We start from the raw sequence: 68,666 nt of genomic DNA on the forward strand, positions 1-68,666 counted from the left end.
GAAATTTCACAGAGACTTATAGATCTATTACGTATTTAGAAATAAACTAGAATATACCCTTTAAATATGACTTTTTTTATAATAACGCAGACGACACAATTTATAATGTTATGCTTTAATTTTGTGAAACAGCGCTAGATGACTTGTCGCCTAATTAAGTACAAGTAATAAAAGTGCTTGTGAAGATGGAATAGTATTAAAACAGATCATAAAGCTAAAGAAGCAGTTACATTAATGGCTACAATGTTTTAAAATAAATGCAAACATACAAAAAGTTTCATGAAGATAATCTAAATTGTTAACATTATCTAGATTGAGTCTCATTTATTCTAGTTAACATCGTAGGAAACAAGCAAACTTCAATATAACGACCAATTGCTAACAATTTCGTTTCCGGAAATGACATGTTTCTGTTTTAGCGTTTCCGGTTGACGTCATTCTACCGGCTGCAACAGCGAGATATCTCCTAAATCTAAATCAATAGATAAAATCCACTTTAATCATGGTGACTGTTACCATGTACTTGCAGTTGTTTCATGAAAAACTGCTTTTGAAATGCATGTTGTTTGCATGTTTTTAGTGGGCGGCGTTTGCGATATGAAAGTCATGAAGTTGTGACTCAAGTTGTCATATCCAAGTACCGTATCAAATGAATAATTTCGGACAGGGCTTGGAAATAATGCATTTTTCTGCGAGACAAAACAGTAAAACCGGAAAGAAGGAAATCATAGTTTTGTCACTTATTCACCGTGGTTATGTCCAAGCACAGAAAACACTTCTTTTTCACAATGTTTTGGTAAATCTACATGGTTTCACCATGCATGTACAGTATGTCTTAGAAAAGTTAACTACCCATATACAAAAATAATTGTAACAAAAGACATGCATCTGTATACTTTCTCTTGTTTTCTATTTTCATTTTTATATATTTGCCAAGGAAATAAAAAATCAGATCTAAATTACAGGTTTTATTTGAGTGAATAGTTTACTCGTAATAAGAAAGTGATTTGTAAAAGACGTTTAGATCTCCCATAGGCATAACTGTGCGGCCGTTTGTTGCCTGATACGTTACATACTGCAGAGCATTGAATTTCTGTCAACTTTTCACCTTAATTAAAGGAAACACGGTCGATTGTAAGTTTGCGACGGTTTTCCGTTATCACAGCCCCACGCAGCGATAGCCGAACAATAGCTGAAGTATCTGTAACTACTCCAGGAAAAAAGCTAATATCGATATCCTCTTGAAATTCTGGTTTTATCAAAGAGGACCACAGAATCGCCGAAGTCAGTTCCATTCCTGTATGTCTATTGTTCCCAGGCTAGATTTAAGTACATTGTAATATTGTATTTATAATTGTCATTGCGTTTTGCCAAATGTTACAAAGTTTACTTTAAAATTGACACTTTCCGGTTACCAGTTATATTTAAGTTACTTATCAGTGACTGGACAGAGGTCATTCAACATCGAGGTCATTCTGGAATAATCTTTTTTGTTTGTATTTAATTTCCTTTTCCAAAGAACTTTACAATATTTGCAGCATGGATTTTGGAACATTTTAACATATTTTGTAAGCATCATCAATAGTCTTAATACCGGTTTTATATCAGTGTATGCTACAACATAACCGGATATGGCGTGGCTTTTTTTGATAACTCGAATGATTTTGTTAGATCTCGAGGCTGTAAGATACAATGCGTCCTACCAATACAGAATAAGTAAATTTTTGCAACCGATTTTCATCTGCCGAATAAAATGTTTCATTTAAAAACCACCTGTATTCTTGAAGGATCTCATCATAAAATCTAAGGCTTATGTACAGAGCTAAACACTTATGTACAGAGCACTCTTGTGTCCAGCACCACTGCAGAGTACATGTATACCGAACATCAATTGAGTATAATTAGCACTTTCTTTAGTTTACTTATGTACAAGAGTAAATGTGGTACAGAACATTTATGTACACTTTATGCGTAGCTAGCACTTGTGTACAGTCTGAGAATATATGTAGATAGCTAGCACTTATGTACATGTACAATAAAGATGTACAGACTGAGAACAATTCTGTAAATTGGTACAGAACCTACAGCTTGAAATGACTTATAATGTTTCTTTTTGTAGGAAATAGCTGTTATTGTTGCTACAGCAGACTCTTTTTTTTCATGAAATTACTTCCGGTTGCTGTTTATAACAACGTAAATATTTCATATAACACCGTTTTTCAATTGAACATTTATTTCCTATTGTAAAACCTCACAATACCATTTGTAATGGAATTGTAATATTAAAAATATAGAAGAAAACAGTTAAACACTACTGATATAAAAATGTTTACTGTAATATACATATATTTCATTCAAACATTGTATTGGAATTGTTACATATGCAGTGAATGTGACACATAAACAAAGTATATGGTACAAAACAACCATGTTCGATATATGCAGATTTCGTTATCTGCAGTGTGTGTATTATCCGTTGAAGTGTACGTCAAAACATTAAAACACGTTTACCATAAATGCTCAAGAAACAACCAACCATCGTTTTAATGTAACTTTGAAAAAGAAATTGGCATGGTGTATGTAGAAAAATATAGGTTCATACTTTGATTTAAATAATACTTTCAAAATGTTATTGACAATGTTAAAAAGTGTTGTCTTAAATTTGATAACCGTCGATAAAATAACGATATAGAGTGGAAAAAAAAGTTTCACTAAAACAAGAATCTAACCGCCGGAAGTTGCCTAAAATATGTCAGACATTTGTATATATAATGTTAATTCCTAACTTAAGAATAGATAAGAGGAATTTATATCACTTTATCAATTATAAATAAATCAAATTATTTCCCTTTAACACAACAACAAATGCTTTCAATGTGAAAAGTATAGAAATGAAAATATAATACATCCAAATAATGACGTCAATTGAGAAATAGAATAAAAATGAACACAATTACTGTAATACTTAATGTGACAGTCACAAAAATTTATGTAACACAAACATCTAAATATGCTAGCGAGTTATTTTTCTCATTTGCTTTTCTTAGATGAAGGATCACTTCTCCAAAACGAGTTCTTGGAGTTCTCTAATTTTCCTTGAGCATTAAACGGTCTCAGATTCATTCCTTTAGAAAGCGACGCGATATATCGACCTCCCCGGCTATCTCCAACAGGCGTTGTAGGGTGTGTATTTACCGGGGGCAGACTTTCCGGTCTCAACGTTCCTCCAGTCGCCCCTTGACTTATATGCGCCTCCATTCTCTGCATTTGTTCTTGCAACATCACGATCTGGGCGTGTTGGAAGTTCAGCTGACGCTGCTGTGCCGCCATTTGATTTTGCGCCTCTAATTTTTCTTCAGAGAGACGAACAATGTCCGTCTGCTGCTGTGACATTCTCTTCGTCAGTTTATCTTGTCCGTCTATCAAACCCCTGTGTTCAGTAACCACTTTCTCAATCATATCAAGTTTTTGGACAATCTGTTCCTCTTGCGTCTTCATTTGTTGCTCCTGTCTATTTAATACTTCTTTCAAGCGCACCAATTCACTATTGCGTTCCCTGAGTTCACCTTCAATTTCATCCCTGTCTTTCATACCACGTCGTAGTGTCTCGTTTTCTATTTGTAACTTTGTCACCTTTTCGTGATATTTATTGTTTGTATCTCTTAGATTAGCCATAGCTTTCTGAAGCTCTAAATACTTTCTTTGCATTCCAACCAATTCTTCGTCTCGACCTTTAAGCTGTTCTCTAAGTCCAAGTTTTTCTTGTCTTTCACGAATAAGCATGTCTTTAGCGGTATCCAAGGACTTCATCACTTGCACAAGCTGCTTTTCTAGCTCGTGCTGACGTTCTACTATAACGGAGAATTCTTTCTGTGACGCCTTGGTGTCTCGTGCCAATGCTCCCAGTGACATTTTCTTACCCTGCACCGCCATCTCATCCGGGTTGACAAGAGATGCACTTTGACTCCAGTGTGTCTGCTACAAATAGAGAAAAAGTTTCTTTCATGACTGATTTGCATTCTTTTTCAAATTACACTAACTACGCGTTTCTAATATTTTGTTTTGTTACGTAGAACAGTTTGGTTCTACTTGAAAAAATGTAAGTAAGTGTACATTGTTATTGGAGGGCTATTTTCAATATCTTATAAAGTGTTGAATTCACGTCTAAAATAATTTTTGTCATTTTTTATAAAAAAAAACAAAAAAAAACACTCATCATCGTTTATTTACAAAATTTGGTTTTCATGGTTACTATATTTACCTTTTAATGTAATAAACTTATAACCTTTCATAACATCGGAAAAATCACTTTAAGTCCAGTTGCTAGTGTAAACTATTTATAGATTCTCATTTTCAAACTGTGTCCAGTACGGACTTTTTATATATAATTAAATATATATATATTTTTGTAAATTGTTCACTATTTCGTTTAAATCTAATTTAAGATATACATGTTCAGTTTAAAAACAAAGTAATTCAGCATAAATCTTAGATACCAATCTACACAGAAGACCATACCCCGATTAGAATAATTTCATATTTAATTGAAAAATGATACTTGAGCGCGGCTTTATCGTCTGCCAAATCAAAATATTTTTGATCATTTAAATGCATTATCTACAAACTTTATTGTCATGTTTCCATTGTTTATCTAAATTCAAACATGTAGTTTTGTATGACTTAACATAGTGCATAATAAAAATCATTCTACTATTAGGAAATTGGATCAGCATGTTTAAGATAATTATGTTTTAGGGTGACACAGGGGTAACTAATGAAGGTTACTAGGCCAGAGAAAAACAGCTCTAATAAAAGATTCTATGTAACCGGAAATGACGTATGATAAACTTATTTTCATTCTTCAGTTCCGTTCAACAATGGTATATTCATAACTCAGACTATAGTATTTGAAATGTAAAACACTTTTAGATTAAAATGTTTTTCTTCAAACTTAAACAAGTCGCTATTTCAACAAACTTTAAAGCACATGCTGTCTTTATGATTTCTTAAGAAAGGAACAACACGTGCTTTAAAAATTTGTAATACATGTAATCGATTGAGACATGTAAGATACATATCAGCTAAAGAATATTTAAAGTTTAATGTCAAATGGCCAATTAAATTTTCAAAATGTTATCATTTTTTATTTCTTAAACAGATTTTTTTCATGTTTGGTATCTTGTTACAGTTTCCATAAAGTGACTCATTACTATTTTTTTTCCTTTTGCTCTTTGGCATTCTGTATAATAATTATTAAGTGAATAAGAATTTTGTATGGAAATCAAAAATACTTTCCTTATATATCGAAACATTAATGACACATTATTGTACATTCAGTGCTACTTCTTTCAGGTAATTAACATATAAAATGCTCTGAATCCATTATTAAAACACATAGTTGACTTTTCTTACGATTTTAAAAATGATTGATTTCTTGATTTATTTGTGATAATGGTAGCAAAATATAGAGTGGTAATTTGGCTTTCATACAAAATACTATTTACCAAGTGGAAGAATCGCAAAAGAAACAAAAGATGACACAGCTATATGACCAATGAGTAACTATTGGAAACTATAACAGTATTACAAAAATTAAAAACTTTTGAAAAATAAAAATAATGCATTATTATGCTTATTTGGTCTTTAATCATTAATCTCCTGTCGTGGTATAATTGATACCTTTATCGTTTTCATCAATTTACTATTCCAATTTAGAAGTCCAGTATAGAGAAACGGCGAATGTTTTCTGGACTTTAGTTGACAGGTTACAATTAGAAAGTCAAGTCAAATATAAAAACAACCAACTGAACGGTCCTTAGAAAGTTAGTGTTAAATTTAGTTCTACCAAGTCTCTGACTAAACGGGTCGCAGGGATGGCATGATACCAATAATATTCTTCAATTAAAATGGTAACCGTTAATACATAATTAATTTAAGTTTGATCGTGTTGGAAGCTATCAGTTTATAGACTCACTATCGAATTCGTTTCTTGAACCTATCAGTATTATATATACTTAGCAATGCGTGTAAAGTTCCTTGCTTAAGGAAATGATGGTTTGTCCCAGGCGTGATTGAACCCAACCGGCCATAGATTACTAGCCCGACGTGTTAACCCGTCGCAACTAAGTCAAATTTGAAATCAGCAGCCCAGGGAGACCCCAAAACAAATCATTACATTTTTTCGTATTCTAATGACATATATTTTTATCGTGTACATATCAGTTGCATGTTTGCACGTTTATATCTAACAAGACAAACGCGACCTTCCTATCTGTTATCACTTGTATCAAAGAAACATTGTTCTATTGTTCTGGCTGGCAACACAAAATATTTTGAATGACATGTACACTGCGTACTTCAAACGTATAATGAATATACATTTTGTTTATGACAAGCTTTTCAATGTAACGTATATAAAAAGTAAATATTTAGCTCCAAATCGCGCTCAGATCGTCGGATTGGCAGTAGTAGGAGCCCGCTACAGACGGGGAAAGAAGTTCCTAGCCCGATGGCGACAACAGATTTTACCGAGGTGACCAGTGCAGACGAAGATCATGAGTGGACACATAAATGTCCTCTGATCAAGTTCTGCGCTGCTCGCTATTCAGTCTGTATTTATTTTCAAAGTTCACCTAAAACTGATAAATAGTTATGGTCAGACTGATGAACAAATCTACTAAGATTTTTATAGCTAAATGGGTAATTATTAGTGATTTCAAAAACGTTATTGATTCAACTCAGTATTTTGCATAAAAACTCCAAATGATTATTGTTTCATCGCTTCAAAAGCGTTACAAACGGTTTACTTAAACTCCGTCTTCATATATAGAAAATTTATGGTGATTTATTAAGACATACGTTTATAACGGACTGTACTGCTAGTCATTTATATAGTACACCAACTATGCATAGACCTAATGAGAAAAGCACATATGAACGAAGTAAACATGTCGTTTTTACTCAGCAAAAGAGTTCACAAACATTACAAGATATCAATAAAATGAAAAACAAATATTTAACTTACTTTTTCTCTGGGACCAAAGCCTTGCATATCAGAAAGTTCTGTAAAACAACACAAATTATAATTGATATATAAAATATAATATTTTCCTAGTATCATGTTTTCAAAGAAGTCTAAGAAACAAGGTCTGCGATATTGGGATACAAAACAACGCAATACAGACTAACAAAGCGGGTAAATATATTTTTCTATCCTCAGAAGTGTCGCCTTTGTCCCTTGCTATTATATACGTAACAATATGTTTTAGAAAAATGACCGTGTAAGACATTTGCGAGTAATATGAACTTCAAGTAATCGCGCCAAAAGTGTGTGTTAAAAACGTTTGGCGCAAACTTTGATAATTTTACAGGAATTGTCTATATTTCCCCTAGAAACATCCGACACTTTTCATTGCCCAAAATGTTGGTCATTGAGAAATTATATGCCTTTTCCGGACTACTTTTCTCGTCTGCGTACGTCCGATAATTAGATTGGTATAGATAACAGACGGTGATCGGTCATTCAAGAGTGTGGGATGCTTCTTGGGTCTGAAATTCATTCACAGTCTAGACACGAAGAAGTGCTGATTATTTGTTAATTATAAGGAAGAAACACTAACTCTTTTATGAATCTAATCTCACAGAAAGTATATAAGCCGGGGAAAATTAATATGTTTTGGATAGACATAGAACTAAATAAGGAGTCGTAATGATGCAAAAAGTCTGTCATAACTGAAATTAATACACATTTGTTTTAAATAAAGAGACAATTTTTTTTTGTATTTACGAATATAGCTTATATAGTTAACGTATCGGTCTAGTAATCTTAAGGATTGCTGACCGCGTGGGTTCAAACCCTGCCAGGAGAAATCCGTTGTTTCCTTGAGCAAGAAACTTTACATGTATTGCTTAATACTGGTTGGTTCCAGGAACGGATTCGAGAGTTTTTCAATAAGCTTTCAGCTTCCAACACAATTGAACTAAAATAAATTTGTATAAACTAATGTAGCTATCTTTAGATTTGAGGACATTAGAATAAAGGTTTTGGAAGCAAATGTTTGGAGACTGCTTTACTGCGACTAAGAAACAGCGGTACGGAAAAAAACACATTCGGATTTTTAACTGAGTAAAGAAACACGTATTTCCATTTTACTTATGTAACAACAATACTATGGTAGAAAAAGATACCTCCTTACAAAGAAACCAAAATTTTGTAATGGTTTAATAAAATTGACTAATAGTACCGATGTCATATAAGAAAACATAGTCTTGATGCCAAAACATTACAAATTCGCAATTGTTGGTTAGGCAAGCAGAAACCCTTACCAATAGGCCACTTCTTCACGTGTATGTTTGTTTCAAATATACTTGTATTTTATCGCAATTATCTGCTTATAAATCAAATAGTAATTTTAGGCAGTTAAAACAAAATTTAAAAGGTTTACCTGGCACAAACGCATGCATGTTGTCCTCTCTTTTCAATGCATCTACTATATTGCTGTAACCATGCTCTTGCAGGGTTTCGCAGAGGGCCGCATACGCCGGTGATCCGCCTTTCATTACTTCCTGTACACAAAGTTCGATCTGCGCACGCGCATTACCTTGACGCATGACGTCTGTTCCGGCGTCTGCACTGATGACGCCTTTCTGAACGAGACTTTCTACAACCGTTGTAATGTTGAACTCCTCTCGCAACGTTAGCAAATACCTGAAAATCGAAAAAATCACATTATACAATTAAACAAGCTAAAGGGATCTACTTTTACAATAAATAATAAGTATTGTACGTCTTTACTCCTTTATTAATTCAAAACACAGTTTTGAAAGCTCTTAAGAGCCATGTATTGGACAGACATTTACGTTTTTAGCGAACTTCATAACGAAAATTCAATCCCTATCTTTAGAAATTATAGCAGGCCATGAATTTCAACGAGGCTGACAGTAAAAAAGATCTTACTTGAGGAAATCCCATTGTCCCTGGTAAAAATCGTCTGGACTCCGAGCCGATTCCTTATCATCATCCAGGGAAAACCTTACCCTCTTCAGACCGATCTCTGTCGTTGGCGTCGCCATGAAATCTTACGGGAATTCACATTTTTGATCTGGGAAATAAGAAAGTTTTCACTCGATCATCATAAGTACAGAAATGTCTTAATTTCAGAGATACAAAATAGCAGATTGCTAATAACATTATGGAAGTATATATCTTAGCTTGAAAAATACGCCTATCTTTATCAATACTATATAAGAACAGGCTTCACAATTCAGGTACTTATTGCCTGGTGTTGAACGATGTTCTTTAGCAATTACAAGCACATTTTACCATTAAAGATACGGAATTTTTGCGATATCGATTAAAACGCAAGTCCGATTTGATTAGTAGATAAGGACTCTTAAACTTCGTATCTGTCAGTTTGAATCCAAGACCAAAAACCATATTTTTCATGACGAAATATAGGTGTCTGATGCCATTCGTTCTCAATGCCTATTAGAGATATTGGCTTTTAATTGTGAAAACAGTTATTTCATGTTTGTTTTGGTACAGAGTCCAGTAAAAAAAAAACCTGCCGATCTTTGTGATACGCAATACTGTTATAGGCTCAATCAAACCTCACAGAAACAAACAAATAAATAAAAAACAAAAACAACAACTAACTTAACTATTAGTATTAACGGTCATTAAGACAGTACGTATTATAAGGTTTATTTTTTCGCATAACGGCGACTGAATCATGTAGCGCATTACTTTAAAAATTTACAGACAAACTATTTATGCAAAAACTTTATTACAATATTATCAAAATACCTGAAAAGTGAGGTTTAAAATCCATACGAAATCCTCTTACATGTTAGCGGTGCAATAGCTGGCGATTTAAATATTTCATCTATTTAGACGCCATTTATTTTGGCAATGAATATTATTTCTATTGTTTAACCTGACCTGATAAAAATTTATTTTGGGGGTTCACAATGTATTTTTACGGGAGATATAATACAAAAAAAATCATTTATGTAGACAATATGGCTTGTTATTCTTTGTCTCTATATATTACAGGCATTTTTGGCAACGGGTACTATTTTTTTTCTTTGTATACATTTTTGATTTGTCATCACTGATACAAGTTATCTCTTTATTTAAATGTCTAAGACATATTTTAATATTTTAGACCTTTAGTTCACGCCTTTGTCTTGCTGAAGTCACAATGGGGATCATATATCGCGACATCATTCAAGATGAGATAATCGAGTTAAGTTCAGTACAAAAACTAAAGTACTTGATTAAAAATGCAGAAATTGAACGGAATATATTCCATTTATTAATAAATCCCGTCAAACTAATTTTCTTTGAACGGAAGAACTTTTAGCGTACAGTTCGGGCAAATATAAATTCAGTTTTTACGATTTTTTCTTGAGATGGGATAAACAGATAAACTCTGGCCACCATATCAAAGGCTATGACGGTGCTATTGTTATCGGACCAAAATAGATTACCCATGTCCTAAAACTGATTAAAAAGGTCAACTGGTAATTAGGTGTATATGATTTATAGCTGTTTATATGTCAAAACAAACATCAAAATATGACTTTGCAAAAATCAACATATACTAATCGCCACTGGTAGATTCAGTGGGAAATTTTAATGTTCACTTTCTTGGCAAAATTCACACAAAATAAAGATAAAAGTAGAATACTGTATAAATACATGTAAGAAATGAATATGATACGTATGACAATAGTCAGGGGGAAATGAAAATGAAACAAGATCTATTAGATGGACAGCGGGCCTGCCCTTTCTCATTGGTTGATAATAAACACTGTTGTTCACACAGAAATTTCAAAGCGAACCTTTATGATGGATTTACGGATCTTGGTCCGTGACCAACAGATATCGTCCTGAAGATGGCATGGGTGGTGTATCATCTCTTCCCCCCCCCCCCCCCCAAAAAAAAAACAACACCAAAAACAACAACAAAAAAAACACTCTTAAGTTATTATTAAATGATTATCGTAAAAGACGTCTACTATTGTACTGCATTTCGTTTTATCATCAATACGCCCTTTTCAACACTTAATATTACCTCTATATTAAAGTCAATTCGTACTTGCTAAAAAAAAACTTACTTTTCCATGTATATTCTCAGTAATTAAATTAATTTTGTGCCATTTTATTAAGGTCAGTGTTAAGGTTTTATAAATATCTGGAATCTTTCAGAATAGCCAAGTAAACTTTAAAGTATGGAGAGTAGTGTATTTACCGGGCGTAAGAGGCCACCTTTTTTAAACACATGACCTCAACATTTAAGGGAAACAAACTCCAGTGGAGGAAAGGGCCAAAAGTAACCAACCAACATAATATACTAGTAATCTGCGATAACATTCAACTTTTATGGTTTAAAGTCACATCAAAGTCTTCCAGCTTCACTCGCGGATTTATAAGCTTCACTAGCGGATAAAGACAACAGCTGTCTGTCCATGCTTCAACTCGGCACTGTCGCTTCCTGGGTAGAACCACCAATTTATTGCAAGATTCCTTACATCAATGAATTCATAGTCCTGCATTCTCAGGCACAGATGTGTGCAGCGAATAACTTGGTCCCGTCAGCCAGTATGACAAGCAGGTTAGCCTAACTCAATACTGGTAATATATGCATCACACTTTAAACATCTGGTTATATAACCATGTGATATGGTGTATTTGTAAAACAAAACTTGTCATCAGGTTATATGAATTTAATTCAAGACAAAATGATTTTATGTATAAATATATATTAATATATTGACAAATGTAATGCATTTGCTACAGTTAAAAAAAATAATTTGAAAAAACAACTTCCAACAAACTACATTGTTACATAAAGGGTACAACATTAAATTCTTTCATACTACCAAAAGTTTTACTAGATTAAATAAAGAATATTTGATCCTTACAATTAATTTAGACTTGATTCTGCAAATTCAATCCAAAAACTAACAATTTACACTTCTCTATTTCATGCCTACTACATGTACTACATTGTGCAGTAATTTTAACTAATATTACATAAACGTTATTTTGAATTCAAATAATGCCCAATGGTTTGCTAATAACTACCAACATTCGCTTGTTTAACAGTATTAATGGTATTTGTTCATCTTTAGGTAAAAACACATACAAGTTATTCATATAATACATAATGAAGAAAGTAATGATTGTGGAAAAAATCTTGATATAGAAAATAAATAGCTCATAAAAAGGGAGTTGATAAAGTGAGTTTTTTTTGGGTACATTTGCTGTCATTTATATTATGACACATTATAGCACTACAGTTCATCTTATTTTAGTTAAAAAACATGTAAGTTTATTCCAACAAGCTGAGCAATCATATTACTTGAAAGATCAAATCCAAATGTCTATTTCTGGTACAGTGTAACAGAAAATCTTGTCAATTTTATATTTTTATTCATGTGATAGCTGAAAATTTATTATTATACATTCTTATCTATAATTTACTGAATAACTGAATACAAAATTGGTGCTTGAGAATGACATGTTTTTGCTATAATTCCGTAATAGCTGGAACAAATCACTAAAAGTATGTGAATTCAAACTCAACATTTAATACACCATTTCAATCATCTAAAAGTATATGTATACAAATTATAGACATACATTTAGCACAATACATTCAAAACATAGTATAACATATATTTCAAACTAACAAAAATTCATATATACAAAAGTATGTTAAAATCCACAATATAAAAACATGATTCAAACAGTACAGATCTAAACATACTTAGATTTACAGTATACATAATCAATAAAAAGCTGACCATTTACAAAATAATAATTTACAAAAATATACATTCTATTTAAAATAGAAACCGGTTTTATATATAAATGAGCCGAGATGACACTGTCATGTTTTAAAACAGGTTAAAGATACTGTTTTCTGTAAATGAGCTCTGGGAGTCGAGCTTTGGTTTCTTGGCAGGTGGTTGTTTCGGCCGGGTTTCCTTTACAGCTGCTTTGGGAACATGGGCTTTTCTCTGCTTGCCGTTACCCTGGAGCTTTAAATATAAAACAGAAATATTGGTAAGTACAATATAGTACTGTTTAATGTTTAAATGTTCAATAAGAATTTAAATCTTTAATATGAAAATGTTATGGGAGAGTAGGTGTAGGTAAGATAAATGACAATTAATGCTTGCAATGCAAGCTTCTTTCTCTATCCTATAAGCTTTTAATCATTTTCTTCATACAGATGTTCAAAGTCAAGTTTTCATTATAAATAAAAAATATATATCCGGCTATTGTGACCTCTGAACTACAAACTTTACCCCATAGTTCTTATACCTTGCACAAAATAAAACAATGTATCATTAAAATGTGAAAATGTGCTAGACATCAATGAAAGAATTCCTGTACAATTGATAATTCCATTTCAGAAATGCATAAAAGTACCTAGATGTACAAAACAATGAAAATATGCGAGAAAAACAGTAGTCAAACTATATCAAGCTCAATGCAAATGGGTCTGATAATAAATGAATATGTCAAATAATTTATTCCATAGAGCTGCGACATAAATAAAATGAAATTGACAAGAAAGAAAATTTTAATTATAAAATTTGCAACATTCACAAACACCCTACCTGTGCCTCCTTTTCTTTATCTGGGGATATAACATTGAAGGTAAACTTTCCGGAGCTTTTTGCACCAGCTGATGGGTTTACTACAGGTTTTGTCATCTCAGCTATCTTAGCCAGGGCCTCTTTACTTCTGGCCAAGAATGAGCCTCTCTTCTGTTGCTGGAAGATATAAATTAACATTTTATGATTTATAGAATGGCTTTACTGGTAATTAGAATGGCTTTACTGGAATTTTTTTTTGATTAGACAATAAAGAAATGACTCTTTTCTTATAGATGGCTATTGCACCATTTTTCATGCATTAACATCTGCAGCACCATAAGGATGCATTTAAAGTCCTGGCCCGAAGGGTGAGCCATTCAGCAAGTTTGAGAAATTCTGCAGATATCAATGCAGGAAAAAAAGGTGCATTAAGGCTATTCTTGTATAATTGTATTCTAAATGTTTCAAGACAAGAGTTCTTGAACATTTGTTCAATTTCAAGTTGGAATATGCAAACAAATGTGAAAATGTAAAATTGTAATGAATGATTTTTTTTTAAAAATAGATAAAAAAGAAAATTGACTTCATTCCATTATATGTCAATTAAATAGATGTACTTGTATTGTAAGTTTACTTTACCTGTTTATATGAACATAAGAATTAAAATTTTTTGCATTTAGAGTGTGCAAATTTAAAATTAGCAATACCCCGCTACATTATATGCATAATCAGACATTGGCAAATAATTCCAGTGACCCATTTCCATCAAATACAAAAACAAGAGGGCCATAATGGCCCTGAAATGGCTCACTTGTATATAGAAACTCACTATGACAAGGAACAAGTAATATTGTAAACTATAAACAAAAGCAGATATTATCCGAGTTCATATTTGTATTTGAAACAGTGCATGTGTAAAAACATTAGTTTTTAATATATACATATAAAGAAAATCAATGACCCCCCCCCCCCCTTCCTGATGAAATTGGCTCAGCAATTTATGAGGAGTTTACGGACGCAGAACTAAAACCAAATGTTTTGGTACACCATGTACCAAGGTGCTATGCAAATATAAAGTATGACAATCAGCTAGAACACATGACGAGAACTTACAGGTAGTTTGTAAAAGGATCCTGGGAAACCTGGAGTTTCTGCCCCTGATGATTCTGTAGATTTACTTCCCTTGTCAGAGCTGCTGGTATCTACTGAACCTATATTTCAATAACAAATGTTTTAAAGAATATACTGCTTTTTTATATAATACATGCAGAGGATGCCCTTTCCATATTTATCAAAGGACAAAAACAAAAGACAAGAGGGCCATCATCAAGAGGGAGGGCCATGATGGCCCTGAGTCGCTCACCAGAAACAACTGCTTATCAGTGTTTAAATGTCAATATATTCTATTAAATTTGAGCATAGAATATGTTTAAACAATAATTTGAAGAAATGCCATGACCTGAGGCATTTAAGCTTTAGCTTAAACGGGGCTAATCAAAGACTATCCAAGAATGCTACAGACAAAGTTTGGTGATCTTCCATCAATTAGTTCTGTAGAAATAGACTTTTAAAGGTATTTCTATTTTTAGCTTTTGCGGCCCCTAAAAGGGGCCAATCAAAATAATATAAGCAAACTTGATAAAAGACTACCTTAGAATGCTACAGACAAAGTTTGGTGATCACCCATCAATTAGTTCTATAGAAATAGACATTTAAAGGTATTTCTATTTTTAGCTTTTGCGGCCCCTAAAAGATGCCAATCAAATTAATATGAGCAAACTTGATAAAAGACTACCCAAGAATGCTACAGACAAAGTTTGGTGATCATCCATCAATTAGTTCTGTAGAAATAGACATTTAACAGTATTTCTATTTTTAGCTTCAGCGGCCCCTAAAAGGGGCCAATCAAATTAATATGAGCAAACTTGATAAAACACTACCCAAGAATGCTACAGACAAAGTTTGGTGATCATCCATCAATTAGTTCTGTAGGAGAAGATGTTAAAAGGTTTTTCTATTTTTAGCCCTAGAGACCCCTAAAAGGGGCCAATCAAAATAATATTAACAAACTTGATAAAAGACTACCCAAGAATGCTACAGACAAAGTTTGGTGATCATCCATCAATTAGTTCTGTAGAAAAAGACTTTTAAAGGTTTTTCTATTTTTAGCTTTTGCCGCCCCTAAAAGGGGCCAATCAAATTTATATGAGCAAACTTGATAAAAGACTACCCAAGAATGCTACAGACAAAGTTTGGTGATCATCCATCTATTAGTATTGTAGAAGAAGATGTTAAAAGGTTTTTCTATTTTCAGCCCTAGAGACCCCTAAAAGGGGCCAATCAAATTAATAGGAGCAAACTTGATAAAAGACTACCCAAGAATGCTACAGACAAAGTTTGGTGATCATCCAACCATTAGTTCTGTAGAAGAAGATGTTTAAAGGTTTTTCTATTTTTAGCTCTGCTGACCCCTAAAAGGGGCCAATTGGAATGACATGAGCAAATTCAAGTGTGACTGTCACAAGGATGCTACAGACCAAATTTGAAGTAAATCTGTCCAGTAGTTTCAGAGAAAAAGACGATTGTTGACGCATGACGATGGACGTCGGAGCATCCCCCTTTGATACTAATAGCTCACCCTGAGCCTTCGGCAATAAGCATTTTTTCTTGTAAGATTGGAAAATTAAAAAAATGTGCCTTTTCATTCTTTGAAATACACGTGGAATATTTACCTTCAACTGAATACTCCAATTGTAAGTTAAATATGTTAATTGCCATAATATACAGGAAGTTAATGAAGATACAAACAAGAGGGCCATGATGGCCCTGGATCGCTCACCTGACACAACCGCATCCAAGCAATGTGTGAAACAAGCATCTTGGCCAAGTTTGATGACAACTGAGTCAAACATGTGACCTCTAGTGTGTTATAAAGATTTTTCCAAATTTGGGCAATGTGACCTCATTTTTGACCGGACACGACCCATATTCAAACTTGACCTAGAAATCATCAAAACAACCTTCCTGACAAATTTCCAGGATATTTGGATCAAAACTGCAGCCAGTAGAGTGTTAACAAGCTGTTTCTATTTTTAGCTCCTGTGACCTAGTTTTTGACGGGTCGCACTAAACTGCTGACAAATTAGCTGACGATATAGATATATAGGAAACTGCTGACCAGTTAAATAAAGAAGGATTATTGGAAAATGCTGACCAGTTATACAAAGAAGGGAAACATTGAAGGCGTGAAGTTATATAAACACGCCTTAGGGGGTAATAAAAAGATGGGAAATTACTTTTATTTATATTTTAAATTTTTGCATTTATATGACTATATAGAACTAAATTATTATATACAAGTAAAGTGTACCATAATATCATACATTTTAAAAAGATATATTAAACAGCTTTTTATACCTCTAAAGATATGCAAAAATTTCAAGTAATGTTTTATATATGTTTTTTTTATCAAAATCTCTTGTAAGTGATTGCATTATAAAATTAGTAACAATTTCACGGCAAAAATATTTTTCTCTATATATCTAACTGGTCAGCATTTTCCCTATATATCTAACTGGTCAGCAGATTCTACTATATGTTTAACTGGTCAGCATTTTCTCGCCTGAATGTAAAGAGCGTTAAATTTGCTGACCATATAGAATAAGAAGAGTTTTACGGCTTAAATCTATTTGAATTAATATTTATTTGTTAATTCAATGGTCGACATGATTTTATACAATATATTAAACTTGCAGACATTATTAAATGAATAACAATTTCACAGCAAAATATATTTTTCTCTATATATCTTAAACTGGTCAGTATTGTCCCTATATGTTTAACTGGTCAGCAGATTCTACTATATGTTTAAGTGGTCAGCAGTTTCTCGCCTGCATGTAAAGAGCGTTAAATTTAAATTTGCTGACCATATAGAATAAGAAGAGTTTTACGGCTAAAATCAATTTGAATTAATATTTAATTGGTCAGCAGTGTTTTTACTTAATTAAAGGTCGACATGATTTTATAAAATATATTAAATTTGATTACATTATAAAACGAGTAACAATTTCACGGCCAAATATATTTTTCTCTATATATCTAACTGGTCAGCATTTTCCCTATATATCTAACTGGTCAGCAGATTCTACTATATGTTTAACTGGTCAGCATTTTCTCGCCTGAATGTAAAGAGCGTTAAATTTGCTGACCATATAGAAAAAGAAGAGTTTTACGGCTTAAATCAATTTGAATTAATATTTAATTGGTCAGCAGTGTTTTTACTTAATTAAAGGTCGACATGATTTTATAAAATATATTAAATTTGATTACATTATAAAACGAGTAACAATTTCACGGCCAAATATATTTTTCTCTATATATCTAACTGGTCAGCATTTTCCCTATATATCTTACTGGTCAGCAGATTCTACTATATGTTTAACTGGTCAGCATTTTCTCGCCTGAATGTAAAGAGCGTTAAATTTGCTGACAATATAGAATAAGAAGAGTTTTACGGTTTGAATTAATATTTAATTGGTCAGCAGTGTTTTTACTTAATTAAAGGTCGACATGATTTTATAAAATATATTAAATTTGATAACATTATAAAACGAGTAACAATTTCACGGCAAAATATATTTTTCTCTATATATCTAACTGGTCAGCATTTTCCCTATATATTTAACTGGTCAGCAGATTCTACTATATGTTTAACTGGTCAGCATTTTCTCGCCTGAATGTAAAGAGCGTTAAATTTGCTGACAATATGGAATAAGAAGAGTTTTACGGCTTAAATTAATTTGAATTAATATTTAATTGGTCAGCAGTGTTTTTACTTAATTAAATGTCGACATGATTTTTAAAATATATTAAATTTGATTACATTATAAAACGAGTAACAATTTCACGGCCAAATATATTTTTCTCTATATATCTAACTGGTCAGCAGATTCTACAATATGGTCAGTATTTTAATAACATATTTTGGACTGTTTATTGTATTTTGTCACAGATAAATCAAGAATGACACGTCACGTGTGAAATTGCTTTTAATATGACCTTGGGGCATATCGGTCTCGATAAATTATCAGTTTAATGGATATCTGTAGAAACATGGTGTTTATAATGTAATAAAAGCTAATTAACAATTTACATTAACAATTAGGTCATTATTAATTTTTGTTCAATATTACTTGTACAATTATACGAACAACAAATAAGACAGACAGAAATCACTTTATTTCATATTTGTACTAAATACGACCACGGATTTATATATATAAATCCGTGATACGACATAATAATTATATGTTGTTAAAATATACATTACATATATGTACATGTATATATTTTAACCTATGATGCATAGCTTTATACATACTTGAAACAAATTATGATTTTTCGTACATCATATTTTGACTACATTTTTAAAATTTTAACCAATATGTAACACATAGAAGAAAATTCATTAAGGTACTAAAATAAAATATTATATCAAAAGAAATTGAGAAATTTATCAATTGAAATTTTTATAATTAATATTAATCATTTGTAATATTTTCATTTTGTAAAACATCTTAAGTATTTCTCGACCTCGCCTATAATATCACCAACGGCAATTTGACACCTTCATGTTTTCCCTTCTTTATGTAACTGGTCAGCAGTTTTCGATAATCCTTCTTTGTTTAACTGGTCAGCAGTTTCCTATACATTCTATATCGTCAGCTTATTCGTCAGCAGTTTAGTATCGCCCGTTTGTGACCAGACATGACCCATCTTCAAACTTGACCAAGATATCATCAAAACAACCTTCCTGACAAATTTCTAGAATATTTGGATGAAAACTGCAGCCACTAGAGTGTTAACAAGCTTTTTCTATTTTTAGCTCCTGTGACCTAGTTTTTGACCGGAGATGACCTACCTTCAAACTTAAACTAGAAATCATCAAAACAACTTTCCTCACAAATTTCCAGAATATTTGGATGAAAACTGCAGCCACTAGAGTGTTAACAAGCCTTTTCTATTTTTAGCTCCTGTGACCTAGTTTTTGACCGGAGATAACCCATCTTTGAACTTGACCTAGATATCATCGAAACAACCTTCCTGACAAATTTCCAGAATATTTGGATGAAAACTGCAGCCACTAGAGTGTTTACAAGCTTTTTTCTATTTTTAGCTCCTGTGACCTAGTTTTTGACCGGAGATGACCCATCTTTGAACTTGACCTAGATATCATTAAAACAACCTTCCTGACAAATTTCCAAAATATTTGGATGAAAACTGCAGCCTCTAGAGTGTTGACAAACTTTTTCTATTTTTAGCTCCTGTGACCTAGTTTTTGACCCGAGATAACCCATCTTCAAACTCGATCTGTATTTCATTGATACAAACATTCTGACAAAGTTTGATGATGATCCAATCAAAACTGTGACTGCTAGACTGTTAACAACCCAATTGTTAGAGTGTTAACAAGCTTTTTCTATTTTTAGCTCCTGTGACCTAGTTTTTGATCGGAGATGACCCATCTTCGAACTTGACCTAGAAATCATTAAAACAACCTTCCTGACAAATTTCTAGAATATTTGGATGAAAACTGCAGCCTCTAGAGTGTTAACAAGCTTTTTCTATTTTTAGCTCCTGTGACCTAGTTTTTGACCCGAGATAACCCATCTCTGATCTCGATCTGTATTTCATTGAGACAAACATTCTGACAAAGTTTGATGATGATCCAATCAAAACTGTGACTGCTAGACTGTTAACAACCCAATTGTTGACGACGAACGACGCACAATGACGGACATAGCCCCATCACTATACCTCACCTTGACCACTTTGTGGTCAGGTGAGCTAAAAATTAATGCAAGTTCTTGTTTCGAAATGGTATACTACTTGTACTTTAAGTAATCTATTGCATTAACAACAGTTCTATAATTTGACAGTAAATGTACCTTTTTTCTTGAGGAAAACTTTTCCAAGCTTCAGGAATTGGCTGTTTTCACCTTCTTGTGCTTCCTTTTCCTACAACAAACATACAACACTTCATTATAACAAACATTTTACAATATTAATATGTACAGTCAAATCTGCTATCATACATATATTTAATTGTAAAAGTGTAACGTACCAACAGCACAGCAATATGCATGGGAAGGTAAAATTGCTTTAAAATGCACTTTACTTGTAGAAATGTAACAAATTTCAATCATTAAACAGTATTCTTTCTCAGGACAGTTCCAACAACAGACTTAGCATAACAATAGCAAGAAACAAGGAATCATCCCAATACACACAAATGTTTCCACAGTTCTTTTAACAAATGGAATGAGGCAACTGTGGTTAGGATTCCACAAAATTAGGTCACAATAAAGAAACTTCAGTTCAACAATTTCAAAAGAGCATATTTGTTCTTTTAAAATATGTTTGTCTTGATTTTATGTTGATTTTAATATGTTTTTTGGTTATATCTCAGCAGTCCATACACCTAACCAGCTTTCCTCTAAAACTATCCAGTAATGACCCAATTTCTCTGCAACTGACCAACTACTAAACCAACATGATTTCTGAATCAGCGGTGAGAGATAAATGACCATTAGACTCCATGTCCAAATACAATTGTCATGGAGAAATTTCAACACCCAGAAGAAAGAACTCAATCACCCCTGGTTTACAAATCCGATGCTCTCCCTATTGAGCTAGTGTTTGCGGACAGCTTTTAGAAACCCAGTGTTTACCTGTTGTTCTTTAAGGAACTGTTCTCTCTCATATCTCTCTTTTCTCCAGGTATAATCTTCAGTCTCTTCCGGATGTTCCTCACCATCACTACCATCATCAAACATGTCCTGCTGGGAGTCATCTACAATATACAAGAGTAATGTCAAGTAAAATTAAGATTTCATTGTTTTATCTCAATCTGGGGTTTCCTTGTGTTTGAAAAAGGGGATTAATTTCTAACAATACACAGGTACAAGTTCAGAATTTCAGAAAACCTGAAAACTCTAAATTTGTCATTACTTTATTTGGGTAAACAGTGGTTTAGTTTATGCAAAATTTATTTCAATTTGACTGTGTAGAAAGCTATAAGCTTATAGACACACTCTCTAACCCATTCCTGGTACCAATCAGTAGTGAGTAATGAGTGTTAAGTTTCTTGCTCAAGGACACAATGGTATGCCTTTGATGGGGTTTGAACCCATGCAGCTAGTGATCCTTATATTACTAGTAAGAGGTGTTAACCACTCAGTCATACCGCCACTCATGAGTGGTTTCACCAGTACCTCCCAGAAAAGGCAAAGAAATGGCCAATAATATTCTGGAGGAAAATACCATGTTGCAGTGGCTAATGTTACCTAGTTACTGGGTCATTATGAAATCCCTTCAAAATAAAGACTATTCCAAAGGTATTTACCCTGTTTTTTGAAATCAAGGCATTCATTATCCTTCTAAGCTTGACAATATATGATACTATGTAGAGATTTATTAAATGTTACATATCATCGGGTATTTATATTTTTAGAATTCAAGGAATAGTCAATCTAAGCTCAACATGTCCAGCTATCAAGACTTTCCGTGGCACATTTCCTTTGAACACAAAATTAAACAACTCACCTTCCATGTTACTCCACTTGAATCGTCTAACCCTGCCACCACCCTCAGAATACAAATCTCCGTCTGGGAGATACATTTCTTGATACCTCAATAACTCCCTCTTATCTTCATCTATCAGTTGTTTCCTATAGAAAACAAGACACTTATCATTACAATAACATCCAAGGTAAATAACTTTCAAGATTATCAATAACCACAATTGAAAACTTTTGAAGAAAGTAAAACAAAGGGATGGGCAAACTGAACATCAGGGTGGTTTATAATCTATTTCTTGAAGAATTGATTCCAGGTATTGGAATACTAGAATCTTCATTTTGGTTTATTTAATTTTACTAAAACCTTAAACAATACAATTTTATGAAAGAATCTATACTAACAAGTAAGGATCAAAATTACAATAATACAGTTAACTCCATCCACTCCTGCCCCCTATTATTCTTTATTACAGTAAGTGCTATGATTATTTCATTTTAATGTTTTCTTTATGAGGTCAGTATATAGCATTTTTGTACTTACAAATGGATTCGTCCCACTTCATCCCTCAGTTCATTTTGATCAATTTTAGCTGCATCTTTATCACCCTCTTCCATCTCCATTATATCATCTTCCTCTGCCAGGTCCAGATTCTCATCACTATCATATTCACTACCTGTAATAATATAGTCATATGATAATTACTACCTGTTATATATAGTATTATAGTTATTTCTGTCATATATATTCATATAAAATTCACTACCTCTAATATATATTCATATTCTATAGTATTCAAATTTTGCTCCATCCAATTAGTCAATGGACTTGTCTTAACTGAAAATTTGTGAGTTCAAGAGATTTTGATCGATTGAACAGCCAAAGAGTATACAGTCTGGGCAGATTTCAAAGATGTATAGGTTGGCATGACTTTATACTAGTTGTATAGTTAAGTCATTTTTATATTGCTTCTATCACTCAAGTTAAAATTTCTATTGAATCATTAAATCTCAGTACTGCTTAAAAAATATCCCTTTGCCTTGGCAATTTCAGGAAGTAATTTCATTGATAACTATTCTATGTTCTCACCAACAACACAGAAATGATCAACAAATTTTACCTGATAATTCTGCTTCCTCATCAACAAACTCTTGTCGTATTTTTCTGAAAATATTCAGCAATATCATTTATTATGCTATTTATGTAAACAACGTATAAAATTATCAAATGTTTTCATTTTACCCCAAACAACCACCATTTGTTCCATCTTTTTCTTCCACTTTTCATTCTTTTATTTTTTTTGGGTGACTGCCAAGTCACAAAGCCCGGATAATGTAGAATTTTCTATGTTCAAAAAGGGCCATAATTCTGTAAAATGTTTAGAGTTATGGGATATGGACAGTGACCAATTACACTCTCAAATAAGTGTATGAAGTATTAACTCATTCCCTACAGTAGTCTTGGAGATTCCAACAATAACATAACCAAAGTGCCGAAGACAATGCCTGGTTCAGTACAATAGCTCTCCCTATTCTTAGAATAGTTGAACTAAAACCACTAATTTCCTTTATCAGTTGAAAATATCAAAACAGCACATTAGTAACTGATTTAAACATTCTATATCCTTGGAAATATCAATAAATTTATTTCCAATATCCAAAATTAACAGGAAACCTACCCATGTTTATTTTTGACAGTAAACCCAGTAAATTTTGTTGGTTTCTCCGCTTCTTCTTCCTCACTGTCTAAATGATCAGTATCACCTTCTTCTTCATTATCTTCACCTTCAATATCACTTCCTTCATCCTTTAAAACAGTACATAGTTTTATAATTTTCTTTCATTCATTTCAATATCCATTTTGATAGCTGTGCTTATGAGCTATAAAATAATATACATGTATTTTCAAATTAAAAGATAACGAAAGGCTCAAAAATCTCTTGTATTTGTTTTTCGACTAATGTAATGTTACAAGGGCATAAAAACTGAAAGATTTACATCTTGTATTATAAACCAAGATAACCTAGACAAAACATTTTAAATATTACATTACATTCTCAGTATATAAAAATCTTTCACAAAATTATATAGAACAGTCACTTTTATAAAGCATTACTAATAACAAAAGTGAAGGAAAGTAACAATGAGCACCCTGTAAATTATCTTGGTAATATATTCACTAGCTCAAATGTTCCGTTATTCCTACCTTATCAAATTGTTTATCCTCATTATCGGAGAATGCTGTTATAGAATCATCATCACTTTCTACATCAGATGCTGGTCTCTTTGTGCCCTTCTTACCAGACTGTGTACCTGACCTACATATCACAAAAAATATATGATGTAAACTATGCTATGTTTGATTTTATCTGAAATGTCATACTTGTGTCAAATGTGCATGTACAAAACTGCAAGTCCATCACTGTTTAGTGTCTCAATATATTGAGTAAAAGCACAAACCTGACAGCATCACAGCAAATGCCTATATTATGATCAGGTCACCAATAAAAATATCAATATTTCGTATTTGGAGTGTTTAACTGTGTTAGAAAGTCTGACAAAACTTGCTTTGGGATTGGCAATCCTAATTGTGTATGCAGTGACTTCACCTCATATAACAGAGGCCTATAAAATGCCTCTTCCACGTTGAAATTTTCCTTAAAATCATGTAATTTCTTCCAAAAACCTGAACTTACACCAGCTTTTTACTTCCCAAATTAGCAATTTATCAATAATTTTTCGCAAAATGAAGAGGCTATGACCTCTTCCAAATTAAGTGAGAATAATCCTCTGATATGGCTAAAAATTACAAACTTACATGTTATAGTAAGAAAACATTGGTTTATATTTTATGAAAACAACATATTATACACTAATGAACAATTTTGGTTAAAAAAAACCCAAAAAACCTCTGTGGTCTACTTATATATATTATTATGACAGATTTAGCATTGCGTATGATACATACTTATCTGCAAAGACACCAGAACAGAGTCCCATAAGTTCCTCCATATTTCCTTGAGTATTTGACACTGAATTGTCATCAAAGAGACTTTTTCTTGATGTCTTATCATCTCCTCCCTTTTGACTGTCTGTAAAAACAAGTGATTAACATATGTTAATTTGTAATTCTAACTTATTAATTATAAATTATTCAGATTTAGTCATTACTCAGTTTGACGACCCCCCACCAGTGTGAATAACAATAGCTGCTAATCAGAGATCATACTTGAATATTCCAAGATGCGTTACAGCAAAATAGAGTAAAGCAAGGTTTAACAGTTATATCCCTGTAATTCCAGAGCTATTTTTACTTGTACAGCAGGGACTGTCCAAAAGCTGCTTTCGCTCAACAAAATCCTTTAAAATGATAAAGCTGTAAACCCCTGTAATTCCATTTAAAGGATATATTCTCAAAATAAAGCGTAGAGAATCTTACCTTTTTCCTGAAAAAAAAGGAGCCCTATATTCTTAGAAAAATCATGCTAATAATTTTGATATACATAAGTATGTTGTTGCAATATCAGAAGATTCTTTTTATTTGAAAAACAGAATGCTGAATAAATGAATTACCCATAAATCTGCCAGAACACAGCCCTAGTAATTCACTCATGTCATTTTGTGAAGCTGGAATGTCATCTGATTCAAGGTCTGTAATCATCTTCTTCTTCCCTGTTGACTTGGTTTTGATGTACCTGTTTTATTTATATATATTATATATGATTCTAATCAGTTATGCAGCTTTCACACATGATTGAAAACATATTGCCTCTTGGCACACATTTTCCAATTTTGGTTATAAAAGTATTAAGTTGGTATATTATTTTTTGTGAAATACTGGATATTACAGTTGCAGAGAAATTATTTCCAACACTAATGTGAATGTCAAGACAATTGCTCCACTTTTTTATCTCTCTAAAAGTTAGCATAATTTTTTTTTGACTAACCATGGACGTAGAGTCTGTCATTTGTCTTTTGTTTTTTTTTGCATTATAAACTGGGATGTTTTTATTTAACATAGAACTTTAGTTCTACTTTTTGAAAAAATAACAGGCTTAAGCATAAGTAACTTTTTTTTTTTTGAAATTCAGTGCTCAATAAAACAATATTTTAGATAAAAATATTAAACCTACGTACCCAATCTGGCATAGGTTGCAGAAGCAAAAAAATAAAGATTTTTATGTGACCTAACTAACAACAACCTTGAATTTCAAATCCTAACAAACAACCTCTACTCACCATTTCAGTGAAAACCTGTCCACTAAACTCTAATGTTCTTAAAACTGTTTGCATTTACTATCTAAATTCAATCTCTTATTATTTTTTACTTATAACTTACCCATCTGCATCTAACATGTTCGACTGTGAATCCTCTAGCATAAAGCTGAAGTCTTGCGACTTTCGCTTTGGTTTGTCTCTCTGTGTTATCTCTGGTAGTAAGGAGTTATACAGGTCCTGTGAGTCTTCTATTGGCATAGTTAATGTTGATGTCTTTGTCTGCCCGCTCTAAAATTAAAATTTCAGTATAATTTTTTTTGTGTTAATAATTTATTAGCGTTCAAAGTTTTCATTTTTATTTAAGACAAAAGATGTGCCAACGAAAACAACCGATATGACAAGGGTCAAAGGGGATATTTTAAATCTACAGGCTGAAAAATCAACTGATTTTAACAGCATTTTAACTGATGATAAGGATCACCAATCTGTTAGTTATGAAAACCTGTAGTGTGTATCCCCTTTCTGAGATGGACTCATTCCAAACTGTAGATGCTTTTTTCTAGCCATTATTGTGTCCAATACCATTTACTTACATTTTCATAAGAAGTATCAAACATTTTTTATACTGGCCACATTTGAGTTAGTGATGGAAGGGGTTTGTCTTAAAGAAAATTTTCTATATATGTACATAATGTATGTCTTATTCATTGTGATCAAGATTTTTTTTGTTTTGTTTTTTTTTTTACATACAATTCTACAGCTTTATATTTTATAAAAGTATGAAAGTAGTATCGTAATTATCATTAGTTAATAACAAGAACTTACTAACAATATCACATAGAAATGCTTTATATTGATCTTGCAGGTCTAGAGTCCTTTGTAACAACATTACTGACTTTAACAATGTGATAAAGCTGTTTCTAATATGTTGACACACAAAATATGACAGAAACTTACTGGGAACTGTGTATCACTAATACTATTTCCTCTACTTTTACGACCAAATAGACTAAAAGGCTTCTCCAAAACATCTGGTTCTTCTGGCTCTGAAATACAAATATAACGTAATAAACAAGAGCTATCACACAAGAGCTAGCTTGACTGTCTTTCATGCTTACTACACAGAATTTGTAAATTTATTAATAAATTAAATCAGTAAATATTTAGTTATTGGTCTTTGTTCATGGTTTTAGCCAGTAAAACACTATTATGACCTCAGACTAAACATGGGTTAAGTCAACAAATGTGGATATAGAAATCAAATGGAGGATAAAAACACCTAAAAACTGGATATGCTATCACTCCAATTGAGTGACGTTTAATTTTAAAGTCTAACATGCTGACAAACTGTGTGTGCCAATAAAATTTCTGCAAATCAATTGGTCCAACTATCAATAATGTGCTCATTTTTAGTCTGATATGATAAGATATATATTCTACCTTTAAAATCTGCTGGTTTCTCTTTAGGTTCTTCATCTCCAGACTTACTTTTATCCTCGTTGTCATCTTCATCACCTTCTAAAATAAATAGTTGTGATAAACATGTCATATACTCTCAAGGAAGAAACTGACTCTGAAATAGGGAGTTTTTTTTTTATACAGGACTGCTGTAAAACTACACAATGTATTTTCCTAGACCCTTACAGTCCTTGTTCAATTTATTTCAAGTATTTGCTATTTTCTTTACAAATGTTTGTTTGGTTGGGTTTATGTTGCACCAACACAGTATAGGTCAAATGGTGACTTTCCAGCTTTACTGGTAGAGATAGACCTCATTGGCCCCTCTGTACTTTATTTTAGGCATGAACGGGCACCTGGGTAGAACCACCTATGTTCAGTAAGCTAGCTTTCTTACATGTGGAATGCTTGCATGGCACAAACCAACAGCGGTGACAGGCAAGTGGTTTGAAGTAAACCACCTTAACCACTCAGCTAGGACTCCCCTTATTTACAAATATACTTCAAACCTAAGACACATCAAAACCGGTTTACTCTGCCAAAAATAATTCCATAGTGATAAACACATATACATAACTTATACTGAATGTATGAACAGCTGAGATCAACATACCAGATTGTTCATCGTCGGTCACATCTAGTTTCAGACTATACTCCTCCTCTTCTTCGAACTCGTCAGCAACATCTCCCTCTTCTTCATCATCATCCTCACCATCCTCATCAGCTTCATCATCAGCAAATGGATTCTTCTGTAAATACAAGAAATAATTTTCGTCAATTAATTTTCGTCAATTAACTTAGATGACAACAGAGCTCCAGATAATTTTTTTGGCCAAGGGGTTTTTACCTCTCAAAATTTAGAATGAGGGGTAAAATGTAAAATCTGAAAAACTTAAGGGGTAAAATCTGTCAAAAAAGCATTTTGCATTTTTTATTAATGAATTAAACTTATTGTTTTTTTGTTTGTTTATTTTCTTTTTTTAGAAAAACCTTTAAAAATAAAATACTGATTCAATGTGAAGCAATACAAAACGTGCCCTGTAAAGTCAGACTTCCAGAGTATACTGGAACTCAAGTTTAGGATACACAGCAAAATTATCAGGGCTTCCATTTTCAAAATTTGGAAGTCAAAGACTTCAAAATCTCTGATATTGGAAGTCACATTATATTGGTAAAGAAGGAAAAGTATTAGATTTTCGGAAGTCACATGCCAAAATGAAGGAGTAAATGACTCCCAAACTTCCACTAGTGGAAGCCCTGAAATTAATATATTTTCTAGGAGTCAATATTTTTCTTTCTTTATTTCTGTTGGCATGTAGCTTATCATGTGCTCCAGTTTGAACAATTATAGTTGAAATTAGAATTAAAGAAAAATAAACAAGATTTTTTATCTTTCCTTAAAAAAAGTATTGGTCTGAGAGAAAATTGTCCGTAACTGTAGACTGGGTACGAAAATATTGAGTACAAAACTGCAGGTGAAAAACATGTTATTTTGTTCCAACAACAAAAGTGAAAGAAATTAAAATATATTTTTGTTTATATTGTCAATAGATGCCTAAACAAACTTAATACTATGTTAACTCCTACGATGATTATCTGGCAAAAATCTATATCAATAATTTCACAGGTTGATCTACGGGAGTTACCTCCCTTCTGTACTTCCTGCTACTTTCGTTTTTAACATGCGTTGTTGACAACAGAACTTTTAGTTTTCAATGCAATAAAATGGAAATATATTGTATTTTTATGCTCAAAACATCCTCTATCTGAATATCAAATGTTTACACTTCTATTCTTTTACGCTTAAATTTTGACATACAAGCGTATTTTCATTTTGTTGTGCGTAACTTTGACGCACGAATTTTGAAAGTGATGCGTATTTTGGATTTTCTATGCGTATTTTACGCTTAAACGCACGCTATCTGGAGCTCTGTGACAAGCAAATAAAAGTAACTGCCATAAAACAGGACAGGAATGGCTATAGAAATGACATTTATAAGATAAAGTTAACATCAATACCCTATTCAATATAAATATCCTATGACTTCTTGTGGTTGCTGTCACATCATATAAACATTTTAACAGCTTTTATCATCAAGAAAGTATAAATTTCTCTTTCAGCATGCACTTGTATATTATTCTTTGTTGGGTTTAAATCATATGGTGACTTTCCAGCTTTACTGGTGGAAGAAGTCCTCAGGTGCCCTTTTTGCATTATTTCAGGCATGAGCTGGCACCCCAAGTAGAACCACAAATGTCCCGTAAGCTAGTGCAATAGCTTCCTCACATGAAGTATTGTAATTAAAATTTATCTACATGACCGCCTGGCACATAATTTCAAAATTTTGAGTACCACAAACATGCTAAAATACCTCATTTTAGTTATTTTCCTGTAAAATACTAGAAAAAGACTGGATAAGACACATAATATGCACATGATATTGCATTTCAGGCACTTGAAACTTGAAACTTTTTATTTAATTAAACGCCTGTTTCTATTTAACAATATTCAACGGCGTTGTACAGTACATATAATATAATAAGAATCAACATCAAATGAAATAAAAGCTTTAACATACAATTCCAATTAACATATTTTTAAAAAAAATGTAGAGACCTTAAAATGATAAAACTGATACAAATAGATTAAAAAGAATAAAACATTCATTTACATTGCACATTCATCACACTGTCATCATCAGTTATACGTTACTCATGTTTATCTCATTTCAGATTTTAAAATAGTGATTCAAACTTTCTGAAAAAATGTGTTTTAAGATTTCTCTTAAATACATCAATATTTTTAGATTGTTTCAACTCTAATGGCAGCGGATTCCACAATTTTGGACCAATAGTTCCGAAACTTCTGTCACTAAATGTTTTTCTTTTATTGAATGGAATAACGTAGCAGTTCTCAGAGGTTTTAGCTGAACGTAGTCGGGTATTTGGCACTTGTTTGGTTAGGAGTTCAGAAAGGTATTTTGGAGCATGACCGATTGAACAATTGTATACAAAAGTCAGAATTTTATATTCGATTCTAGATTTGATGGGCAGCCAGTGAAGGTCGAACAATGCTTGCCTTGAACTGTCAAATTTCTTTCGTTGCAGAACTAACTTAGCGCACATGTTTAGAATATGTTGCATTTTTTTCAATTCAAAATCGGATACACCATAAAGAATGACATTGCAATAATCCAAGTGTGACATTACGAGTGCTATTACTAGTATTTCAGCTGCTTCTTTGGTGAGGTATTTTCGGATACGTTTTATTCTAAGATAGTTTAACATTGCAGTACGGCACTTTCGTTTGACATGTTCCTTGAAATTTAGTGTTTGGTCTAGAAATGCGCCTAAATATCTAATGGACTCTTCGGAGTTGATCTTATCTCCGTTTATACAAATGGATTTTAGGTGACACTTTTCGAGTTGTTGAGAACTTCCAAATGTTATGAATTCTGTTTTCGATGAGTTCATCTTGAGTTTATTAGCGTTCATCCAGTTGTTGATATCAATCGCACCATTTTCTAATTCAGCGATTGCAGAAATTTCACTATTTTCTTCAGTCGGTTTAAAACGTTTGGTTGCAGTATGGTCATCAGCGAATCCATACACCGATAATCCAGATGGAATCACGTCAAACAAGGTTCCCGCATACGTTAGGTAGAGCCAAGGCCCTAAACAACTACCCTGGGGGACACTGCACTCTAGTTGCCGTGGAGCTGAGACCGCCGAGTTGACACACACGCGACAGCCCCTTGGACGAAGGTATGAATCAAGCCAGCTGAGCACTGAACCGCTCACGCCGTACTGCTTCTGTAGCACGTCGACGAGTATATCATGATCCACAGTGTCGAACGCGGCACTGAGATCAATCGCGATTAGCGCTGTAACTTCTTGTTTTTCCATGGCTGCCAACAGATCATTAACTAAACGCAGTAGCGCAGATTCACAGGAGTGGTATTTTCTGTAGGCGGATTGGTTTGTAGGTAGTAAGTCATACTGATCAGCATGTTTATTTAGTATTTTCAGAGCTGCTTTTTCAATCAGTTTTGATAAAAACGATAGATTACTAACAGGTCTATAATTTGAGAATACAAGTTCAAGTCCAATTTTCTTCAAAAGTGGTCTCACGATAGCCTCTTTCCATTTATTTGGAAATATTCCTTGCTGTAGTGATAAGTTTACCAGTTTTGTTATAATTGGGAGTAGTTCTCCAAGGAATAGTTTTAATATTGCTGTCGGTAATATGTCCAATTCACAAGATTTTGTCTGTAGTTCATTTATCAGCTCTTTAACATTATCATTTGAAAATTCATCAAAGGTAAGAAGAGATGGAACGTTTCTAGTATTTGGCTCGAATTTATCAAATGGTTTCAGGTCATCACGTATTTTCTCTATTTTATTCATGAAAAATGAGGCAAAGTGTTCGGAGAGCTCACTATCACTGTACCCAGGTGGCATTGGGTTTTCTGATTTAGTTCCTGTTAACTCAGACACTAACTGGTACAGCTTCTTAGAATCACCCTTTGTATTAGTTACTTTTTCACTTATTACTTTTGTTTTCTCTTTTTCGAGTTCATCATTGTACTGGTTCCGAGACTTTTTGAATAATTCATATTGTTGTGGTTGACGATATTTTCTCCATATTTTTTCAGCTTTCCGAGTCGATGTTTTAAGGGTGAGAATTTCGGGAGTGAACCATGGTTTAGGAGCTCTAATTACTTTTGTTATCTCTTTTTCAGGTGCATGAGTGTCCAGAACGTTCTTTATTTTATTTTCAAACTCATTCACGTATAGATTAATATCACTCTGATCTATTGTAATTTCACTGAACTCTTTTCTAACAGATGACTCGTCCATGTCTTTAAAGTTTCTAAATTTGACTGACTTACTGATTATGTTTTCTTTTTGAACATTTGTAACACATTTTATTGCTCGATGATCAGACACATAATCACCAGGTTCACATGCCACAATTTCAACCCCATTGACTGCTTCCGTAATAACAACGTCAAGAGTATTGCCAAAAACTTGTGTGCCAAAGTTAACATGCTGCACCAAACCCATAGCGAATAATGAGTCTTTAAATTCTGATATCACGCCATTTTCTTCATTCAGATGTAAGTTAAAGTCACCCAGTATTAGAAGATTGGAATATTGAGGCATAATCCCTTCCATGAATTGGAAAAAGTCAGAAATAAATTGTGAATTTGTTGACATGGATGGTGGTCTATAAATGCCAATTACATGCATTGTAATGTTTTTGAATACCAGTTGCCAAATACAAAATTCGAAACAATTTGTCACTCCAGATTTCAATTTCCTCATATTCACAACGGTGCGACAGGTCAAAGCAATCCCACCGCCGATTCGGTTCTTTCGATTGGCTACACTAATTTTATAACCGTTTTGATTAAGGTCACTAGTTTCATATTCAGGCACACCATATATAATATAAATAATTTACAAACCTCTTTTTCTTTCTCTTCTATTAGTTCTTCATCATCCCCAAACTGTTCCTCAAAGTCATCCTCATCTTCAACATCAGTGTCAGAATGTTCCGACATTTCTGCCTCTTCTTCGGCATCATAACCTCCCTCCTCGTTGTCAAGATCGTACACCTCCTGACGTTTCTGCCTCGCTATCTCTCGCCTAGCTTTCATCTTCTCCTTCAACTGTTCCTTTAAAGCTACCAGTTTGGCACCTAAAATCAGATCCATTAAATGTATCAATTTTACAAATAGATTCAGTGATCAAGTTTTTTCTCTCTCAAAAATTACGATTTTTTTTTTCATTTTTCATTGGCACCAACTCAAGTGGAATGATACCTTTCTAGCTTAACTGGTGGATGAATAACCCAACAGCTCTTTACTCATGACACTGTATTTCAGGTTCCAGAAGAGATGTAAATACAACCAATGACTTTCCATAAGATATATTGACAACATCATTTTTAAACAGAAACAAAAAGGTTGAAATCACATTAGAGATGAGGAAAATGGGCTATAATTTACCTATAAAATATTTTAATATTCTGCTCTGGCACTAATATGTTTCTTATGTACTTTGCCAAAGAAAAATAATGCCCTTAATCCACCAGTAATGCTGTGGCCTAGTGGTAAAGGTGCCAGTCTCTTTGGGAACTTTAACAATGAGGACAATTTAGTCATAAAAATCGTTTTTTACATAAATTACTAAATATATATATATCAACTGTGCATACCTGGAGCTTCATATTTCATCAATGGATTGGCTTCCTCATCTTCACCATGGTATGTAAATGTATTAAACTTGAGTTCTTCTTTGTCAATACCAACAACATCCTTAGAGATTATGCTGAAACATATGATCATATATACAGCTAGACTCTACAGTCTTAGCAAAGAAAATAGTTTTAACAAAGTTTTAACATTTATTTCAGTATCACTTCTTTTCCAAGCACAATAAATATGTTTAAAATAATTTCATGACTTTTTTCTTTTCTTTTTGTTTTAGTTACACCAACAACTTTAAAGCTTATATGACGGCTTTTTAAAATCTGGCAGTTTTACTAACAATAGGATTTTCTCTGCCTTTTTCAAAAAAATAAGTATTATTCCTCCCAAAATTTAAGGGAAGGGCCCATTTCCCTTACTGTGAAAGTAAACCCAGACTTACCTAATATCAGTGTCCTTATGATGCTTCTTTTCAGTTTTTACTGAATGTTTTGTTAATCTATCCATCAATTTTTGTACCCCAGGGTGTTTAGGTGCCTCCTCACCTTCTTCCAATGTTATAAATGTTTCATCGTTACCACTCAGGCATGGTCTAACATTGTCTAGATCTATTCCAGCCAGAGCAGCTATTTTGTTCTTCTTTTTCTTAGCACTGCTTCTCGGACTAGACTTCTTATTATCCTTATGACTAGGTGTAAGAACTTCACTAGATTTTGCTGCTTCAATAGGTCTTCCGTTAGGGTCAATGTTTTCTTTATTGTCATCTAACTTGAACAAATCGCTTCCGCGTGATTCAGTACACTCATTATCAACTGCCTGAATTTTCCCTGAGTTTTCACAATCATTTTTCTCCCAATCAAACAACAAATCATCTGGAGTATCATTATTTAACACACTAGCAACACTTTCAGAAGGAACACTATCTTTATCAATATCTTTAGAACACGTTGCCTGAGAATTGTCTTGAACGCATTCTGGGTTTGTTTGAACACATTCTGGTTTTGTTTGAACACTACTTTCAGCTTCTGTATTACTACTATCAACTTTCACAGTTTCCACCAAGAGTTCATATCCTTGCTCAGAATCTTCATTGATATTGTCTGGAATACTTACGGTTGAATTACAAGGAACACTTGTGGTAGCAGTATTAGATCTATTAGATTCTTTATCACTTTTTACTGTAGTATCACAAATATCAGGTAACTCATCTTCATCGTCAACGTCCATCTCATCAACCTCTGCTACAATGACACTACTCTGATTGCTGTTTTCATTACCAGCATTGTCAAGTTTAATTTCACCTAGAGGCATTCCAACCCCTGATTTATTTCTCATTCGCTCATCTATTCTGTCTTTAAGTTTTTTGTCTTCTTCCTCATCTGGATTCCAATCTTCATCAGAATCACTGTATTTGTCGAGCTCTTCCTGAGTTTTAGATTTAGTCTGAATTCTTACATTCTGTAATATATCTTGCATCAAATTGGCTTTCCTACAAAATGAAAAATTGAAACTTTACAACAAATTACCTTAAAACGGCAAAATTGAATTTCTATGTTTTTTTTGAACAACACTTTTACAAATGTAAGGGCTGTTATATTTGTCTATTCTTTTATTGCCTTAAAATTTACATCAATACTATAAAGGTCAATGGTAACATTCCAGATGCTCCTATGTGCATCATTCAGACAAGAGCATGCACACAAGTAGAACTACAAATCGTCTGTAAGATAGTGGTGTGCCTTCCTAGCATAAGAAAAAATCACAGTCCCTGAGAGATTAGAACCAATGCATTTTTGTCTCTAGCTTTGTAAAGGCCAGTAGCATTTATATGAAATTTTTATGCATACAAAAGTGCAACTTCTCTACTATTATACTTCTAATGCACTGATGACAGTCAAAGTCAAAAGTTAACATTTTTTTTTTGCACAAAATATTTTAATAAATCCATAAAATAACAATTTTATAAATATTTTTTTACTTAGTACTGACTAATTATAAATCAAATATGCATGCATGGGTAGGGTAAAGATTAACGTGACCTTTGTATGGTTTTAAATGAACATAACTTACGTAGTATCCCTGAATCCTTTAAGAACTTTGTACTCATGTTGTTTCCTGTTGGCTCTAGCCAAGAAATCATTGAGTGACTTTGGTGCTGGCTGATGATATGGTAGATTAACTCTTGCCTCTAGAAAAGGTTAAATAAAGTAATGATATATAAAATGTTTCAAGTAGCATAATTAAGTACATTAATCTTTATTGGGATAATCAAGTGAAATATTACTAAAATGTTCAACACTTTAATGCTATATATTATTAACAAACCTCTAACAATTCTCTGAGATTCACTATGTATTGATTGTAACTCATCTCTCTTTGTCTTCTTCTTTGGCTTTTTTCCTGCTCCCTTAAAAATAGAACAACAAAATTTCAAAAATCTTTATATGAAAGTCCTTATATCGAAGTTATTATGTTTCTTTCGGAGACGTAAAACCTATCTGACCAAACAAAATAAAAACTTAATCTAAATCAAGATCTGCATGGTTTTAAATATGCAGGAAAATAAAGCGTAAGATAACTCTGCTTTCTCGGGATATAGAAAATGCACAATGCCAACGTTCTTTTTTTATTCCATTAGCGTACTTTATCTGACCAACAAGAATTTAGGTTTTTGTTTGGTAATAAATTTTTTTTGGTAGGTGTGATTTTTGTGGGTATGGAACAGGAGAGCAAACAAGTAATATTTCATTTTAGGCCTAAAATACGAGTACTGCCCAGTATTTTGTGATAAATATCAATTTAAATAATTTTAGCAGTTCCTCGAAATTAAAAAAAATTCTGATTGCTTTTGCCATCCATAAATATAAATATAGTTTTCCTAAAAGTTTTACTTGTTACAGAAATTAGACCCTGACCACTAAAATATTGATCATACATGCCTTTTTCAGTTTCGCCAGTAGTTTAGGGTCAATCGATGATTCATCAAATCCCTCGTCACCATTTTCATGATCTGATTTCTCCACCTCTGACCCCGATGACCTACAACCTATTGAAAACATACAAACAATTCAAAATCTAATATATCTGCAATTTTGTTGTGGAATTTCAGTTTATTATGAACCTTCTGTTTGTTTTATGTCAAAAACCTACCATTTTACCACTGGTATATACATAATGAAACAGGTATGTGTAAGAACAGGCAAAACAGATGCTCCAGAACACGGAAAATATGTATTTTTCCCTATCTAATCCTGTAGTACAAACTTATATCGTCACTACTTAGATAATAAGAGTAACTCATTGATCACTATTCTTATGAGCACTGTGAAGCTTTGAGATTAGACCAGAAAAAAATCCTCAAATTTCTGGAGTTGCAGATAACATCTATTATGAATTTTTATCGTCATAGTATATTTTTAAGCATTATGTTTTTAAAGATACATTGAAGGCACATTTGCAATTTAGGAACAAATTCATTAATGATAAATTTAAAAGAAAATGACTTAAAAAAATTGACCATCTTACCCACTTTTAACCATTAGCCTCCTGGAGGAGACTGTATCAACTGATGCAACCAGTTTATACCACTATCAGCTGACACTCATGGTTTGCACCATTTGCTATCCAGTAACTATATATTTTTTTTTTCCCTAAAAGTGAAGATTGAAAACTGACCATAGAATATATTTAGCATGGTAAAAGTGAAAATTTCATGAAAACTGAACCTGGAGATGTGTTGCTGTAAACATATTTGTTAGAAACCTTCACATTACCTGAGCTATCACTGTCGCTGTGTTTATCTTCAGTAAATAAGTTGTCTGGAATTTTTCTTGGCGAACTTTTCTCATCATCACTGTCTGAGTCATCACCTGTCAAATCATGTTAATGTTCATTAAATCTCAGATGTAAAGTTAAATGTGATATTCTAGGTAAAGTATGATATGTACAATAAAGCATTTTCTCTAATGAAAAAAGGATGTTCATTCCCAAGTGAACTTAACCTGTAAGTTATCACAGATGGCTAAATAATCCCTGCATTTATCTGAAAATTTGATTTCCCATTTTGAATTCAAAATACTCCATAATGATCATAAAATATTTAGTTCATGTACTTACCATGTTTCTGTTTGGTTTCTTCACTGTCAAAGAGATCATCCGTCCCAGTCTTCTGTAAATATGACATAAACATGAAAAAAAACCACCCCAAATTAACATATTCAGGGTCACATTAATACAATACAGGTCATGTTTGTTTTGTTCTAAAGATCATATGGCGACTTTCCAGCTTTACAGGCGGAGAAAGACTTCAAGTGCCCATTTTGCATTTATCTCTATGCAATAAATAGTAAGTGATCCATCATAAGATAACTTGTAAGAAAAATTTCAGAAACAAAATAGAAATTAAACAACAGTTTAAATTCTCATTACTTACAGAAGAATGTTTCTTAATGGTGTCCATCAAGGTAACATTGTCGTCTTCGTCAGAACTGGAATCCACAACTGGTCGTTTCTAAAGTTTATAATAGCAGATTGTTAAAAGGTAAAATAAACAAAACACAAGGGGATCATGACAGAACAGATTGCATGTTTCATACAGGTATCAATTATTTATGATGTTTTAAATATTTCGAGCAAACAGGAGTAAGTCCCAATGAGACTGTAAAGGTCATACATGGTGCCTTTCCAGCTTTACTAGTGGAGGTCAACCTCAAGTGCATTATTTCTGGCACCAGTGTACACCTGTGTAGAACCATACAACCTTTCATAAGGTAGCTGAATAGCTTCCTCACATGAAAGAATCCAAAGTCCCTCAGGGGATTCAAACCCACAGAGTCACATGAGAGGCAAGTAACAGCATGAAGGGCAGCTACAGACATCGAGTCTGATTTAAGACATCATGATTTTTTCATAGTTACACAGAGACATTTTGATTATTTACAATTCTTTTCTTCTTGCTGGGTGTGTCATCATTATCGTCCTCATCACTGTCATCAGAAGAATCTTGCAAGATCACATCTAGAGCTTGTTCTGGGGTAAACTCCTGAAATGTAACACATTTTGTTTATGAGGTTGTCAACTTAAAAGCTCTATAAACACAGCCTTGATTTATATTCAACTTACATGGTTACTTTTAAAACAACAATCCATGCCTGAAAGTGGGATTAAAATGGGAATATCTAATGATCTGTTGAAATATTTACACTTTTTTGGGTATTTTTTTAATGACAAAATTAGGAATTTTTAAGTGGTACTGTACAAATGCAAAGAAAAAAGAAAGAAAACAGATAGTATCAATTTTGTTTGTTTTGGTTTTTACAACAACCTCAACACATTTTTGGTCAAACTGATCCAATTCCCATGGGGAAATTTCTCCTTGCCAGAGGATTGCACCAGCCACTGCAGGATTACAAATCTGATGCTCTCCCTTTCAAGCTAAGTGGGCCAACTTAATAGTATCAAAATTTTAAATATAAGTATGGTGGAGACTTACGGTCAATCAATGATTCAAGTGAATGCGGCAAGAACAGAAAATGAAATTAAATGTTGATCCCTTACGACAACTCATCACAATGTGTGCAAAAAGACAACATGATTTCAGATGGTGGTCACTCTACCTGTTTCCTTTTCTCTCTAAGATCTATCACTTCCTTGGACAGGTCAAATCTTGGATTTACTTGCAAATTTTCTTCTTGGCTTGAAGCTGATTCAACATTTGCCACCTTTACTTGCTTGTCTGTGACATCCCTAGATAAATCTGTGACATCTTGTGACATGTCACTATCATCATCAAGAATTCTGTGCATCTAGAAATTAATACATAACAAGTTATGATTTTGGTGAGCATCATAACAAAAGTATACCATCAAATTTTTATAAATATTTCTGGAATATCTGGCACTTCAATAATTAATTGTTTTGAATTGCTGCCTGGAATACTGTCCAGAAAAAACTTTGTATCTAAGCATGCATTATCAATAGATCCCTACTCTGATCTTTTATTTAAATAACAATATATTTAACCACAAACATTGACATAAATGTGTTCTTCTGTTATCAAATAGGTTGTAATGATATTCTTATTGTATCCTTTTATCTGATAATAAGAATTAGACAAGTTGAAGTCAGGGATCTATGCATCCCAAACTAAAATCAAACTTAAAAGTACAGTGAAGAATCAGTTTTATTTATTATTAATATACCGTCTTCTTTGGTTTTCTCAAGACAACATCATCGTCATCATCACTGTTTTCACCAGATATCCCTGTAAAAAATAAATACACATTATAACAAACATTTGTTTGTCAACCTCATTTAAGTACAACAATTTTTGTTTTAGGTATGTATATGTATAAAAACCTTGATGAAAAGGTTGGTATGATAAACAAGAGGGCCATGATGGCCCTGAGGTCGCTCACCTGTATATAGGCCCCCCCCCCACCCTGGGCCAATTTTTACCCAAGGGCTTTTATTTGTTTATTTGAACAGACTTGGTAGACACCCATAAGAAGATGTTTCATGCTAAACATCTAAGTTCTAGCTCTTTGGGTTTTTTAAAAAGAAGATTTTAAAGTTTTTTTACTATACACATATAGTTAAAAAACAATGACACCTCTGGGGCAGTGCCAGTTTGACCCCCGGGCCTTTATTTGAACAAACTTGTAGATATTTACTTAAAGATGTTTTCATGCTTAATATCTAAACTCTAGCTATTGGGTTTTTCAAAGAAGATTTTTAAGTTTTTGCTATACACAGATAAGGAAAATCAATGACCCCCGGTGGGGCCAATTTTGACCCCAGGGCTTTTATTTGAACATACTTGGTAGACACACCCATTAGAACATGTTCATGCCAAATATCTTAGCTCTAGCTTATTGAGTTCTTTAAAAGAAGATTTTTTAAGTTTTTACTACATGCATATAGGGAAAATCAATGACCCCCTGGGCGGGGCCAATTTTGACCCCAGGGCTTTTATTTTGAACAAACTTGGTAGACACTCATTAGAAGATGTTTCATGCTAAATATCTTAGCTCTAGCTCTTTGGGGTTCTTTAAAAGAAGATTTTTAAAGTTTTTACTATATGCATATAGGAAAATCTATGACCCCCTGGGGCGGGGTCAATTTTGACTCCAGGGCTTTTTATTTGAACAAACTTGGTAGACATTCACTAGAAGATCTTTCATGCCAAATATCTAAGCTCTAGCTCTAATGGTTCTTTAAAAGAAGATTTTTTAAGTTTTTACTATATGCATATAGGGAAAATCAATGACCCCCGGGGCGGGGCCAATTTTGACCCCAGGGTTTTAATTTGAACAAACTTGGTAGACACTCACTAGAAGATGTTTCATGCTTAATATCTTAACTCTAGCTCTTTGGGTTCTTTAAAAGAAAATTTTTTAAGTTTTTACTATATGCATATAGGGAAAATCAATGACCCCCTGGGGCGGGGCCAATTTTGACCCCAGGGCTTTTATTTGAACAAACTTGGTAGACATTCACTAGAAGATGTTTCATGCTTAATATCTAAGCTCTAGCTCTTACTGTTCTTTAAAATAAGATTTTTTAAGTTTTTACTATATGCATATAGGGAAAATCAATGACCCCCCGGGGCGGGGCCAATTTTCACCCAAGGGCTTTTATTTGAACAAACTTGGTAGACACTCACTAGAAGATGTTTCATGCCAAATATCTTAGCTCTAGCTCTTTGGGTTCTTTAAAAGAAAATTTTTTAAGTTTTTACTATATGCATATAGGGAAAATCAATGACCCCCTGGGGCGGGGCCAATTTTGACCCCAGGGCTTTTATTTGAACAAACTTGGTAGACACTCACTAGAATATGTTTCATGCCAAATATCTAAGCTCTAGCTCTTAGGGTTGTTTAAAAGAAGATATTTAAAGACTTTTCTTTCGGTTGCCATGGCAACCAGAGTTCTGCATGGAATTAAATTCTTTGAACAATTTTCAAAGGTGACCACCAAAGGAACATTCCTGTGAAGTTTGGATGAAATTGGCTCAGTGGTTTATGAGGAGATGTCATTTAAAGCAAAAGTTTACGGACGGACGACGGACGAAAAGCGATCACAAAAGCTCACCCTGTCACTTTGTGACAGGTGAGCTAAAAATAAACAATATTGAGAGAGGTTTAAGCCTGGTAAGGTAACTGCATCTTAGAACAGGGATCATTTGTCACAGAACTGATGTGTGATGAAGACGTGTTAAAAGTCTAAACTAGCAAAATGTGTTTATTTTTACATTTTTTATAGTTGTACATTTTTGATAGTTTCAATAACTATGAGATCACTAAATTTTCCCCATTCATTGTTCTCCGCGAGTCTTAACGGCTGGTGAAATTGCTGCCTACAGCAGAATTTACTTTTGGTCCCTTGCTATGCCATAATTATATATAAATGTTGTAAAATCACTAAGGTATGCTATATCTTAGGATATATATTTTACAGGCAAACTGTGTCTTATGCAGAGCACAGTTCATATAACACCAGTATTGGTCATATAATACCAGAATTGGTCATATAACACCAGAATTAATTGGGTCATATAACACAAGACTTGGTCATATAACACACCAGAATTGGTCATATAACACCAGTATTGGTCATATAACACCAGTATTGGTCATTGGTTGAAATAACCTCCATGCTTTCATTACAATTAAGCATACAAAATAAGAACAGACAGCGTGCTTGCCGACTCTCAGTGCTTGACATGAAGAAAAGGGGCATAACTCTGTATTTCAGAGTTATGGGACCTGTACTCATCATGTAAGATAATCTAGCAAGTTTCAGCCCACTCTCTTCCATAGATTTGTAGATACCAACTTCCATGCAAAAACTTAACCGAAAGTGTTATGGCCACGCTAATGCTGGGGCAAGAACAAAAGCTCTCTCTAGTACTCGAATAGTCAAGCTAACAATTAGTACTCTGTGTTGCAAATACCAACATATGGGGCTATTTTTCACAGTATGAATTGTTAATATATATGATGTTCATTATATATATATAATGAAATAAAACTACTACTACTATTTGTAGCAGTAAAAACAAAATGTGTGTATAAATCAATAATTAAAGCTCTGAAACCTCACCTGTATCAAGACTGCCAGAGTTACTGCCATCATCCATACCCGAGTCAGTCAGTGACTTTTCAAGGTCTGGATGTTTTAAGAGATTCAGTCTCTTTCTACAGTCTTCACTTGAAACTGGACACTAAAAATAAAAGTTTTAATTATCTTTTTGAGATTTTGGACTCAAAATAGAAAATGTACATTACTAATGATTAGTCATTTTGTTAAAAATTCTCTGCTTTTGAATTTACATGTAGCTTTAAATCAATTAATGTACAATAACAGCTCTAACAAAATATATATATGTACATGTAACCATTCCATGTCACACTTAAACAAAACATTCTTTGTTGGTCTGAGCAGAGGCAAGCTTTATTGTGTGACATTTTAACAAAGGATCAAGAGAAAATCATGCACTGTTGGTGTTAGAAAAAATATACACAGTAGGTGGTGTATAACAGATCATGACAAAGAAATATTTTAATATTCAAAAACTTAACCCAGAATTAACATTGTTACCAAAAACTCAATTAAATTTCAAAAGTTATTTTATTTCTTATATATCTATATGCTTCATCATAATATCATCATAAATGGCTGAACATCATCAATGTAATTATTTATACTAGCTGTAGATGACTCAAGTACAACAAACTTTTGGCAAGCAGTACAGGCATGTGCTAGCTGCATGGGCCTGTGCAGTCGGAGAACACTGTAAAAACTAGCAGTATGGCACCTTTTCAAGTCATCAAAAGGAAACATCAATATCATCATGGAGCTAAATATTCTATGTATATCTTTGATATAATCAAATACAATTTTCAATAATATTTGAGATCTTACAGGGCCAAAACACCATTTTTGGGGAAGGGGCCTCAGCCTTTTTCTTGGGGAAAATATGCCTGATTTTGGCATACTTAAGGGAAAAGGGGTCTCAAATTTAACACAAACTTTGAACAAGTCCTTCAAAATAGAAAAGTAAAAGGCACTGGGAATAATAATAAGGCAGTATAACACTGTCATTTAATTTTGTTCTAAATTCTATGGGAAATTTCAAGAGACTGGGGAATTTTGAGGACCAAACTGGAAAAAAAAAAAAAAGACGCTAGTTTGGTTGGAGAAGCAGCCTATATTCGGCCTCTAGAAAGAAGGGTTTTTTGGCCCTGTTTTATTTTTCAAATAGCTAAGTTCTGCTAAGGGACAATCAAAGGAACACTTTTTGAACATTTCTTCTCCTAATCAACAAATTAGTTTTATTTATTTCTGATTATGTCGACCATGTTGATTATATCTGAGGCCCATTGTGGAGGGTATCAAAATTATCTAAACTGTCAACACTACAGCAGGGATAAAAACTAACCATTTAAGCTTGGTGGCCACCTGGGCCACTGACTGTAAAATTTTGGTGGCCCAGTAAATATATTAGTGGACCAACAATTAATGAACTGAAACGGGGCTAGCACTGGCAAATTTTTTTTAGCCAATTTTTTTAGCAGCGAAAATTGCATGCCTGTATTTTATTTTCAAATAAGGCAAAATGGTACAGCATGAGGTATTTAGAAAAACATAAACTATATTATCCACTTTTATTTAGGTACCTACATTTTTTATCACATTAACACATCAAACTTATATAATTTACAGTCAATAATCATAAAAGCTTCCAGCTCAGTAGCTATAACATTTGTCTGGTTAAGTCAGTGGCATGACAGTAACAGCAGAAACACATTCCAATGTGTTGCTTCAGCTTGCTTGGTTAATGACAAAGATTTGGCTTGAAGACTATCTGTATCTGAAATAATACAGAAGAAACAAGTTTGAAAGTAAGAAAAGTGGAGAAAATAATATTGAAAATTCTGAACTAAAGAAAATGTAGGGATATTAAAAAATCACATGTACTACTGTCATTATAAGTGTACAGGAATCAGTATAAGTTACCTGAAGGCATTTTGTATGCTTCTTAACTGAATCTTCTTTAATATTTCACAGTCATAAGCCATTTATAAATGAATACTTCTGCAAGAGCTTTAGGGGTTACAAAACTTAAATTTGATTTTAAGCCAAATCAAGGTCAATCTTTTTCCCCAGGAATTCTCTGTAAAGCCAAATGTCACATAAATTCCTTGTAAAGGCATAATTAGGTCATAATTAAATGGCAATCAACCCCCCCCCCAAAAAAAAATAAAAATAAAAAAAAAATAAATAAAAAAATGAAAAAAAAAAAACACAAAAAAAAACACAAAAATAAAAACAACCATTACTCTTAACTAATAATTTCTTTGATCTGTTTAACTTTATCAACAACGATAAGATTTACTGAATGCAAACTTACCGTCAACAGGTCAAGTTGTCAACTGCAGAACATAATTTGTCGCTAATAACATACCCATCTTAGGATGCCGCTCGTTATTGTTTCATATTAAATATCAAGACCCAATTTTCCAATGCATACTCAACAATCTGCCAGGTATGTTCACGACATTTAGTGTCATATTTATCAGCTGATGTAAACAAACGGTGAGGGCCAGTGTATTAGACTGTGTTACTGTTCATATCGATATTTAATTCGGAAGGGAAGTTAAAAATATAAACCAGTCAATGACCCACAAGAAGTAGACTGTGTCGCTGTGTTTTGAGATAAGAAGCGGTAAAGCGGAAATTGAAAATGGAAAACCAAATGTGTACTTTTCCATTCTTAAAATAGTAAATGCTAAATTTAGACTGGAGATTCCAATAGTCATACTTTTAATAGCCAATTTAATAATTTTGGAGCCAATTGCTCCTTTGAATTTTCACGCGAGTTGATTTAATGACGGATATTAATTTAATCTACGGCCGATTTTTTTAGTCGCCGACTGGACTATTTTGAAATTTGGTAGTCCAATTACAAATTAGGAGGTCGCCGTGGGCGACCGCTTATTTTCAGCCCTGTACAGTACCATGTGTCCGGACAGATATGTACATGTACAACACTCAGTCATTGAATTTAAGATTTTGAATTTACTGGCCCGAATTCCAGTTTTGAATTTATTCTACTATATATTTAACTAAATTTTCTTAATATTTACACTGGCCCCCAACTAATTTTCACTGGCCATGAGCCAGTGCTAAATTCAATGACTGAAAACTACATGACATTGATTTAATCCGGATAAAGTCTTGGGTGTTTTAATTTTTACTTTTAATTAACATGATATACAATATTTCAGTAGCAAATGCTGAAGTTTTGGATGTTCTGTTGCAAACGTGTGAACTTTTTTTTGATGATCAAGTGGCCGATTTTTCTTCAAAAAGAGAAGATTTTAGAATTTGCAATAAACAAAGGAAGTTCTGACATCAAAAAGAGGGAGATTTCTTTAATTTGTAAAAATATACATTATTTTAAGAAAAATCTTTGAAAATATGGCTGCAGAAACTGGAAGTCTCCCGCTAAAAGGCAGAGGGTTCACATGTATACTTTTGTTTACCCTGCAAATGATTTAGCTAGTATCGAGATCAAGTATTGAACTCTTGACATCCAAATTTTCAATAATAATGTTTTTGAAACAGACATTAAAATATTAACATCTTGGATTGTTGACATAAATTTAATTACTGAATTATAGAATTTAGAAAAGCATGCATTTATTGTTTGATTGATTGACACCAGTCACCGCTGAACAAAGAAAAAAAACCTAAATCTGGCATTGTCACAGCCGGTGTAATGGTTTGCCTAATTTGGTGGACTCCATCCAGTGGCCTTCTTTAAAAAATGTCTTTGACCTTTTGAATAAAAGGCTTTTAAGCAGAAAGGACAAATAGATAGATCTACTTGTAAAAACTTAAAAGACAATCACAAAAACTAAAATTATTATTGGTAATGAGATAAGAATCTAAGTTTTAATTGATATATTGGTAATGATATTCAGGCACGTATGACACCACGTCAAACTCGTAAATGTTAAATTAATCTTAACAGATCTATGTGACTTTGGCGTGGGTCGAAAATTAACTAGGACGAATAATTCGACCCACGCTTTCAGCAGACTATTTTCCAAAACTTCTCAAGAAAAATATGATGAGCAATATATGCAAATAAACATAATTACTTCTCCATCTACTTCGTCCAGTTTTTGTTCGGACATGCTAAGCCGAAACAGTCTGATCAAACTGTCTAATAAGTTGGATAACTTTTGTACACACTGCCGCTGTCGACGTTCCCGCGATGGGTTAGCGAAATTTTTCCCGGTGTTGACGAAAAATGCACACGTTGTAAAATTATAATTTGAATGGCCGCCTTGATGTTTTGATGTTAGTCTACAAAAATGGGCATTATTGATGAACTGAGGAAAACAGAAAAGGGCAAACTGCCGTATCAAAGAAATTCTACCACTGAAAGTTGGAAGTCGTTGTTGGAAACATGTACATCTCCCCCAGATATTCATGTATCACCAAAATTCTTTGAAAATTTGAAATCTAAAAAAGAAGAAAACAGAAAGGAAAACCAGGAAAGAGAAAGTAGATGTACAAATAATTCAAATGATAGATTGTCAATAAGTAATGAGAGTAAAGAAAGCTCAGTTCACAAAAACTCTTCCTCTGATAATATATATCAAGATAACATAAGAATTGTTAGAAAATGTTCAGTGACGTCACCAGAATTTGGAAAGTCCAGACTGGCTATTCGTAAATATGAAGATGAACTAGAAAATGAGGCACGTAAGGCGAGACTGAAGAAACAAAAAGAATTTGAAGCGATTCAAAATAAAATTGAACTTGAAGCACAGCTTAAAGTTCAAGAGATCGAGAGAAAGGCTAATTTTGAAACTTTATTAAAAATACAAGACATTGAGCTGAGAAATGAATCCCAGGCTGCTGAAATTGTGAAACAGCATAGAATTTTGAAAGAGACACATGAGCAAAGAAAACAAATACACGATGCCAGAATACAGGAAGCTGAACAAGTTAAGAAAAAGCTTCAGTTAGAAGAAATAAGGCGAAAAGAGAGAGAGAATAAAGAGAGGCAGGACAAACTGTCTAAATGTGTTTCACAATTAAACCAACTGTTTACCAAAGTTCAGAGTGACTTCAATGCTACTAAGTACCAGAACTTCATCTCTGAGACTGCTAAAAAGTCTCTTAACCTGATACAATCCCAAGTCAGTAATGCAGATGCAGTGAATAGGGCTTGTCAACAAAGTGGCACAGTCACTGCAGAAAACTGTGAAGAATGTGTAAAGATATTGGAAAGAGCCATTAAAGCATATCATGTTATACAAAAAGAGTTAGAAAAAGCTGAAAAGGATGGAAAAGAAGCAGAGGCAGAGAAAGAAAGACAGGCAAAGCTACAACAAGAACAGAGCCAAGCTGCTGCCGCCGCTGCTGCTGCTGCAAGTATTGAGGCTCCATTGGCCACCTCAACTCCAGTTCCTCAGGCTTCAAGGTCTCAGACTCTCATCACAACTGGAGACATATCAGCTCAGGCTGCTTCAAGAGGAGAGCAACTTTGTGTAGATATAGAAGCTTTCCGAAAGTATACAGAGTTGCAGGAAAAATTGAAGTCAGTAGAAGAGGCAACAGCTGTTTTATCTTCAACAGCAGAGTTAAAGAAATTCAAATTTGATATACAGAAAGCAGTTAACACTTCTATCAATGCAATATCACCTGTCAGTGGTGATCATTTAAGAGACAAATTAAAACGCCTCCTGAAACTTCTGTCTTGTCAGCCAGTGGAAGTGTCGGGTCGACAAATTCAACTTAATCAGCATCCCCAGGGACCTGCATTCTGTAAACATCTCATCGCTAGAATGATCGTGAAGAAAGGAGATGAGCAAGTTTCGTCAAAGCATGAGTCTGCATTTGCTATAGGAATGGTCGCAGCAGGATTGTGGACAGAGTCACCTAGTATTGGAGAAATGTTGTTAGCCCATTTCCAGGCACAATGCCCATACCTTGTACCGTACTATATACCAAGACAAGAAGGACAGAGTGATGCTGACTATTTCAAATCTAGGGGGTACAAGTATGAAAATGATGTTGTGGAAAAACATGACAAATTTTTGAAAAGGATGTCTGGAATAATGAGACTATATTTTTCAATCATTGTATCTTCCCCACCGAGAGGAAACCACCCCCATGGCATAGAATATGCCTGGATGTGGCTGACACGTGTGTTGAACATTGAGCCAGAACCTGATATTACCACAACGATGATATATGATTGCCTGCAGGTTACAGGAAATGCTCTATGTCAAGTTTATAAGAAGCAGTTCTTGAAGTTGTTGCATATTCTTGTCAAAGAAATGTTGCCAAAGTTAAAAAGTGTGTCGTCTGATGCAGGAAGTGGTTCATTGACAAGGTTACAGTTGCTATTAGAAACCAGTGTGAAGCATCATGGGAGTATACCGCCACCAGATGGCTTCCTTGAAAAGAATTTCTGGTTGTCATAATTAAACAATATTACTATGTACCATGTGTGAGTAAATGTACATAAAAACAAATTTTTTGTGTGTGAGACATGGTTACACAGAATAGAGAAACAATGCTGTTGTGTTTGTCAGGGATTAAGAAATATTTCAAATTGAAATCAGTTTTGTAATGATAAATTTTGTTGTTGCCATTTGTAATGAAATAGACTCTTAAATATTATGTAAAATATTGAAAATAATTTTGAGCTTTTAATTCTCAAAATTTAAAATTTGTTTGGTTTAATACTGATATTTTTATGTCTTTATGGATATCAGTGCTTCATCATCTTTATGCAGTCAGTGATTTGAAAGTAAACTAATTGTTTAACTCTTGTACATGTAGGCCCATTAAACTTCCAAAGTGCAATTTTTCATTTGATGCTTTTTGGTGTTAGGCTTAGAAATAACCGTTACCCTAGTCCCTAGGAAAGTGTTGTGTAAACAATAAATCATGATTTGCTTCCCTTGATTTAACATTGATGAAAATAAAATTTAATCTTTAAATTTGCAGTTAGGTATGTAAATAATTCAGTTTAGTTTAGTGGATAGGTCTGCAATTGGAACATAACCCATATGAATTTCAAAAAATTGATAAAAACAATAGAAATGTATCATTTGGATATTCTTAATATTTCTTGTAAAAAATGTTGATAAAGTTCTAAGTGTGAGCATTTATATAATGGATAATAATATTTTGTTCAAGAACATTTATTATCTGCAGTACTATGAATATAATTATTTTGAGCCGCGTCATGACAAAACCAACATAATGGTTTTGCGACCAGCATGGATCCAGACCAGCCTGCGCATGCGCGCAGTCAGATCAGGATCCATGCTGTTCGCTTATCAACTCTATTACAAGTCGAGAAACTGACAGCGAACAGCATGGATCCTGATCAGACTGCGCGGATGCGCAGGATGGTCTGGATCCATGCTGGTCGCAAATGCACTATGTTGGTTTTGTCATGACGCGGCTCTTTTATAATCAGATCTCGCACTTGCCAACAAGATCCTTACATAATTTTTTGTGGATTGTTTTATATGATATATTTATTGTATTACAAACCTTCCATTTATTTATTATAGACAATGCCATGAGTGACCAAAGAAAATCAATGTTACAAATGTGTAGTGTTATATAAATTTTGTATATAAAATATACCATATTGTACTTTGTATGCTAACATTCCAGCCATTAAATGCCTAGCTAATTCACATTGGTACCAAATATGAACATGTTCTTGTGCAAATTGATTGAATGTTTTGAATACATTTTCTCTAACTTATACATTTTCTCTAATTTAATCAATTTGTTTTAAATGACTGTAAATTTTTTTTATAGAAATTAAAATTATTATGAAGTTGATAAATTTTCAAAATTTTATTTTTCTGACCTAAATAATTTCAATATTTATTATAATTTTTAAGTAGAGAATTCTATGATGGTCCAAGTGTATAAAGCTATTTATGAGCCGCGTCACGACAAAATCAACATAGTGCGTTTGTGACCAGCATGGATCCAGACCAGCCTGCGCATCCGAGCAGTCTGATCAGGATCCATGCTGTTCGCTATCAGTTTCTCTTCTTGTAATAGGGTTGGTAAGCGAACAGCATGGATCCTGATCAGACTGCGCAGATGCGCATGGTGGTCTGGATCCATGCTGGTCGCAAACCCATTATGTTGGTTTTGACACGGCTCATATCTGTTCTGTGTAGTTTTATTTTTAAAATGAATAATCCCAAAAATAAGTGAATAAGAAATATGTTTGCATGTTTCATTAAAAGAAACTGGTAAATGTGTGAAATCATTGCCAAATTATAAATTGTACTATAAATAGCAGCATAATAGATTGTTTCCAAAAGCACTTACTTTATTCTTGTCTTGTGTCACTAGTGACATGCTCTTTTCACTCTAGCGAAGGACCAAAAGGCACTATTAATTATGCCTTGTTTGACAAGACAAAAGCCTGTGACTTTGGCTTGTTGTTGTTGTTTTTTTTTGCTGGATAACAACAATAAAGTAATAGAAAATCAGCCACCATAGTAACATTTTTTATTGTTATCAAAGTAGGCAATTTTCAGGTATCATAAACTTGTTTAAACACTTTATATGGCTGTAAATATACATATTTATACTCGCTTAATCCTTGTTTTTTAGCCACTCGAGTTATATAGGCTTCCAGCGATTTGAACTTGACTATATATCTTGTCAAAAATCTTTTGAAGTAAAAGTATAATGAAGGAAAACAAAACAAATACTTTTAATACAGTATTTTTTATTGTCATTGACAAACTGTTATAAAACTGGAACAGGCTTGATTTATTTTGTATACTGATGATATAATATAAAGTCTGTGTTGTAAACTTGTCATTTGTATAAACTTGTATGTAAGTTTATTATCTATTATTTTCATTTTTTGGTAAGGGCTGTGATTTCACAGAAAGCACAGGTCATGGTCATTTCACTCATTTAGGAATATTTTATGTTGCGTCTTTTGTAAAGTCAGCCCATTTTTTTTTTTGGCTTTTAAATTTTTGTTATTCAATCAATCGTTTCAGCTATAACTAGTGTTTAAATGTTTTTGGTGTGGAAGGCGGAAATCAAGTCACTCTAAATCTGCTTAGCCTTGAATTCTTATCTATTTAGTTATTTTTTATTTCATTCTAAAACTTCTATGATTATTGGAATTGCGTAAAAATTAGAAAGTACAGTCGAAAAAAGTAACTTTTTCATTTTCATGGCTGTCCTGAGAATATAAAATACGCTCTAGTCAGGGGAAAATGGTCGCCTTTTTTTTTTGACAAATCACACAGTCTATATCCCTGTAATAATTTAGTATTGATAAATTAATGAATTTCTTAATTCTCAGTAATGTTTCCATGATGAATCTCATTGAAGTGTCTTGTGTAAAAAAATTTATAATGACAATGAAGTGGTATGTTAATCATTGTAGTGTATTTCAATAATGCAATGAGTACAATATTTCAATCATGAAGAATGTACCATACATCATTTGTGAATTCTGTACCAAATTTCAATCATACAGTGTGTAATATATTTCAATCATGCAGTATGTACCATATTTTAACACTGTGTACTGTACTGTTTTTCAGTCATGAAGTGTATAGCATATTTCAATCATGATGTGAGTACTATATTTCAATGTACCAAATTTCAATCATAGTATATATCAAATTCCAGCCATGCAGTGTGTACCATTATTAGTCCCCTACCGGTTTAACCGGAGGGGACTTTAGGTTTACCCTCCGTCCGTCTGTCCGTCTGTCTGTCTGTCCGTCTGTCTGTCTGTCAGTCTGTCAGTCCGTCAGTCCGTCCGTCCACAAAACTGGATCCCGCGATAACGCAAAAAGTACTGAAAATATTTTTATGAAACTTGATATATGGATAGATGGCAGTATGGAGATTATGCACGTCTTTTTTTTTTCTTCCTATGTTGAAAATTCTGGTTGCTATGGCAACAAATAGTCTGAAAATATGGCAAAATTTAACACATAAACTGGATCCAGTGATAACTCAAAAAGTACTGAAAATATTTTTATGAAACTTTGAAATATGGGTAGATGGCAGTCTGGAGATTATGCACATCTTTTTATTTTCTTCCTATGTTGAAAATTCTGGTTGCTATGACAACAAATAGCCTGAATTTCAAGATTTCTGATTTAAATTTTTCAGCTTTTTCACTATAATGTTCTTTATTTCTTAAGGTGTTTACTTCAAACTTTAAATATAAGTTCCTGGTCATCAACCACATCATATGTGACAAGGTTTATAACTCTAGCACAAAAAATATTAATATTACCTCCCTTGAACTTAGATTTTTTAGGGGAAAAATGTTGTCTTTTTTAAATAACTTCTTTATTTCCTAATGTATCTACTTCAAACTTCATATATATGTTTCTTATTATCACTCGACATTTTGAGAAGGTTAAATACTCTAGCAAGACTATTTCCAGAATTATGTCCCCCTTGAACTTAGATTTTTTTCGAGAAACTGGTATTTTCACTCCAACTTCTTCATTCCTTATAGGATTTACTTTAAAATCCCACATCGTAATAATATGACAAGGTTGTATAAACATAATTTCCTTACTAAGCATGGAAACTTAACACATTACTGTGATATAAACAAACTTATTTTATTATGTTTTGTGGTCGATATTTTCAAATACAGACTTCATCCTCAAATTCATTATAAATGGCAATACACAGGAGTGTATGACAATTAAAGAACTTTTTGAGGGACCGGTAGGGGACTACTGTATTGCCCGCAATACTATCAAATGCTTGTTCAATTATATAATATGAACCATATTTCAGTCATGCAATGTGTACTGAATATTAATCATGAAGTATGTACTGCATTATTTTATCTATCTGTCAAAATAGAATAAGTTATTTTTCAGAAATATGTCTGTTACATATATACTAATACATTATGTTTCTGTAATCAAATTAGTGATGATTTTTATAATGTATGCTATGTTATTTCATGATTAATGTTGAATTAAAAAATAAAATTTTTGAATGTCTTGAATTTGTTCTTCTTGATTCATTTGTGGGATCGTTCAACTCACCTGAGAACAATTTGCTTAAAATAAATTAATGAGAGGTGAGATTTTTTATCCCATGTCCATTGCCTGTCATTTTGCCATCTCCTTATCAACAAAAATATTTTGACCAAACTTCACAGTTATCATTCAGTAGTGGTGGAAGTGTTGGTATTTTTCACTCTGTATCACGTCAGTAAGCCACACTGAATTCACCAGAGGACAGTTCAACCACCACATCACTCCTGGGCAGGCTGTCAAGCAGCTTACCAGTACTAGTTGCCTTCACTTTCGCAAGGAACTGAAACTTCTGTACATACAAGAGCAAAGGTACAGTGCGAATGAACATAGATAGGATTTCATGATCAATCACAACGAGTGACCTTAGACCTGCGCCGTCTGGGAATCGAACCCAGGTCGCCTGATTCACAGTCCAACGCTCTACGAATTGGAAGTGGCTTCTGCAATTGTTATCCCCCGCCGATGGAATCGGGAGGGGGATATAGTTTTGGCGTTGTCCGTCCGTCCATCCGAATTTCGTTTCCGGACTAGTTCTCTGCAACTACTTGCTGGAATTCAACCAAACTTTATGGGAATCATCAATATCAAGAGGAGATGCGCATAACGTCAGGTTGTTCGGTTGGACAATTAAACTCAGTGTTATGGCCCTTGATTAGTTATGCAATATGCATATAGACTAAAAATCGTTTCCGCGCTACTACTCTGCAACTACTGGCTGGAATTCAACGAAACTTTATGGGAACATTCAATATCAAGAGGGGATGCGCATATTGTCGGCTTGTTCCGGTCCGACACTTTAACTCAGAGTTATGGCCCTTGATTAGTTATGCAGTATGCATATAGAGTAAAAATCGTTTCCGCGCTACTTCTCTGCAACTACTGGCTGGAATTCAACGAAACTTTATGGGAACCTTCAATACCAAGAGAAGATGCGCATATCATTGCCTTGTTGGGGTCAGACATTTTAACACAGAGTTATGGCCCTTGATTAGTTATGCTGTATGCATACAGAAAAATATTCGTTTCTGCGCTACTTCTCTGCAACTACAGGCTGGAATTCAATGAAACTTTATTGGAACTTTCAATACCAAGAGGAGATGGGCATATCGTTGCCTTGTTCGGGTCAGACATTTTAACTTAAAGTTATGGCCCTTGATAACTTATGCAGTATACAACCAGAGCAATCATCGTTCCGTGCTACTTCTCTGCAACTTCTTGCTGGAATTCAATGAAACTCTATGGGATACGAAGAGGAGATGTGCATATAGTCGCCTTGTTCCGGTCAGACACTTATAACTCAGATTTATGGCCCTTGATTAGTTATGCAGTATGCATACATCTCATTGACATTTCCAGATATTACTATTTAACACAGAGTTATGGTTCTGTTATTGCCCTGAATATTTATCAAGTTCAAAGAATATTTAATTTACTGTTTATGCCATGATAAATATATAAATAAAGCCTTATGTCTTCAGTTGTTGTGTTAGTAATAACCAGTACTCGGCCGGGGATATAAATTCAATGAATTTGCTTGTTTTTAGTAACTTGATGTGACCTTGACCTTTACATAACCTTGAGCTTTTTTTTTGCTTCAATTGGCTAAAACTTTGTAATTAATAAATGGATTGTTTTCATACTTAGTCACATTATTATATAATTTAATCCTCGGGACAAGATATTATTTAAAGAAAATGTTATTGAAATTATATTGACACTTTACTGTCCAACAGGAATGCAATCTGTTGGAATAAGAATTTTATATTGTGTGTGGATCTTATCTCTTTAATCTTTTTTTATATAATTTGGTATAAAAATAATTACATGTATATTGATTAACAAAAAACAGTTTACGAATAAATGAAGATCTGCAACTTGAGTATCAGGGAAGTTCAAATAACAAGAGGGCCATGATGGCCCTGAGGTCGCTCACCTGTATATAGGCCCCCCCCCCAACCCCAACGTTGCAAGGAAGGGCTTTTATTTGCACAAACTTGGTAGACATCCATAAGAAGATGTTTCATGCTAAACATCTAAGCTCTAGCTCATTGGGCTTTTTAAAAGAAGATTTTTTTTAAGTTTTACTATACACATATAGTTAAAAACAATGACACCCCTGGGGCCTGGCCAGTTTTGACCCAAGGGCTTTTATTTGAACTAACTTTGTAGACACTTACTAGAAGATGTTTCATGCTTAACATCTAAACTCTAGCTATTTGGGTTTTTTCAAAGAAGATTTTAAGTTTTTGCTATACACATATAAAGAAAATCAATGACCCCCGGGGCGGGGCCAATTTAGACCCCAGGTCTTTTATTTGAACAAACTTTGTAGACACTCACTAAAAGATGTTTCATGCTCAATATCTTAACTCTAGCTATTTGGGTTTTTTCAAAGAAGATTTTTAAAGTTTTTGCTATACACATATAAGGAAAATCAATGACCCCCCCCCAGGGCAGGGCCAATTTTGACCCCAGGGCTTTTATTTGAACAAACTTGGTAGACACTTATTAGAACATGTTTCATGCTAAATATCTTAGCTGTAACTCTTTTGGTTCTTTAAAAGAAGATTTTTTAAGTTTTTACTATATGTATATAGGGAAAATCAATGACCCCCTGGGGCGGGGCCAATTTTAACCCCAGGGCTTTTATTTGAACAAACTTGGTAGACACCTATTAGAAAATGTTTGATGCTCAATATCTTAGCCATAGCTCTTTGAGTTCTTTAAAAGAAGATTTTTTAAGTTTTTACTATATGCATATAGGGAAAATCAATGACCCCCCCAGAGCAGGGCCAATTTTGACCCCAGGGCTTTTATTTGAACAAACTTATTAGACACTTATTAGAACATGTTTCATGCTAAATATCTTAGCTCTAACTCTTTTGGTTCTTTAAAAGAAGATTTTATAAGTTTTTACTATATGCATATAGGGAAAATCAATGACCCCCCCAGAGCAGGGCCAATTTTGACCCCAGGGCTTTTATTTGAACAAACTTGGTAGACACCTATTAGAACATGTTTGATGCTCAATATCTTAGCCATAGCTCTTTGAGTTCTTTAAAAGAAGATTTTTTAAGTTTTTACTATATGCATATAGGGAAAATCAATGACCCCCCGGGGCGGGGCAAATTTTGACCCCAGGGCTTTTATTTGAACAAACTTGGTAGACACCCATTAGAACATGTTTCATGCTAAATATCTTAGCTCTAGCTCTTTGGGTTCTTTAAAAGAAGATTTTTTAAATTTTTACTATATGCATATAGGGAAAATCAATGACCCCCCGGGGCGGGGCCAATTTTGACCCCAGGGCTGTTATTTGAACAAACTTGGTAGACACTCACTAGAAGATGTTTCATGCCAAATATCTAAGCTCTAGCTCTTATGGTTTTTTAAAAGAAGATATTTAAAATTTTTTCTTTCGGTTGCCATGGCAACCAGAGTTCTGCATTGAATTAAATTCTTTGAACAATTTTTAAAGGTGACCACCAAAGGAACATTCCTGTGAAGTTTGGATGAAATTGGCTTAGTGGTTTATGAGGAGATGTCATTTAAAGTAAAAGTTTACGGACGGACGCCGGACGGCCGGACGAAAAGCGATCACAAAAGCTCACCCTGTCACTTTGTGACAGGTGAGCTAATAAGTGGGTGCAGTAACTCATCTGTTCAATGCCTTTTACAAGAAAATCTGACCATGTCTGGTGATTGCAGCAAATAGGTACAGTGTTTGCTATACAATGAAGTTAAGGAAATGTGCATGCATTCCAATACCAACTAAAATCATTCCCAACATGAAGCCAGTCAGCATTTTTTGATCTGAAGTGTCTGGGGTTAATCGACAACATGGAAAACTTTATATTTCACCAAAATAACTCCCATTGCCCGTGTCAGAAGACACAGCTAAAACTAGAAAAATTAAGAGACTCCGCCATGTGCCATACTATCCAGATATAGCGCGCTATATACTTTGCATTGTTCTTCTATTTGTTATCGCAATTACAAGGTCACAGATTATAAAACTTAAGCAAACTCTGACAAAAAAACTTTACAAATGTTGAGCACATTAAAAAGGAACTACATCTAGTTTGAAAGCGTGTAACATAAATTGGTCGCCAATCACAGGGAGAGCATTAAGCACCATGGAGGATATTTTGAAAACTTTGCTTACAACGTCATGATGTTAACCTCTGTATGTGCTAGGTATGTTTACGTAGCTTAAAGTAATGCCGATAACTTGGGCAGTAACTGAGTTACTTTTTTCATATTTCACACAGACAAGGCCATACATTTTCTTTAGACTTTACTAGTTCACATCAGGCCCCTAGGTTATAAACATCCGAGATCGGTCTCCAAGCTCAGAAACGAGCTCGGCCGTGCTCAACTTTGAGATCAAACAAGTTGAAGTTAAAAAAAACTGAGTTTGAGTTCAGTCTCAAGATCGGTCCAACCCTTTAGAAGATCTTTCTGAAGACGAGGTTTATAGCAAGGTATCGGTTTCAACCTGATACAATCGTGAATTTCTTGTCATTATTGCCTACTTTATGTTTTATCTATTGTGTTGAAACTTATTGAGTTACAGTTTTTGTCTATGATATTTTGGAACAGACCTCGTGCATGTAGATGGTGAAGGACCCAGATTTTGTCCAATTTACACTGATTGGTAATTCTCTCCCAATACTGAAGAAAGCATAATAAAATTATTGAGTGCTGGAAATTTGACTTACGGAAAGAAAATAAAATTACACAATTTTTAGCAACAAAATTTTAATCTTTTTTTTTAACAAGATATGCAAAAACTTTAAGAAATATAAACACAAGTTAACTATATAAGTTCAACAATCAACATCAAGGTAATACTACAAACAGTAAAAACAGCCTAAGATTCAAATGAAGGATGGTGCATATTCTCGATATCAAATAAATTAAGTTCATCACATAAAATTCATTTTTAGCATAAAAGGGATAAAGCCACTTGAAATATGAATTCTAGAAATTCACGGCCTACGCTCACATGTTGATGATTATAGAATAATGCATAGGACCACATTTACAGTGCTTTTTTTGGCTGCATGCAAGTCATTTTACAACTGGTACAAGATTTAAAATAGAACATCTTCATGGTCAAGCACTAATTTACTGGTCATATTTTGCATGTATAGGGAGTTGTTAAAAGCAGAGACACTGTGTCTAAAGTCATTCTACTGCCAGGTAATTTTTGTGCTTCTGTTTTGATGAATCACACCTTTTTGTACTGTTCCCAAGTACCATAATTTCATTATCAATTTACAATGTTATAGCCTGATTATCTCTCTCTCAACAGTTCTCTTTTACAGGTTTTGTAGTTTGGAATCTGAAATATCATACATTGTACTGGTTGCAAGATATTGACGGAAACTTGAAATTTAGCATGGAGTGCTACCTTAAATAAAATCCAAGGCCGTTATTCATTTATCCAGTCTATTGTTGACTTCCATGACTGTACCATGTATGAACATCAACGGCATATTTATATCTCTAACAAGCAAAATAATACTGATTCACCGTGACAAATGATGTGAATGCGATCTGCCCATTTCATTTTATGATTCCGTATCCAATCAACAGTGCTTGCTTATAAATTCCAGAAAGCGTCATCTTCTCAAATTTTCATGTAATAAACAGTCTATACTTTAGTATTTTTTTCTAAATTACATCACAATTCCTTTTTACTATTTTCATATTGTGTCCAATAGTCCAAGTCTTCCTTCCTAGTTTCTAATCCACCCAGTTTTTCACCCACTAGGTAAAACTCTGAAATATAGAAGTGTATTATCATAGAATAGTGCTATGAATTGAAATTGGAAAAAGAAACACCTAAAAACAAGAACCGGTTGAACCGGGTGATGCTCCCCGAGAAGGTTCTGGACACAGGAAAGTATAAAAAAAATGAACAAAGGGCAAAAACTCCAAAATTAGGCAAGGAGGAGTTATGTTTTTTTGCACTGCACTTCTACTCAATGAGATCTATCTATCTATAAAGTTTCCTGATGATATCAGAGTTATGTCCCTGGTAAAATTCAAAGTGTAAAAATGAACAAAGGGCAATAACTCCAAAATTAGACCAGGCTTTGTTTAGGTTCTTTACGCATTGCAGTTCTATCCAATTATATCTAGCTACCTACAAAGTTTCATGTTGATATCTCTAATACATGTAGTTTTAAAGTTATGTCCCAGACAAAAGTCAAAAAGTAAAAATAAACAAAGGGCAATTACTTCAAAATAAGGCAAGGCAGAGTAATGATTCTTAAGCACTGCACTTCCATCCAATGAGACCTATCTATCTACAAAGTTTCATGTTCAGATATCTCTTATAATTTTAGAGTAATGTCCCGAACAAAGTTCAAAGTGTCAAAATGAACAAAGGGCAATAACTCGAAAAGTAGGCAAGACAGTGTTACAGTTCTTGTGCACTGCAAACCTACTTAATAAGATCTATCTACCTACAAAGTTTCATGTTGATACCTCTTATAGTTTTTGAGTTATGTCCTGGACAAAGTTCAAAGTGTGAAAATAAACAAAGGGGGATAATTAAAAAATTAGGCAAGGCAGAGTTATGGTTCTTGTGCACTGCACACCTACTCAATGAGATCTATCTACCTACAAAGTTTCATGTTGATACCTCTTATAGTTTTACAGTTATGTCCTGGACAAAGTTCAAAGAAACAAAGGGGAATAATTCAAAAATTAGGCAAGGCAGAGTTACGGTTCTTGTGCACTGCACACCTACTCAATGAGATCTTTCTACCTACAAAATTTCATGTTGATACCACTTATAGTTTTAGAGTTATGTCCCAGACAAAGTTCAAAGTGTAAAATAAACAAAGGGGGATAATTCAAAAATTAGGCAAGGCAGAGTTAAGGTTCTTGTGCACTGCACACCTACTCAATGAGATCTATCTACCTACAAAGTTTCATGTTGATACCTCTTATACATTTAGAGTTATGTCCCGGACAAAGTTCAAAGTGTAAAAATAAACAAAGGGGGATAATTCAAAACTTAGGCAAGGCAGAGTTATGGTTCTTGTTCACTGCACACCTACTCAATGAGATCTATCTACCTACAAAGTTTCATGTTGATACCTCTTATAGTTTAAGAGTTATGTCCCAGACAAAGTTCAAAGTGTAAAATAAACAAAGGGGGATAATCAAAAAATTAGGCAAGGCAGAGTTACAGTTCTTGTGCACTGCACACCTACTCAATGAGATCTATCTACCTACAAAGTTTCATGTTGATACCTCTTATACTTTTAGAGTTATGTCCTGGACAAAGTTCAAAGTGTAAAATAAACAAAGGGGGATAATTCAAAAATTAGGCAAGGCAGAGTTACGGTTCTTGTGCACTGCACACCTACTCAATGAGATCTATCTACCTACAAAGTTTCATGTTGATACCTCTTATACTTTTAGAGTTATGTCCCGGACAAAGTTCAAAGTGTAAAAATAAACAAAGGGGAATAATTCAAAAAATAGGCAAGGCAGAGTTACGGTTCTTGTGCACTGCACACCTACTCAATGAGATCTATCTACCTACAAAGTTTCATGTTTATACCTATTATAGTTTAAGAGTTATGTCCCAGACAAAGTTCAAAGTGTAAATAAACAAAGGGGGATAATCAAAAAATTAGGCAAGGCAGAGTTACAGTTCTTTCGCACTGCACACCTACTCAATGAGATCTATCTACCTACAAAGTTTCATGTTGATACCTCTTGTTGTTTCAAAGTTATGTCCTGGACAAGAAAAGGGGACGGACGGACGGAAAGCCGGACGGACGGACAAGGCGGCGACTATATGCTCCCCCGAAATTTTTTCGGGGAGCATAATAAACTGAAATGAAAATCAACTGAAATACTGTGGGTATAAGTAACACTGAAATCTGAAATCAAAGTTAACTGATATTTAACTTGAACAGAAATCAAAGTTAAACTAAAATCAAAGTTAACCTGCTATAAAAGCTAAACTGAAGTTAAACTTAAAGTTGAACTTACTGCAAACTTGTAAAAAAATAATATCTTACAATATTATCTCTCAATACTTACTATCTAAGACCCAAGGATATTTTTTATGGAACATGTATCTGTATTCTGAAATATAAAATTATTTAAATAACTCAGAAAACACGTGATTATTAATGTTTTTAAAAATACAGACCTACATCTCAATAAATAAGGCAAGTCACTGACAATTATCCTATTATCCTAAATTGCCCTAGGGCAATTTTCATTATATAAACAAATAATAATACCCCCTACTGAGTACTCATTTATTTTTGCCCTGAAAAGAAAACCCAACATATTCTTTATAATTGTCACTGTATAGAAAAACACTGATGACATGAAATCTTCTTTAAAGCCCCTATACAAACTTTATATAGGTCAGATTTATGTAACATACAAAATGTTAGCCGAAGATGTTTTAAGTAAGTAATATATTATATAACAAATGAAAACAATAAAAAAGTAATTGCATTTCACTTAAAAAGTTAACAAAATCTTAGAGATATACCTCAACATTCCCATTATGGCTATTATGATGTTATATGCTTATTACTGACGTACAGCAGGGCAGGGCATAAAAGTACAAATACTTCCATTAGGGGCTTTAAAATTGAACAAGAGGGCCATGATGGCCCTGAGTCGCCCACCTGTATATAGGCACCCCGAGCAAGTTTAAACCCCAGGGCTTTTATTTGAACAATTTGGAAGACACCCATAAGAAGATGTTTCATGATGTTAAGTTTTTACTACACACATATAATGAAAAACAATGATCTGCCCCCCCCCCCCCCAGCAGGGCCAATTTTAACCAAAGGGCTTTTATTTGAACAAACATGGTAGACCCCCATAAGAAGATGTTTCATGCTAAACATCTAAGCTGTAGCTCATTGGGTTTTTTAAAAGAAACTCATTGGGTTTTTTAAAACACATATAGTTAAAAACAATGACACCCCTGGGGCGGGACCAGTTTTGACCCCAGGGCATTTATTTCAACAAACTTTGTAGACACTCACTAGAAGATGTTTCATGCTTAATATCTAAACTCTAGCTATTTAAGTTTTTTCAAAGAAGATTTTTTAAGTTTTTGCTATACACATATAAGGAAAATCAATGACCCCGGGGCAGGGCCAATTTTGACCCCAGGGCTTTTATTTGAACAAACTTGGTAGACACCCATTTATAGAACAAGTTTCATGCTAAATATCTTAGCTCTAGCCCTTTGAGTTCTTTAAAAGAAGATTTTTTAAGTTCTTACTATATGCATATAGGGAAAATCAATGACCCCCTGGGGCGGGGCCAATTTTAACCCCAGGGCTTTTATTTGAACAAACTTGGTAGACACTCATTAGAAGATGTTTCATGCTAAATATCTTAGCTCTAGCTCTTTTGGTTCTTTAAAAGAAGAATTTTTAAGTTTTTACTATATGCATATAGGGAAAATCAATGACCCCCTGGGGCGGGCCAATTTTGACCCCAGGGCTTTTATTTGAACAAACTTTGTAGACACTCACTAGAAGATGTTTCATGCCAAATATCTAAGCTCTAGCTCTTTGGGTTTTTTAAAAGAAGATATTTAAAGATTTTTCTTTCGGTTGCCATGGCAACCAGAGTTCTGCATGGAATTAAATTCTTTGAACAATTTTTAAAGGTGACCACCAAAGGAACATTCCTGTGAAGTTTGGATGAAATTGGCTTAGTGGTTTATGAGGAGATGTCATTTAAAGTAAAAGTTTACGGATGGACGCCGGACGGACGCCAGACGAAAAGCGATCAAAAAAGCTCACCCTGTCACTTTGTGACAGGTGAGCTAAAAATCGAACTACAATGTTGCCAAGTCTGTCAACATTTGTTTTAATGACATTTCTCACTTAATATATTTCAGGGCAATTGTCATGTTATCTCAAGTTAAGGTCCACCTTGTCCTGAAATACCAGACAATAATACAGCCTGCCTCGGTAAAGTCTGCCCTGTCCTTAATACTTCCTGTTTAACTACATGCCTGATGACTGTCAGGCATACAATAAATCTTTTAGAAATGAAACAATTAGGTATAAATAGCTAATACATGTATAATCATTTAGAAAAAGATTCATTCTGTCATTTAATATTGATTTATATATCAATCCTCTCTGACAAATGTGACCATGTATATTCATTAACTATCCTAAAAGTCAATACCTTGGTTCCGGTTAAGTTTGCGGTATATGGAGTATGTATACAGAAACAGTCCAAACTCAGCTATCAAGAACCACTTTCCCAATGTAACTCCAGAAGAGTAACTCCTTGAATATGACTTTGGAATTGGTCGGATATTTCTCATCTTTGAGCTTTAACCTGAAGAAAACATGTTTAATTTCAACCTTTTAATTAAACAATATAAAAGATTATTATATGATCTAAATATAGCTGCAATCTCATTGGTTCAAACAGTTGTCAGCAGAACTTTTATAATCATATTCACTGGATGTAGTATCATAATTTTCATATTCATCCACTGAATTGGATTTTCCCATTCTAAAAATATATTAAAACTCATATTCAATGACCATACATCGCCACAAATGTTGTATATATAAGGAAAACACATTACCCCAAGGCAGGGCCAATTTTGACCCCAGGGCTATAATTTGAAAAATCTTGGTAGAGGTCCATCAGACAATGCCTTAAATGCAAAATATCTAAGCTCAAGGCCTTGTGGGTTTTTAGACTGATAATTCCTTTTGGCTGTCATGACAACCAGATTTCTGCCTGGAATCAAATTCTTTGAACAACTTCGAGGAAAGATTATGACAAGTTTGTTTGAAATTGGACTACCTGTTTTTACCATATAATTTCTATAACATTCAAGTAGTCTTATAAATATGACGTCGCTTTGAGATAGTAGTTTTGCTTCTGGGCAAAACAACGTCATATTGAAATTGCTCAAAAAGCACGTACCGACAGAAAATCAGGCGGAACGAAAAAATAATTAAGACAGCTTGTACATTGTGTATTTACACTAATTTTGACCTATTTAAGAACAAAACTAAAAAATAAATACCTTTAGACAAAATAATTAAACTGTCACATCCGAAAAATCATGTAATTAAATTCCTTATACAGCTGATAAACAAATTGCCGCCATACAGTGCATGAAATCTAATTGGCTAATTCAAATGCAAGCATTTAACTGTCAGTCAGAAGATTTTTATGGACTATTTTTAATGAAATAATTGCCCATGCACCGTCAGCAAGTTTGAATATATTTTTCCATTCAAAAATTTGGCATCAATCTGTAAAGCACCTTACTTAACCAGTATGGCCGATAGACAAAAATAGATTGATGTTTATATTTTATTTTAAATTGATAAGTACATTGTTTGAGAGTTTTTATTTACGACCGAGCATGAAATTAAAAGAAAAGAAGATAAGCTATTGAAAAAAGCTTGAAAGGCCAGATAATAGGCTTTTTAAAAAAAATTATGATGCTATGCGTTTATGAGCAATAACTATTAGATGTCGGGCTTGACCGACAAAAACTATAACAAGCCTGTAATGTCTAATATATTGGACTAGCTCCCATCCAAATTTAGCATATTTGCAAATACATGTACTATAAAGATTAAAGTATACTCACTCCGCAGTGATTTTTTAAACTTTTTTTGGCAACAACCCATACCCCTGAAATTGTGAATTTTTAGTGTGATAATCTGTCAAATTGTGTAGTCACTTTATTCATAAATTTTAAGAATTATATTCATAGTTTAAGCTTTCCTTTTTTTATTCCCTCAAATATATCAATCAAATTCTCAAGATTGTCATTTTTCAGTTCTTTATTTTGTTTGGCACTGAAAAGCAATCCTGCCAATTGTGAATTTTTTACACATTTTTGTGAATTTTTTTATGTGTTTTTGGCATTGTCAAGATGGACAAACATGGCCTCGGAAAAATCTTATAAAAATGTGAACTTGTTGATTATGTTTATGGCTCATACAGGGGGCAGGGGACATATTCGAATGATGGCCCCGGTCAAATTTTTTAATAACTCAGACATGGTCTTTTGAAGGTACTGATAACTTCTGATATTTCTCTGTCATTGTAATTCTTTCTTGTTTGTGTGTAGGAAATGAGATATTTTTTTGGGTTTTTACCCGAAACTAAGCATTTTGGTAGCTTTGTATGTATTTCTGACTCTCCGAATGGAGGTAAAAAAGTTAAAAATCAAGCTTTGACAGTTGGCGCCAAACAAGTAAGAAATTTCAGATAAATTTTGTGAAAAATCTAAACGTATGACAGACACTTTGTCATTCCTGAAAATGCCATAGCTTGCACTGCGTGTTACTGATATTTTTAAAGGAATCGGGCGGATTCTGGAGTATGCTGCACCTTCATGAAGATTGCCCATATTGGTATATTTTAGGTGTGATTTTGGCTGGGTGGGGGTAAATATAAATTGCTGTCAGTCATATTTTGAATGAGCAATGCATGCAAACTATTATTTTTTTCAATGTATGTCATATATCATTGAATAATGCTGTGCAACTGGTTATTTGCCTGTGAAACTTATTTTGAAATATTTGGAATTGTGTTTCTGGTCACACTGAAATACAAAAATTTTCATTTTTAGGTCCCCTGCCCCCACAATTGTTATGGGGCGAATCGTTGGTAGGGCGAATAGCTATCAATTCCAAAAAAGAACTATAAACCATGCTACAAACATAAATTTTTACATCCAAATATCATTCATGTAAAACAAAAACCATTCAAACACAGTTTAATAGTTTAACTATTTTAAATACAGTGTTAGCACGCCCGTTAGAACAATCACCAAAATCGCATCTTCTTGACCCTTTCCATGTACAAATAATAGCCGAAGACTTCCGATTAGACTGTACCCATAAGGTCAGACTTACGTATTATATCATGGTCAGCAACAATCTCCACACAGTGATCTCCCCTTAATTCTGCCAAGGGAGGTAATCACTGTGAGGAGTTTGGGTCAGCAAGTAGGCCCCTACATGTATTCCGTTCTCCTGAGGCGATCACCGTGGATTAACTTCATATAAGAATCCTGTAAAAGGTCTGTCACCGTGGGTTGTGTGAGTTTTAATGTATTGCGTGAGGCTATCACCGTGGGTTACATCAGATAAGAACCCTCTAAAAGGCTTTAAAAAATGTCATACCTATGCCGCTATCACCGTAACTGGGTTAACTTGATATACAAAATGTATTAAAACCCTCTAAAAGGCCTTTCACTGTGTGTTGCTTGAGTTGCTGACGCTATCATCGTGGGTAAATTTGAGATAAGAACCACTAAAAGGCATATCGATCACTGTGGGTTGCTTGAGCTTTACGGTATTCTCTGAGACTATCAACGTGCGTTAACTTGAGATAAGAACCCTCTAAAGAGTCTATCACACGTGGGATGCGTGAGTTTAATACTGTATTCGCCGTGGGTTAACTTGAGATATGAACCCTCTAAATATGGCGTATTACCGTTTGTTGCATGAGCGTTACTGTATTACCTGACGCTATTTTGAAAGTTAAAGAACTGTCCTATACATTTTATTTATAATGGCAAGAACAAACCTAGAACTACCTTAAAATGACAAGAAATATCCAATATATTTTATCTTAAAATGGCCAATGAAATATCCAGGTTGCATTTTGTAATTTTAAAATGATCATTGAAAACTCTTCTGTATTCAGTTTTCCCTGCATAAATTTACAGGAAGTCAAACTAATAGGAAATAGGAAATAACCTCTCAAGGTCCTATCACCGTGTGTTGCGTGAGCTTTACTGTATTAGCCGAGGCTATCACTGTGCGTTAATTTGCGTAAAGAACCCTTTAAAAGGTCCATCACTATGGGTTCAACTAGCTTCCATTAGCTAAATACAGTATACCATGACGCTATCACCGAGTTGCGAGAGCTTTACGGTATTCCCTGAGACTATCAACGTGCGTTAACTTGAGATAGAAATCTTCTAAAAGGCATATAACAGTTTCTGTGGGTTCCGTGGGCTTTACTTTATTACCCGATCCTATCACCGTGGGTTGACTTGAGACAAAAACCCTCTAAAAAGCCTATCACCGGGGGGGGGGGGGGGGGGGGTGAGCTTTACTGTATTCACTGACGATAAAAACACTCCAAAAGGCCGTTCACCGTTGGTTGCGTGAGCTTTACTGTATTCACAAAGATAATCACCGTGGCTTAAGTTGACTAAAATCCCTATCACCGTGGGTTATGTGAGCTTTACAATATTCCCCGAGGTTATCACTAAGTGTTGTATTGCAATAAGGACACTCTAAAAGCTTATCACCATATAGGTTGTGTGAGATTTACTATATTCCCTGACGCTATCACCGTGGTTTGTTTTTGCGATAAGAACCTTCTAAAAGGCCTACCACCGTGGGTTGTATGAGTTTTACTGTATCCAGTCACGCTATCACTGTGGG

At 33.7% G+C, this 68,666-nt stretch overlaps 3 protein-coding genes across 4 annotated transcripts; 1 reads left to right on the top strand and 2 right to left on the bottom strand.

Moving 5' to 3' along the window:
- Positions 1–2,315: 2,315 nt before the first annotated feature.
- LOC132715274 (trichohyalin-like) lies at positions 2,316–9,948 on the bottom strand. Its single transcript, XM_060698265.1, has 5 exons — positions 9,806–9,948; positions 8,957–9,101; positions 8,445–8,707; positions 7,025–7,062; positions 2,316–3,978 (listed from the first exon to the last, which is right to left on the bottom strand). Exons 2-5 carry the CDS (start codon positions 9,070–9,072, stop codon positions 3,031–3,033), a joined length of 1,365 nt encoding a protein of 454 aa, XP_060554248.1. The 5' UTR covers positions 9,073–9,101; positions 9,806–9,948; the 3' UTR covers positions 2,316–3,030.
- A 1,767-nt stretch (positions 9,949–11,715) lies between these two features.
- LOC132715284 (claspin-like) lies at positions 11,716–47,384 on the bottom strand. Of its 2 annotated transcripts, none has more exons than XM_060698277.1 (30): positions 47,251–47,384; positions 43,184–43,304; positions 40,282–40,343; positions 39,697–39,885; positions 39,021–39,122; positions 38,514–38,591; positions 38,198–38,249; positions 37,855–37,950; positions 37,021–37,127; positions 36,407–36,488; positions 36,152–36,269; positions 34,524–35,570; positions 34,090–34,202; positions 33,338–33,570; positions 28,480–28,615; positions 27,849–27,923; positions 27,366–27,454; positions 26,530–26,696; positions 25,764–25,885; positions 25,159–25,282; positions 24,397–24,508; positions 23,870–23,997; positions 23,312–23,355; positions 22,735–22,867; positions 22,219–22,343; positions 21,345–21,466; positions 20,562–20,631; positions 14,728–14,825; positions 13,636–13,791; positions 11,716–13,050 (listed from the first exon to the last, which is right to left on the bottom strand). In XM_060698277.1, the coding sequence occupies exons 1-30, from the start codon at positions 47,284–47,286 to the stop codon at positions 12,907–12,909; spliced, it is 4,281 nt and encodes a 1,426-aa protein (XP_060554260.1). In that variant the 5' UTR covers positions 47,287–47,384; the 3' UTR covers positions 11,716–12,906. The 2 variants fall into 2 exon arrangements, with proteins under 2 accessions (XP_060554260.1, XP_060554266.1); XM_060698283.1 differs by having other exon boundaries at positions 27,849–27,926.
- Positions 47,385–47,466: 82 nt separating this feature from the next.
- Positions 47,467–50,413, top strand: LOC132715296 (mRNA export factor GLE1-like). The gene has a single exon (XM_060698295.1). The coding sequence runs from the start codon at positions 47,467–47,469 to the stop codon at positions 49,588–49,590; it is 2,124 nt and encodes a 707-aa protein (XP_060554278.1). The 3' UTR covers positions 49,591–50,413.
- The last annotated feature ends 18,253 nt before the right edge of the window (positions 50,414–68,666 follow it).

The sequence above is a fragment of the Ruditapes philippinarum genome, unplaced genomic scaffold (genome assembly GCF_026571515.1).
Source record: "Ruditapes philippinarum isolate M1 unplaced genomic scaffold, ASM2657151v2 ctg852_1_1_1_1, whole genome shotgun sequence".
NCBI classification, from domain to species: domain Eukaryota; kingdom Metazoa; phylum Mollusca; class Bivalvia; order Venerida; family Veneridae; genus Ruditapes; species Ruditapes philippinarum.

What these genes read in the sequence shown, in the direction of transcription:
- LOC132715274 (XM_060698265.1), bottom strand. Translation starts at nt 9,072, where the DNA reads ATGGCGACGCCAACGACAGAGATCGGTCTGAAGAGGGTAAGGTTTTCC. An exon ending in GGACAATGGGATTTCCTCAA is followed by an intron (nt 8,708 to 8,956) that starts GTAAGATCTTTT and finishes TTCGATTTTCAG; the next exon opens with GTATTTGCTAACGTTGCGAG. An exon ending in GCTTTGGTCCCAGAGAAAAA is followed by an intron (nt 3,979 to 7,024) that starts GTAAGTTAAATA and finishes CTCTATTTGTAG; the next exon opens with CAGACACACTGGAGTCAAAG.
- LOC132715284 (XM_060698283.1), bottom strand. Translation starts at nt 47,286, where the DNA reads ATGTCCGAACAAAAACTGGACGAAGTAGATGGAGAA. An exon ending in AAAGGATTCAGGGATACTAC is followed by an intron (nt 35,571 to 36,151) that starts GTAAGTTATGTT and finishes TTCATTTTGTAG; the next exon opens with GAAAGCCAATTTGATGCAAG. An exon ending in AGTTCCTTAAAGAACAACAG is followed by an intron (nt 20,632 to 21,344) that starts GTAAACACTGGG and finishes TGTTTGTTGTAG; the next exon opens with GAAAAGGAAGCACAAGAAGG.
- LOC132715296 (XM_060698295.1), top strand. Translation starts at nt 47,467, where the DNA reads ATGGGCATTATTGATGAACTGAGGAAAACAGAAAAGGGCAAACTGCCG.